The 70,856-nt window shown below is 47.6% G+C and overlaps 1 protein-coding gene across 1 annotated transcript; it reads left to right on the forward strand.

Annotated features, from left to right (window-relative positions):
- Positions 1-17,167: 17,167 nt before the first annotated feature.
- On the forward strand, positions 17,168-41,424 carry TGFBI (transforming growth factor beta induced). The gene is made up of 17 exons (XM_026063205.1): positions 17,168-17,293; positions 20,753-20,851; positions 27,735-27,799; positions 28,933-29,090; positions 30,129-30,293; positions 31,205-31,351; positions 32,040-32,181; positions 32,918-33,130; positions 33,283-33,420; positions 33,662-33,807; positions 34,192-34,328; positions 35,044-35,174; positions 37,124-37,248; positions 38,220-38,322; positions 38,763-38,842; positions 39,725-39,749; positions 40,367-41,424. The coding sequence occupies exons 1-17, from the start codon at positions 17,184-17,186 to the stop codon at positions 40,420-40,422; spliced, it is 2,040 nt and encodes a 679-aa protein (XP_025918990.1). The 5' UTR covers positions 17,168-17,183; the 3' UTR covers positions 40,423-41,424.
- Positions 41,425-70,856: the final 29,432 nt, after the last annotated feature.

Genomic DNA, 70,856 nt, shown 5'->3' on the forward strand with positions numbered 1-70,856 from the left:
CCCTGTCTTTCCAAGGGTTAAATAGTTGTGCTGGGAAGTAGCTTGTTGGAAAGAGGTGTCTTCAGAGGTAACCCCCTGCCTCCCCGGCCTCTGTGCCCGGGACCTCCCAAGAGCCCGGTTACGACTCGAATCGTTTTTTCAAATGCACAAGCGAAGATGGCACTGGACCAGAAAAATCTAAAAAACACAGGAGTTAACAGATATCTGTGTTTCTGAAGTTGTTTTGTGGTATATTGTTTCTGACAGTGTTTAAAGGTGCATTTGTTTCTGTATCTTATGTAATAATACTGATGGGCTGAGGATTTTGCTGCATGAATCTTTATAATTTCTTGTGAAACCCTATATATTTATATACATTTTATTAAGACAACCTTTTGATCGTTATCATTTCTGTTGAGGAGAAATGCTGATTTAAAAGCGATAAAGTTCTGGACCAGTCAGCGTATTGTCCAAAGGAAAGCGAGCAACCTACCAACTATAACTTAAAGCACTTATTCGGAGCAGCAGGTGGGTTGCTCTTCCCTCGGGCTGCCTCTTGGGCAGGCAGATGCGTTGGTCCCTGCGCCAAGGCTGCAGGGCTCGGAGAGCTGCCGTTGGCACGCCGCGTGCATCCTGGGAACCCGCCGCCTCCCCGGGGCTGGATGTGTCCCCGGGTGTGGGATGCGGATGGTTTCCAGGGACCGGCTGGCCCGAAGAGGGGCTGTGGGATCCGTTGCATCCCCGTTTCGGGGAGGGCACTGGGCGCTGGCGGAGGGGGCACTTCTGCGAACCACCAAGTGGCTGAGAAAACTCCTGCTCGGGATGTGCAGACAATTACAAATGACCAATTACTGGAAAATATTTTTCTAATGAAGCTGTCTGTATACAGTCTGACTCATCTAAAAGCAGAGCAGGAAGACAAGTCACCTCTCATGCGAAAAAGCTCGGCTAGCCCCATGTATAAATATCCTTTTCAAGTAGCCCATTACCGTATCCGTAAAGCATGTTCTGCTAAGCCTGCGCTGGGTCATTTTCCATGAAAGCACCACCAAGGCACGATAATCCCGGCTACTATATAACATCTGCTCCGCGTTTTCACTTGATTTATGGTAACGTGTTGCAAGCTATATATATATGTGTGTGTGTGCATTCATATATATATATATATTTGAATAATACATTAACAGGGATCAAATCAGAAAAGAAATCCTGTCTCTAAAGCCAAGAAATTTATTTTCTACATTTAACAAACCATTTATTGTCCAAATTCCTCCATGGTATGACTATATAAGAAATAAGAAAAGAACAATGACAAACTCCATTGAGCCTCTTCAAGACCAACTCCTCTTTGTTTTTTTAATTTAAAAAGACTGTGGACAGATTTATATACAATCCTTCTTCACTCCTACATTTACTCCAAGATGAAGGTACTTAGCAGGAGTAATGATTAGCTTTGGATGATATGGATAATGTCTCTTAATGTAATACCCATGAAGGTCTCTAATTATTTAAGCGCTTAGAGACTTCACAGCACTCGCTCAAATTCCTCACACAAGTCTCCTCATTTGCTTTTTTTATTTTTTCTTCTAAAAAAATGTGATTGACCTTGAAAGAAAGGAAAATGTTTTTCTGGATAAAGAAAAGTCTGAGCTATGACTTAGCAGGAAACTTTCATGACGAGTGTCTTACGGACCAGGTTTCATCTGCCTTAGGCTTCCCCCCGCAACACACACACACACTTTCCCCCCCCTCCATTTTACCTTTTTTTTTTCTTTAAATGTGCCTATTTTTCTCCTTCTTTGCTGCTTTTTACAGTCTAAGCAGAACATGAGGCAACGGCATCAGGGACTAACGTTAGTGTGCCAGATTCTTCCCAGTGGGCAAGCAAAACTGGAAAGCAAAATTTTACTTTAGGCAATTTGCCAAATATTTCAGCTGTAAAGAATGAAAAATCCTCAGCGAAGATGCACAATGGCCTAAGGCATGTTTTGGGTCAGGCATTCAGCTACTGTAAACGGTTATGGGATGGTGAACGTCAATAAGGCCTTTCCATCGGTACTGCCAATGCGTTAGTGGTGTTTTTACGCCGTGATTTGTAATATGGTGTGTTCACGGTGAGCCTGATCATGCTAGAGAGCATGGAAATAGCATTCTGATACAATATGTTGATTAAAGATGTTGCTCAGGAGCATAACCACGGTGTAAAGACAACGCTGTGAACAGCCCGTGGGCGATTATAGGCCATTAGATAAGCAAATCCCACTCGGGAGGTCCTGATCTGAGCCTCTGGGGGCTCAACTTTTGTGCCCGTGGCGTGAAATCTCCCTGGCAAAGGGGGCTGCTCGCAGCCGTGTGCGCGGCAAGCTGTCGGGCCGGGCTCGCGCGGCGCCCCGCTCGCGGGAACGGTGCTGCTCGCGGGGACGGCGGGGTGACGGGGACGGCGGGGTGACGGGGCTGCACGTGGCAGCGTCCTGCCGCTGGCTGACCGCGGGCGACTCTTTCCTCTCCCCTGTTTTCTTCTGCGTTACGTCCGAATGCCGGAGCGCGTGCCGCCAGGCGCCGGCGTCTGGAGATCCCGAACTGTGTAAACACAGAACGCGATTAAATTTCGTAGCGGGATTAAGCGCTGGGGCTGTTCTCCCCTCTCCGTCTTGCCCGCGCTGGCAGGCGGCTCCCGCGCCCGCTGTGGTGTCACGCTCCCGGCGCGAGCCCTAGCGCGGCACAAGGGCGCCTTTCCCGCGCGTTTCCCTCTCCCCGGCTCTGCTGGGGCAGGAGAATTAAAAGCAGCCCTCGCAGCGCGGCCTTCCAGAGCCGCCGGGAGCCGCCGTCGGCGCTCGCCCTCAGCCGAGTCACGGCCGGCAACCGTGACGGGCTCGGCAATGTGTTTCTCATTTTCCGCGCTAAGGCATTCACGGGACAATAGCGCAGTGTGCTTCGTGTAAAAGGCAAAAACTGAAGGGCAGCTGTGAAGCCAGAAGACTTGGAGATAAATAGGCCCTGGTAGGTACGGACGCTGTTTCCTATTCTCACTTTAAATGCAGTCTTTTTAACGGCTTTGGGCTTCTCCTCCTGGTAAGCTCAATATTGCCAGATTTTTTTTTTTTTTTTGTCTACCTTTTCCTGCTTTAGGCTATTTAGAACCTGACATTGTTAAAAACAAACAAACAAACAAAAAAACCCCTCTGTTATTTAATTAGTCATTCTTAAAAAAGTACTGACTGGCAATTATATAATGGAGTTGTTCAGTAATCCGTTAATCAGTATCCATGGGCACATCAGGCTCTTGCTGCTAGGAACAAGCAACCCAAAATATTTGCTTGGAAGAGGTTATTAGCCCTTTTTCTGACGTAATTTCCCAGCGTGTGCTCAGGCTTGGGACCAAGCTTGGGCCGTGCTTCCGACCCTGTAGCGCATCCCTCCGAGAGCCAGACAAGCCGTTTGCCGGGAACAGGGCTCTTATCCAAGTGGGCTGGCTCTCCCCGGCTCTCGAAGCCGCATGAAAATCACAAAAACCACAAAGACCTGCCCGCAAGGCGCCTTTTCCTGGGGCGAGAGCGGCCTCGGTTTGCAAAGCGTCCCCGAGCTGCCACGCGCCGGGGCGGGCTGCCGCGCTGGAGCCATCCCAGGCACCGCATGACTTTAGGGACGCAGAAGTACTCTGATATAAACACTTCATGTAAATCCTCGCATACTTGTAATAGTTCTTGTTGCACTGACTATACCAGTTAACAGTAGGATAAAGTTACCGGAAAATGAATAACCCCTGTTATAAGTGTCAAAGCAAAACATTTCCAGAGAGCTCTGCTCTGCTCCCTGGCTTCATCTATCATGGTTTTGCACTGCGGTTTTCTGTCCTTCCATCCAATCCCACTGCTCAAACTGGAGCTTATGCCTGGGAGATGTTGGGTTGTCTGGACCAGATATATCAGTTGCTTGAAAAGAATTGTACGATTTTGTCTTTTCTGGGGAGGAATAAGAGTGCGTTCTTGTTTTCCACCATACTTGTCTGCACCTTGGTGGAAAACTGGGTCGCGGTCCAGCTCTGAGATTTTTGCTCTTGATCACGGCTAACATCTCCTTCCTGGGGCCCAGGTCTGCCTCACCTGGCCCAGCCGAGCTGCGTTAATCACGGATCCTGGCCAGGAGCTGACAGGCTCCGGGGAAACGAGCCGAATTCGGGGCTGGTCTCGTCATGATCTCATTGCCTAAAACACCCTGGCTTGCGCCGAGGCGGCTGCTGCCTGGGAAGAGCTGTGGGAGGAAGAGGAGGAGGAGGAGGAGGAGGGCATATGGGAGGGAGAGGCCTGGAGAGAGTCTGTGGCAGGTCTCTGTGGGTGCAGATTCAGCAGAGCAGGGTGCTGGCAATGCAAAGAGCCCAAGGTAAAGGAGAAGAATTGCAAATTATATTAGTTTGCAGGCTTTTGGGTGGTTTTTTTTTTTTTTTTTGCCTGTTTGTGTTGGGGGAAATACGAAGCATCCTACTTCTGCGCGCTCAGTAAACACTGCAGAGTTGGCGTGTGCTGGGAGGTAGAGCCACATCGGGTTTGGAGGGAGCTAGCCAGCCTTTCCTGGGCTCAAGAATCTGATCTATAGCAGAGAAAAAGGGAAAAAATCAGTGCTGGGAACCGTGTCAGCACTTGTGCACCCGCCGTCAGACAGAGCGGTACCTCGTGGTGGCTTTATTTGGTGCCATTTGGAAAGCTAGTCCTGGAGCAGCGCTCACCGTGGGCCTGGTCAGGTCCCTCTGGGGTGGGGGACTGAGTCCGCAAAGCCGAATTCAGCAGGCGCGAGACTCCGGGGGACAAGAGCGCAGGCCATGCGACGTGTGTGCGGAGGCGCGAGAAGCTCCGTGCCCCCTCATCCCCAGCCCAGCACCGGTCCAGCAAGCCTCTGGATGCTCTAGCGTGGATTAATCCTCCAAATAGCGGATTAGACCTCCAAGCAGCCCTATTCCCCTGTAGTTCAGGTGAGGGTCTCCTCTCTGCTCCAGGTCTCTGCATTCAGGGCTTGGTGGGGAGTGGAGCATTTTTTGTTATCGCCGTTGCACCGAGAGGTGTTAAGTTGAGCCAGTTTAAGCAGGGAGTGGAGCTCTGTGCAGCTGACTTTGAAATTTCTTGTTCTGGCAGCAAAAACGATTAAGGTTTTTGCCATTTCCCTGCCTGCTGATGGGAGAGGGCTTGTCTCAAGAGGCTGAACCAAGCTGGCGTGGTCTGGAGGGATTTACATCGGAGAAGTCTGGGAGCTCTGGAGGATGAGCGCCTTCCAGGTGCGGTTGTACAGGACCTTCCCTGACCGGTATCTCACTCCGGAGACTTGTGAGGAACAGGCTTCTGTTATGGGTGATGTGCAGGAGACTTTTGTGCCCTGCCTGCTGTTTCAGAACTGATTCCCTCTCTTTTCAGCAAGCACTGGTTAAAATACAGGCTCAGCTTCATGAGGATGGGAGTGTCCCAGGGTATATCTCCAGGATCTGTTGTGTGGCGGCAGGTGAGCTCTATCTGTTTGGAGTTTTTCCATTTAATATTCACCTGAGCAGAAAGCTCTTCTTGAGCAAAAGCCGTTTCCCAAGCAAGCCTGGGCGTTTCTCTGTGGCTCTGGATAAATCCCCCGTATATGCATCCTTCTCTCGTTCTGGCCCAGCTCAAAGGCGAAGCTCACTGACAGTTTTCGCATGACACATATTACGTTATAATGTTCACAGGCTTCGTTCTGCAGCGTAAAGAGGTGATCAAGGTCGAAACTACCGCTCTGTCTATCGAATAATCATCCAGTGCTTGCTCTGAGACAAAAGTGCGATTTCCAGAGGCATTTGCTCACCTTTCCTCTGTGCTTTGGGGTGCCTGGTTCAGGCATCTGGTGCCAAGGACCTGAGGGTCCCGCTGAGCAAAGCCAACAGGGTTCTGTCCAGCCTGCGGACTGAGTCCTGGGCAGGTGAATGCTAAAACCAGAAACTAGGAATACGGCTCCAGGAATTGAACCTAAAATTTAAAGCTTTCATCCTGTCAACCTGGGAGAGATTTGCACAGATGACTTGTATTAACGTTCATGGAAATTGTGTGTAGAAACCACAAGCTTAAATCAAGGAGATTATGTCAAAAGAGCAGACTTTACATTCATAAATCCAAATGACAGACTCTGCATGGTTTTTTGCTCGCTGCAAAGAACCCACCGCTATTTTCAGCTTCTTAAAGCTGATGCGCTGCCCACACTTCATGGGGATAAGGTTTTGAAATGGTTTTCCTAATTCAAAGGATAAGGGAAGAAATCTCCCCAGTGAGGGTCATGTTAATAAGCAGCTACATTAAAAGAGCAGGTTTTGGAGACTTCAGCACAAGTTTTGGCTTGGCATTTCCCTGCGGCATCTGTGCCAAGGCGGGACAAGCTGTTGAATGTCATTTCCTTGAGGTGGTGCGGTTGGGAGCAAGGCAAAGGATGTTGCATCAGTCCATCCTGCTGGCCCATCCCAGGAGCAAGACTGGCACTTTCCATGGAAGAAACAGCCTTTCCTGGCTGCTTGCACTTTTTAAATTCTATCCATTAACTAAGATGAAAGGAGGGGGAAATACAGATGTCGGGAATCTTCATAATGGACAGTATTGATCTTTCTGAGGTTATTTTTAGCCTAGAAAAATTCCTCATGAGCTTGTGCAGAGCTGCTGGTGTGAGACATATCCTACAGAGCAATCACAGAGTGACCAAAATTCATTCAAAGAATTGGCTAAAATTTAGCTGAACCTGGTCAAGGAAATCATGACGTGCTTGTGAGCAAACAGAAAGGAAGCGAATTCGCTTCCAGGCTTGGAGTCTAAGTCCCACTGCATCCTCAGCTTGAGAAACCTCCTCGACACACAGGTCCTGTCCATCTCCATTTGCTAGGCTCACTCTTGTGTGGGGTCCGTGCTCCAGCTCACACCTGGTTTCTTGGTTTCTTACAAAAAAAAGGATCATCTAATGCCACCGAACTGGTGGGAAGCCTCAGGGATGGGAGCTGTTGGACCCCGAGGGCTGCGACCACATCCTGGGCTGGTTTCTTCTCTTCAAGCCCCCAAATGCCTCCGCAGTGGAATGAGTTTTGCCTGTTCTCTCGTGTCAGTGCTGTGAGAGCTGAGAGTGGGTCCTCGCCGGCTGGTGGCCGGGGAGCCACTCGCTCACTGCAGGGCTATGGTGGAGCTACGTGGGAGTCTGGCCGAGGGCGAAGGAAGAAGAAACCCTTCCTGCAAAGCTGCTTTCAAAGCTTTCTGGGAAAAAAAAAGCATTTCTGCCAGGAAACAGTAGTCATTGCTAATGAACGGGGAGCAACTTGTCATTAAGCTCTTGTCAGTGACTGACGTGTTTGTGGCGGGAGACATCTGGAAGGAATTTAGCAGAAAGGTCTGGTTCCTGCAACACCGCTGATCTCCCTGGCTGACGGACTCAACGGGAACGAGGTAGAAGGAGAAAACTGAAGGTCCAAGGGCTGATTCTTGCCACTTGTGAAATAAATAAAGGACCTGCTCAGGAGAGACAGTAAACAACCCGGCTCTGATGCATGAGCTACTTTCTCTTGCTGCCCCTTCTCTGTTATTTATTGATGGCAACTATAGTGCGCTTAAAGCGAAATACGTTTGCCCTGTCTCTTACCCAGATTTTGTGCGTGCGTTTGCGATTCAGCCGTCAACGCCGAGTTTGGTGGCCCCATGTGCTCATTTGACGGCATGGCCCAGGCGAGAGGGCTCGATCGGAGCAGCCGTCTTGCGGTGGAGCATGGGACATCCAGGAGACAGTGCGTCTTTGCAGGGAAATCTGGAGGTTTTAACTGCTGCTTTCATTTCGTGTGACATAAAACCAAGACTTCTGGAAAAAATTGTGCAGAGAGAGAGATTTCCAAAAGCCAAAACCCAGTGCTTGGTGGTTTGGGCTCACCTGGGTTGTGGGAGACCTGAATTTGTGTCTTGGGAAGAGCTTGGCCGCAGGACGACGGGCTCTTCTGGGTTAGTCACCCTCAGTCTCGCTTACAGAAATTACTCCATCTTATATAAATTGCTGTGCCAAAAGTTGGTTCAAAACGAGAGGCGTAACCTGGCCTTCCAACATCCCTCATTACTTGGCTATCAAGTTATTTTGGGAGCAGCCAAGATTTCATCCTGTCCAAGGCTTGAGAAACTTTCAGCTGAAAACTTAGGTGCTCTGCTGAGGCCTGTTGCACTCGTGCACTTGTGTCTGTCCTGCTGGAAGACAACCTAGTTCCTCGATGGACTGGTGCTGCACCTTGTATATTGATGAGCGACATATTTTATATTGTTTCACCTAATGTCACACAAGGTGTGGAATAATATCGTGTGCGTGACATGCCACCCTTCACGTAAAGGCGAACCTGAAGGAATATAGCTGGTTTGTATGTTTAACTTGCAGTTCTATAATACGATATTGGATGTCTCATGTTTTGGAGATGATCTTTTTTTAGCACCATCTGGGCTAAAATAATATGGGTCTGTCAGAAGCCAGTCTGTTAGCTCAACTTCAGGATGCTTCAGATACAATTCCTAATTTGGACAATTCCAGATTTGAACAGTCACTGGCGGAAAATGGCTGGGGAATTCCCTGGTTCTTATGCTTAAGGCATAAATCACCCAAGCCACTGGGAGACTAATAAGCAAACCAAAGGCACCTCAACCACCTACGAAAGTATTCCCAGCCATTCTAACTGAATGGGAAGATCTTCTGATGACCTTTAAAACAAAATCAGCCCCACCACCTCCTTGCACCTACCTGCTCTCTATAGAAAAATGCTTTTTAGCATTAAACAACAACCATGACCTCATCCTGGGAGTTTTGCGTTGCTGCGGGGATTAGGACCAGATGATGCCTGATAAATATTTGCTCCCATTCGCGGAGGCGCTGTCTCTGTGGCGGCAGCTGTGAGCGCGGGGAGCTTGGTTCTCCTGCCTTTCCCAGTGCTCCGGAGGACTTTCCCAGACTCACTGGGCTCTTCGCGGAAATTAGCCCATCCCGCCGGTGTAATAAAGGAAGGAGGCAGATGCCTCCGCTTGCCAGCTTTAGAGTCAGTGATCGGCAAGCATGGAAGGTGCCAAGCCATTGTGGAAAGCAGACTCAGAAGAATTAAAAACTAATAATGGAGAAATTAGTCTGTCTCAGTCGTGCTGCAAATGACGTGCTAATCCGACTGGAATCCAACCAGATTAGAGCATCACTTACTTAGCAGCTGGCAACCCTGCTTTTTAAAAGTAGTAGTGGAAACAATTTTGGTTTTAAGAAACTCTTTATCTGTAGTGAGATTTTGCTTTACTTGCATTCCAGATTTCCAGGCACTTTGGATTAATTTTAACACAAAGTCCTATTGTATCACACTAACAAAATGACTTCTCTGAGCCTTCCCATAAATGCCAAAAGCTCAGTTTCTGTTTACCTCATCTGAGTGAGAAGCACCACTGAAATCAAGAGGTCAATCCTAATAAAAGGAGCTGGATTTGGCCCCAGATATCTTGTTTTACAATGTGCTGTATCTCCTGTAAAAATCCCTGTCTCCAGTTTCTCTCTGCTTTGGATACGCCAAAGTCCTGCTGCATGTTTCAACATTGTCTATGAAATCTATTCCCACACCTGCAATGCTTACACAAGCGATGAGCCTCCATGCGCGTTAACTTCAGAAACGCGTGCATGCTTTGCTGGGTAAAACAGCACGTGCCTGTTTCAAGAGCTTGGCCAAAACAGGGTGTCTTAATGTAAGGTGACGTTGCATGGCATCTAGCGGGAGCCACGTCTGCCTCGCAGTATCCCCTACCCAGAGAAGCGAACAGGCAACTTCCCCAAAGCAGCGGGGCGCTCGGCACCGTATTCTGGATACGTGACGTGCTGTAGGAGCGCTAAGTGCTCCTCTTGATAAATTAGTCTCCGGTGAATCCACAGCCACTCTACTTTTGCTCAGAGTTGGGCAGGATTACAGCTGGGAGACCATCACAGCCAATCTGTCTGATGGGGGAAACCACCTGGGCTTGCTTTCCCGCTGCGCCTGTAGAAAATGCAGCTCCCTACATTTTACAGAAGACGAGCTACGTGGGCCTGGCCAGTGGTAAAAGTGGCTTACCCAGGAACATATGTCTGCATGTTGAACTCGCATAATGAAGGCAATTATTTTCCATTATACCCTCCTAATACATATTGCAACATTCAGTCTCGGCAGCAGCGGGGAGACGGATCCAAACTGTTCCATCTCTCCCTGGCCCTTCATCAAGGAGGCTTTACAAGCTCTGTAGACTATATTACTAAATCACTCCCTCTTAGAAACGATTACTCTCCTTGTCATGTTATCTTCTCAGCTGGAATCTACAAAACCACCGCAACTAAATTAAGCCATATGTCCCCCACAACGCTGTGCAATAACGATGAACTCATAATACCTAATTTATAAATACGTGTACATATTTTTTTAGTGTATGCATATGTATAAACAGCAATATTCCTGAATCATGGGTTCCGGTGAAGCTTGGCTTGGCGTGAAGCCCCAGAAAGCAGACAGTGGTGAAGGGTATGTCTCCGTCCAGCTTTTCTACTCTTGAGGTTACAGCAAGCCTTCGGGTGTCTGTGTGGTGTCAGGAAGCAGAAGGAAAAGGTAAAATCCACAAATGCTGAAACCGAATAGGTCAATAATCACCTTCAGTGCACAGATTTTCGACGCTGAAGGAAGACCCTAGAAGATCCTTTGCCACGTCTGGGGTGATGATAGGCAGGATGGCGTGCCCAGTGGGACTATTCTGCTCTAGTACCTCGTGCAGCCTGGCTCCCCAGGGACCGGCGTGGAGGGGACCAGCTCCAGGGGGCTGGGGCAGGAGGGACAGATGGGGGGAGAAGAGCTGACACGTGGGAGAGGGAGCAGCAGCCTTTTTTTTTGATCGAAGCATCCTTTTTTGAACAAATCAGCCGTAATGTCTAACCCTGTGGAAACGGGTCCAGGAGTGTGTAAGTCTATCTAACACACGTTGACAGCTCAGGTCATCTAGCCCATCTCCCAGTCGCAGGGCTGGCTCGGCTCAAGCTATCCCTTCCCAGCAGATGTTTGTCTGAGACGTTGCCGAAAGCGCAGGAATGCAGTTTCCCAGCCTGCGGATCGGCTTGGGCCGTGCCAGAAAGGGAGCTTGCTCGGCTTCTCCCTCCTGGCCCTCGCCGACGTCAGGTTTAGTGATCGTGCAACCGCGTGGTGGGTCTGCCCAGCACACGGAGCTGACAGAAAGCCAACCTGTCAAAAGTAGGGTTATTTTTCCATCAGAGCCGCCTGCAGCTGTACGATTGCTAGGTCGGAGGCCCGGGGAGAGGGCATTGCCTCTCGGGACGGCAGCCTGGGCGAGACACGACTGCGTGTGCTGAGATGCCCCTTTAGTGTGATTGAACGTTATTCTCTCTTCATTAAGAAGCAAGCCTTTTTTTTTGGGACCTAATTTTCCTGAAGTTTATTACTGCTTGCTTTGCCTTTTGCCTTGCACTTTCTTACCCACCCCCTTAACTTTAATGCTAGAGGAGCCTGTTGTCTGAAGAAAGGAATAACCAGAAAAATGACCTGGGGTTTGTATAACTTTACAGAACTGGGATATCAAAATGATGTGTAAACACTAGGTGAAATAGCTACCAGTCGCATATTTTTTGATTTAAGGCTCCTTCTCTTTCTTCTCTTAGACGCCGCGTTTTTCCTGCCGAGGAGGGTGTGAATCAAACACGACATTGCAACCTCTACCGCTGTCTGGAGAAATGCCCTACCGCGCTCCCAAACAGCTTCTCGACTTCCCACCACTTTGTAATCCTCAATATTTTTAACGTGCTCCTAACTGTGAGAGCCCATGTGGCCTGTATAACCCCTCGGGTGTGTTTCAGAAATTCGGATAGCCCGTAGGAGAAGGAATGGCAGGGACCGCTCTTGCATTGGCAAAAGCAGGGACCTTGGTGCTCTAATTCGTCTTCTCCTCCATGTCAGTAATACCACGTGAAATCTACTGGGAGATGATTTGTGAAGAGGCCCTGGGAGCACTAGGTAATTACAGACCACCTTGCCACGCGGGGTGTAGTATCTCGTTCTGCTGGGGAGACGGAGGAGAAAATGCCTCCCTAAACCTTGCCAAAGAAATTATTGTGCCGAGCCGTGGAGGGAAGTTTTGAGGCCGGTCTGTCTGCATGTCTCAAAGTCAGAATTTTGTCCCGGTTTCAGTGAGCCTGAATTTCATCCAAAGTTTGTAGGGAAGCAGAAGCAGCCTTCTGGCTACTCCATCTCCTGTTACCAGTTATTCTATTGACATAACGTAGCTTGTGTATCTTTTTGGCAGGGAAGGGTTTCTTCTGCCTGTTGTATTTAACTGAAGTTAACGAGTATCTTTTTTTTTTATTTTTTTTTAAGGAAGTTCCAATATATCATAATAAACTAAGTGAATTCAGATTTCAAAGCTTAGCATCCCAAAATAACAGCCTGCTGTAATTTGGCTCAGGAGGCGCAAGCGTTTGCTCTCTTCCTGCATTACAGAGTGGCCCACAGCCAACCCCAGCAGATTCCCGCACCGACACCGGGCGTCTATCAGGCCTCTCAATCAGCTGGAGCAGGCCAGGAAAAACTCGCTTTTATCCGTTCGAAGGTCTGAAGACTCTGCTCTGCGAGTGGTTTGCTCTCCGGTGATGGCACGGTTCGTGCAGCTATGCGGGGAAATGAATACTCCCCGGAAAGATACATCAGCCTACAGATTTCTTAGGGTTTTTCTGCTTCTTTGCTGGCGTGCAGAAGACAAGAAGATAAATTGCAGGATAAGGATCAAAACAGGAACATTTGAGAGCCAGAAATGCCTTGTGGGAGCTGTTTGCTGCCTCTTTCTTCTTTTTCATCCATGGCTGATAGCACTAAGTGGCCCTGAATTATTCCCCCAAAGCTGAACCGCTGCTTCTTGCGACTTCCTGCTCTGTAGTTGTACTGCACCGTAGAGCCGCAATAAGGGGGGAAATAGGAGCCAGACACGGGGATATCGGATCGTCCCCCCGGCGCTGCGCCCGCGTTTCCGCGGGTTCGTTTTGTGCGCACGCCTCTCGGCGAATGAGAGGGAAACAGGGCGCCACGGAGAGCCACGCTTGCAAAGATTTATCTCCCAGCATCTCGAGTGGGAAGCTAATTAGAAGGCTATGCGATGAGGTAAGAGAACTGTTTTGTTTATGCCAGAGCAGATAAAACACATATTTCTTCCCTCGCAACGGCCTGTTCCAAGGAAGCGGAACGCCGTGCGTGATTGCCGTCGTGGTGAGCGGACGCCTTGCGGCCACCCTGGTTAGACTGGACAGCCAAAGCGCGCTGCGTTCTTGCTTCTCGCTCTCCTCCGCTCTTCCTCCCTCTCCAGACACGACCCTGGGCTTTTATTTTATTCTGAATTTCAGCTGCGTGTCTGTACGTCGTGTCCGCAAGGCCGTGGACTTTTCCGGGGTTTTCAGGGCAGCTCGGGCAGCCTGCCGCTGCTCACGCCGCTGAGCTGGACGTCGCTGCCCGTAACGGTAACGCTTTGCCTGTACGAGGTGCCGCATGGATGGAGCTTGGAGAAGAGCTGGGACGTGGACGGCGTCGGCCCCCCGCTGCAGCTCGCCGCGTGCGCCGGAGCCGGCGGAGGGAACGGGGATTAGCGCTCCTCCTTCTCCGGCGAACGGAGCTGCCTGCGGAGGGAGATGGAGGGGATTACACGGTCCTCGTCGGTGGCTTCTTTCAACAAGGTTGACGCGTGAAAGCAAGCGCGCGGCGTGAAAGGGGCGTCTGCCGCATCCTTCACCCCCGGGGCACGGGCAGAAGACACCAGCGAGGAGCACGGGGGCTTGTGTGGCGAGGAAGGAGCTCAGGAAAGACCCGCAAAGTCCCGGAGGGACCATCTTTTTGCCCAACATCAGCACTGATAGCGAAGAGTGAACAGAGAGCAGAGTGAAAGCAGGGATGAGATGGGACATACATCACTAACACATACCGACAGGCTCCGCATATATAACTGAGCGGGCGATGGGGCAAGGCAGTATTTCTCCGAAACACTCCGTTTTCTGGGTGGGTTTTTTGTTGCAGCCCCGGCCGCGCGGGGGGAACCCGCCCGGGGCTCTGCAGGTGTTGGGAGAGTTGAACGCGGGCTGGTGGCCCTTCCGCCCTCCCGACCCACGACTGGCCGTGGAAATCCTGCTGCCTGTAACACAAGCACAGCAAATGAGCACTGTTTTCCGGGGCTTTGGCTCAGAGGGAGTTTGTAAAAGTGGGAGCTGGGGCCAGTCCCAGAAAAAAAAATGGGCCTGAAATCAGCATTAACTGGAAACTGAGATTAAATGGAGCTTCAGTCCACTCCAGGGATGTGGGTTTTATCAAATGCAACTATAGCTTTTTATGGGAATTGCACTATTACGAGGGCAATAGAAATATGATACGGCAGACCTCTACAAAAGAACTTGTAATTTTATGCTGTTGATCATGTCCCCTAAAACTATTTCTAGAGAGATAGAAAGGTGGTCGGTTTTTAGGAGCTCTCCTGTTTTTTCTGTGCAGCTCGCAGAACAAAGTGAAAAATATTTATGGCCTTAACGATCCAGTAATTCCCGTCTTCAGATTTGTTTATACAGCAAAATGTTTTCAAATAATAAATGTTTATTATTGCTGAAGACTTCTTCTGTTTGGCTCAGGGGTATGTCTTGCGATTCCTCTCTTCTGGTGGAGCAGCTGTTATTTCTGCTTGTTGTTTAGTCCGAAATGTGTATAGAAGCATCTATTTGTGCAAGTGCTGTTTTCTACATGATTGATTTTAGAATATTTGTATGAGGGCGCACAGAGTCCACTGGACACGGGTTTCGTTTCAAACTAAACATCCGTCTGCAAGCAGAGGTTAAAACAAGTGCAAGATAAAAGGATGGTAAGTCACAAATAAGTTCAGCAGAGTCCGACAGCCTAATGCATTTGGATATTTCCTTCCTAGAGTTGAACCACACTCAGGAAGATTCATGGAAATGAATTGAAGGCTTAATCAGTGTGGGGAGTCCCACCAGAGAGGAATAATGAAAACGATGAATTAAAAAAGCACGAGGAGGCAGCAGGACCAGGCAGCAAGGGATGGAGGAGAAGGCAACCAGCAGCGGTAGATAAAAATGGTGCTTTTCCCCCATTTGGCGTATGCAGGATGCCTTCGAGGGGGAGCCCTCGGCTGCCCCGACATGGGGCTCAGCTCTGCTCACCTGCCCCCACTCCTGCGTGTTTAGCCAGTGCTGCCCTGTGTAACTCCGCTTAATCCAACAGCCTTTTTGGGGCAGGAATGGGCGAGTGTCCCGGGTGCTGGCTCCGGGTGTGGGAAGGCGGTGGGGCCGCGCGTGCCCCCGCTGCGCCTGCCCTGACCCCTCTCGGCTGGCTGTCCCTCCGCCGTCCCCTGCTCGCTTGGACTCTGGGGAAACATTTCATTGGAAAAAACACTCATTTGGTTCATTTCAAGCATTTTGGGTTCAACAAACTTCTGCTGACTCCAGCGCGGGGTTTTGTGGCTCGAGACCATCAGCACAGATTTTGGACTGTTGCAACGGGGACCTAAGGACACCGGCGAGCCCAGCCTGGGGCAAAGGCTGCAGGAGGCTCGTCCTGGGACACGGGGCCCTGTGCTTCCAGGGCGAGAAGATCCTCTTTGGAAAGGTGCATCTGCCAGCAGGAAGGTGCTTGCGGGCCTGCCCAGGGCTTCGCACCTCGCTGAATGTCCAACTCACCGATGTCCAAAACCTCACCTTCTGCTCAGGGATACCTGAAACCTCTATTTCTTGTCTTTGGGGCTGGAATCATGAGCCCTTGCAGGTTTGTGACTCACCTACCTAGATGGAGGGAGCGGCGAGGCACTTCCCGGACACCGAGGAAGGATTTGGTGCCTTTTATCCAAGATGCGTTAGTGCTGTTTACGTTAATGAGGTTTATTTACTGTGGGAAAATATCACTGTAAATATAAAGGATTTATTATTGCTAAAGACTTCTTCTGTTTGGCTTGGTGGTTTCTCGCAGGATACATTTTGGTTCCTCTCTTCTGCGGAGCAGCTGCCCTTTCTGGCCACCGCCCAGGCTGCAAATCTGCGTGAACGTTTCGAAGAAGCCTGTTCCTAAGAGAAGTGGCCATGAAGTGACCACTTCTGCTTCCCAGGAAGCATTAGGGAGAGCCGAGCGCTTCAAGTTTGGTGTCAGTCCCAATCAGAGCGGGTTCCCTGAAAACACGGTTGGGATGCTGCAATTAGTCAAGATGCCTAAAACGGGAGCCAGGCGCGTCGGGACTCCTTCGTAGGCGACGCTGCGCAGGAAACCTTGGGTGTTCGTGCTTCACCCGCGCTTCGGCCCTCTGGGACTCCTGCACGGGGTGACTCCCGGGGAGCCCGGGGTGCTCGGCCATCCGTCCTGGCACAAGGAGCATGGAGCAGTGCGCTCTGCCCTTCGCTGGAAGCGGTTTCCCCCCGCGAGCTGCTGCAAAGCCGGTGCTAGCAAGGCTGCTGCCCGGCCGGCGCTGGCTCGCAGGGACTCATCTCACCGGCAGCTCTCCCTGCCCCACGGCACAACGGGGTGGCTTGCGTTTTGCCGTCAAATTCACCCTGGGGTCGGCCCGCGCTGCACAGGACACAGGCCACCCGGCCCAGGGGACACGCTGAGGGAGGCCGGCGGCCTTGCTGCCCCTTCTTTGGTGCAAAAAAGAGAAACCCAAAGAAACCCAAATCCGCTCACCGGCTGCGTCCCCAGACAGCACTGGCAGCCAACGGGGATGGGAGGGACGCGATGCCAACAGGGAAGGGGGGGACGTGATGCCAACGGGCGCTAGGATGGCGCCAGGTGAGGAGGGACAACGGAGGCAGCATCACAACAGAAAAGTTGAGGGGAAAAAGTAGGAAAGAAGGAAAGGAGAGAGAAAAAGGAGCGGGGAGGAGATGCTGAGCGCGCCCTGGCAGCTTGCTGCCGCCGCCGCCGCGGGGCCCCGGGCGCGGGGGAGGAGGGAGGGAGGGAGGGAGGCCGGGGGGATGGAGGGGGGATGGAGGGAGGGAGGGCTGGGGGAGGGCTGCCCTCGCCGGCCCCTCTCCCCTCCCCGCCCCGCCGCCGCCGCCGCTCCCCGCCCCCGCGCCGCCGCCGCATTTAACGGGGCGCGCGGGCGCCGCCGGCCCGTCCCGTCCCGTCCCGTCCGGTCCCGTCCCGCCCCGGTGCCGGTGCCGCCGCCCCGGCCATGTCGCTGCCGCCGCTGCTCCTGGCGCTGGCGCTGGGCCTGGCCGCCGCCGCCAAGTCGCCCTACCAGCAGGTCCTGCAGCACAGCCGGCTCCGCGGCCGGCAGCACGGGTAAGGCGGGTCCCGCTCCCCCCGCCGCCAACCCCCCCCCCCCAAAAAAAAACAACCCAAATCAAAAAATGGGGGAGGTGGGAGCTTTTTCCCTGCTTTTGCGCTGCCGCGGAACGGCGGAAGCGGCCCGCGGGGGTTGCGCGCTGCTTCTCCATCTCCGCCGGGACGGGAGGCTCCTGGCGGGGGGCGAGAGGCCGGGGGGATCCGGGGGGCCCGGGGGGGTCCTGCCCGCCGCTGCCTCCCCGCGCCCTCCGCCTGCGCCCGGTCCCTTTTCGTCCCGAGGCGACTAACTTTCATCCCGAGGCAACTAACTAACTAACTTCCTTCTTCCAAGGTGCTTAATAGTCCAGAGGTCACTTGAGACCACTGAATGACTTTTTTTTATCAGTCCATCCTCATTAAAAAAAAGAAAAAGGCCTCAAACTTTAAACTGTTAAGCTCTTTGTGGGAGGAACTCTGTTTTCAAGGATTTATAGGGGAAAAAAAATAGTTTTAATGGTGGGTGGGTATCTCTGTGGAGTAAGCACCAACTTACTCTTTGACTGGAGCCCCCAGGACGTCTTGGAAATGTTCCTGCTAAAAGTAATGGCTTGTCTAATCTTAAGCCTTCTGAGATAAGGAATATCCCCCAAATGCGTCTAGACATCTCCTGCTGGGCTGGCAATACATTATGGATGCTGGTAGTTTGACTGGTAGAAAACTAACCAGATGTTAGTAGCTGTTTCCACCGTTTTTAAAAATTTATTGGGAATTAGGTGGGGTGAAAGGATGGACAGACGTTTCAGCTGGTTTTTGTCTTTCGCGATGGTGACATTGATTGAACTGTAGCTTCCACTTAAATGGACTGCTGAAGGCAGGATCGTGAAATGCTTTAAAAAAAAAAAAAAAGACTGAAATACTGCAGTTTGATAGAGCACCTGGCAGGGATCCAGGGCAGTATTTGTAATGGGGTACACTGATTGCCTGTCTAATCGGGTACAGAATCTAATAGACAAAATCTGAGCTGATGCCTGTTTGGAAATTGTCGGTGATGAAAGAATTATGGTGATTTCCGTACAAATACAGTGTTCTTCTTCGTCTTTGCATAATCTGAAACTAAACAAAGACCCAATTCTGCCCATAGCCTAAGGCAGAAGTTTGCTCAGACCTGGCAAGTTAGTGCGGTTCTGGGGTAAACCAGCGTGCTCGACTCTGAAGAGAGAAGCCGGTTATTCCCGGTGCAGTCGATGGAGGCACGTGGTAAGACACGATTACAGCCCATGCTGGTGACTAAGGTTTTTGAGAGACGTGAGGAATTGCTATGCCAGGGTGACGTGAAGTTATGCTGATATAAATGCAGCGTAGTTTACAGCAGGATTTGGCTCACTGGTCCTTTTCTGATGGCAGAAGCACTACATAACAAACTAATTTTTAAACATCGGTGAGTTATGACCCTTGATTAACGGTGTGTCCAACAGATGCAGCAACGAAGAAACAGCCAAAACGCTGTTGGAGGCGAGGTGTGTTGCTGGCTTTCTGCAGGGAGCGCAGAAAGGGCGTGCGGCCCGAATCCGCACCGTTCGCCCGTGAACGTCGCCCTGCCCCAGCGATGCCCCTGCGGAGCTGAGCGCGAGTTCAGTGGCAGAACTTGGCTCTGCAGCACAACTTTGACGTCTTAATTTTTTTTTTTTAAGTGAATTCTGTGTCAGGTCAGGGAGAGGGAGTGCAGCTGAGAAATATAAGAAGAGGGTTAAGACAACGTGAGAGCGTTGACTAGTGCGTTTTAAGCCAGACCGGGCAGAGCCCCAGCACACACGTGGCGGGGAGCAGCTCCTGCCGCCTTGCTGCAGGAATCGCTGATAGTGCAGACCTTCGGGGCGGCTTTCTGCGCCGGGAAAAGCTGGGAAGGATTGGACCGCTAAGTGAGCATGCAAGCGGCAGCCCCGCGGAGCTGGGCTCCTGCGGCAATGATCAACCTAGCCTTCGGTAGCCAGGGCTGTTGAGACGAGTAGTAGAGGGGTTGTCCTCTGCCAGCCGCTGAAATCGAGGCGAGATGTGGACTTTGGATGTAATTGGAGCCACATGTAGGTGCCGCAGGGCCGGCATAGCCCAGGTGGGCTGAGTCACGGAGCGATGATTTGGCCTGGAAATCCCTGAGCGTGGGTCAGCTTGCACCAGCTGCAAGTTTGGCTTGGGGTTTTCTGAGCGTTTTAATGTCGAATCTTTCTCCTTGCCCTCTGCATTTTATATAGAAAGTGAAGCAGAAATGCACTGCCATTCCTGGGTAACCCTTGTTCCCCGCGGTTGGTCTCCGGGGGAGGTTTGGGGGTGCCGGGGCCGCGCCGGCCTGGGTCCTGCCTCGGCACGGCCAGCTCCACAAAGGCTTATTGAAGGCGAGCCAAGCTCCCGCGGAGGCTGGCAGCGCGCTCGGCGTTAACTCATGCTAATGACAGGGAGGCCGGCCCGTTTCGGAGGGCTGAATTCGGGACGCTGGCAGGGAGCGAACAAGTCCGCAGGAGGACGAGGTGGTCAGGCGGTGGAGGCCGCTTTGGTTAGGCGAGCAGACAGGTTCTCTGTCCAAACGAGTGTGAAACGGGCTGCCAGCTCTCCCTGAACAGCTCAGCGAGACCTTTGCAACAGCATCTCCATGCCTCCTCCGGACCTAGGCCGCACAAGTGCAAGCTGCCTTGGAAAGTGCAGAGTGCTTCTGATGGAGTGATGATTTATGTGTTTTACTTACTTGTTTCTCCCCCACCTCCCCGGCAAGTGATGCTGTACAAACTTTTGGTTCCTGGGCTGTAACTGGAGCACGGTTTTGGTGTTGGGAATACAGCCGCAGTTGGGCTGAGCATCCACAGCCTGTTTGGGTGTTCGCTCCACCTCTGGCTCAAAACCCACGGGCAGTCGGTGGCCTTGCAACCCCGATCCATAAATCTTATCTCATGCAATGACTTTGCCTGGCCCATATCCATGGGCCAAGGGTGCAGCAAGCCAGGGTGCGTGGGGAAAAGCCGTGCTGGCCAGACTAGGAGTGAGTAAACCCCTGTTTGACCACATCTCTGCTCTCAATGACCCCACTTAGAAAGCTAGGAGGCTGCAGTCAGATTTCAGTGGGATTAGTCACACATGTAACTCAAGCGTGTGATTTTCTGGTTGAGCAGAGAGAGCTCTTGGGACCTTGTGGACTGACACAGTATAGCCACTGTCAATATATGCTATCATAAAGTGTGCATTGAATTCACAGTGTACTGAGTCGCTTGTTCGTTTTACCCATCAGTAGCTCAGCATTCAGGTTATAATAGTCGTTGTATGTTCTGGTGTCCTAGAAGGTTAACTTGCAGCTATAGAAGTTTCCTTCTTCATAAACACGCTTTTCAGGCTTTTCAGGCATTTCTGGATGGGGCCTGTCTTAGTCTCCTGTGCAGGGATGGAGAGAGGGGAGACTCACAAGCTCCTGTTCTGTTTTGTCGCCCGCTCTAGCCCCAACGTGTGCGCTGTGCAGAAGCTCATTGGGACGAACCGGAAATATTTCACCAACTGCAAGCAGTGGTACCAGCGGAAAATCTGCGGCAAATCCACGTGAGTACTTGCAAGAGCGATGCCGGGGTCCTCCCCAAAGAGCCCCGCTGCTGGGCGTCGTGGGATGCGTCCGTGGGCGAGTGATGTCCATTGGCATCGGGCATGGAAAGGGGCTTCCCACGCCGCCTCAATCCTGAGGTGTTCGTTTCCTTTCCTGGTGAAGGCACGGGCAGGCGACTGGCTGCTTGTCCATATTCATGTTAAGGTTTGTTTTGGCCTTTTATTCCCAAAGCAATGTTCGTGCCTTGGTTTTTCTCAAATGCCAAATGTGATCTTGAAACACTTAGATGGTAAGAATGGAAAGTACTATATAAATTCAAAACCCGATCATTTATTCTAATTGCATTTCTATATATACTTATATAACTCTCAGTGCTGTAATGAAGTGTGTACCAGATGTTTTCTAGTACTTAGCTGTGCCTCTCTCAATCCTAGACCCAATGCTGCATAGCTTCCCTAGAAGAGCAGATAGGAGAAAATCATCCAGTGTGTGTTCCTGGTGTGGTCCTATGCAAGTTGTAATTTGATCTAATGCAACATACCATTATGTTCTGCAGATTAAATAAACTCTGCTTCTGTGCTAAACAGCAGACTTAGAGATCTTTCACTGTGGTAGGCTATATTGGTTTTATTTTAGTTGCTTGGATTGGTTCAGTTGAGTTTCCTGGCTATCAGATTGAGTTTTGAGTGTCCAGTACTGGTATTGTGAGGAGGGATGCAAAACAGGAATTGTCACTGTGCACAGTTTTTGGCCTTTCATTATGTTACCCATGGATTCATCTAAAATAGGAAAACTTTTAGGAGGGTGTATTGCAGCATATACTGAGCATGTGTAGTGGTTTCTCTTATGTCCAATTGTCTTTACAAAAAGAAAAGAAGTGTCAATATTGTAAAAAAGCTAATCCACCCCCTCCCCCACATGCACACCTAATTCTACAAAACCACCGAATCTGGGAAGACTTAATTTAGATGCTTAGAGCTGAGACTCTCATCTTGGCTAAATGATGGCCTTTTTGAAATGTCCTTGATGTAAAATGGATCAGATTATGGCACGGCAATATGGTATCATCGTTGCTTGCTCTGTAGAAGATCCTTGTGGTAATGGAGTAGTATAGTGGGTCTCCAAACAAAACCTCACTCAGCTTTGGATATGGGACAGCTTTGCTGTTAAAATCACTTAAAGATGAAGAGGTCCAGCCGCAAATTTCTTTAGCTCTGAAATAAATCAAAAACTAAGCCTCAGGTAATCCAAGTGTGCAGCTGTATTTGGCAGAGACAAACTCTGCTGCATGTCTCTGGAAAGAGGTAGAACAACTGGCACCTAGCAACATTTCATGACTTCATTTGAGGAGATGCAGTGATTTCCTCTGACCTCATTTTCTCTGGTTTCACCCAAACGTCTAATCCAATGATGCACTGCTGAGAGAAAAGCATACAGTGTTAACCTGCGTGAACCTATGAGATAATGGCCTCATTATACCAGGAGTTCGCTAAATATTCTTCACTTCGCATCATCTTGACAATGAGTTTTATTGTCTTGCTCTCTTCCTAGTTATTTTTGAGCCAGGCCTTACTTTGACCCGTAGCAGTGCCTGTGCAGAACAAAAGACATGTGCCTGGACTCAGATTTTCCTGAGGTCTTTGGGACAGCTCTGATTACAAACATTTGCCGGTGACGGCTCCCACTGGATGTGGTCCTCCTGGCGTATGGAAGCAATCAGGAGTCATGCAGGCTGTAAAGGGCACGGTGCGTTATGCTGCAGCAATCAGACTCTTAAAAAAGCAAGTGTCAAGGAGCCTCTCAGCTCCCGGGAGAGGGTGCGAGCAGAGTTAATGCTGCAGAATGTGAATCCTCAAACTGGCCCTCTGCATGTGGCTGAGCTGGTCAATGAGATGTTTTGAGAACAGGAGATACTTTTAAATCCCAGAAATGGGCAGGATTTGGCTTGTTAATCAGCATAACTGGATGGTTCCAGCCTTCACTGAGGATTTATGACCAGAAGCCCTCTCCTGAGGCTGTGTGCTTAGGCCCTTCCTCTGACAGATGGATCCTCTCCTTCAATGCAGTGGGCATGGTGGAGCTTTATCCCATCAGAGGCTGGTGGATTTGTGGATAAGCATGTTCCTAGAAAGCTCTGTCCACCTGTGAGAATGGCAGTCCTGGGATGAGAGATGCTTGGCCCATCTCTCGTCTACTTACTCTTCATTTGACCTGTCCGTTATCCTTCATATTTGCTTAAAGGGTCAGTGCTGCTGCAAGTTGGAAGTGCATCGCAGGTGCAAATACCAGGCTCTAGGAAGAGAGTTTTAATTGCTTTGACTTCTTTTCTTTTCCTGCTTTGAACACTGTTTTGCATAGGTAGGAGGGAGGGAGGTCAGCAAGAGACCAGGTAGAGAAGCAAGGTTGAGCTCCTCCAAAGTTGGCTCAGATAACTGAAATGTTGCACTGAGTGAGGACGGTGGAAAAGTTGCTGCAAGCCTGTAGCAGTAAGTAATGACTTCACCCCTTCGAGGATGATCACATCCTGCATCCAGAGACATGGAGCAGCAAGGAAAGCCAGCCCGGAAAGCACAGATGTGTCTGGTCTTTAGCCTTGACTCAACGTGCGTCAGCTCATGGTGGCTGTTGGGGTTCATGACTGACAGCCCTCAGGACGACTCTGGTGGGTGCAGCAGGCGCCTCGGGGAGTTGCGCTGTGGCTCTCTCCAGACGGAAGAAGGTCAAGATAGTAAGTGTGAGGCTTGGTGGTGGGGATTGGCAGGATTGCTCCTCGAAATGTGTCTTTTGGCCCAGCGCGGTGGAGTGGTCTAGTGTCGCTGTATGTGCAGCATGGAAACTTCAACTCATGCGTCAGAGGGGGACTCCCGCCTCCTTATCTGCTTTTTTTCTTTGGTGTTCTTCTCTTTGCTGAAGATTTGGCTTGCACAGTTAGGAAGAAATTGGATGGAGGATTTATGTGCATTTTAGCATTGCATTACTTGCTGATGAAGTGAGATAAGATAGTTGGCAAGAAGTCTGACACTGCTTTGATTTTAATGAGCACTGAAACAAGATTGTTTTGATAATTAGGTAATTTTCCACTGTTGGTTATTCCGTAGGCCAAAGAAATAATTTAATAGCATATATTCTCATAGTTGCCTTCTGTGTTTTTTTTAAATATTTTTCGAATTCCCTAATGCACTAGACTCATTCTTCCAGAATTAGGGTTGCAATTAAATGCCCCTCCCCCCCACACACATTAGTTTGTCTTGAGAACAAAAAGACAACTTATATCAATTCTGCTTTTTTTTTCTTATTTTTTTCTTTGCTTTTTTTTTTTTTTTGAGGAATAACTAGTAGCAGTAAGTTGCTCCTTAATACTTTCTTCTTCTTTTTTTTTTTTCCTTTTAAATTAACATTCCTTTTTTGTCCGAAGTACTTTCGCCAATCCAGGGAAAGAATGAGTCTCTGGCACTCTTTTTACAAAAACAAAACATATGGGTTTTATTACAGGAAATTATTACAGATGGATCTTTATTCACTAATATATGCTTAAGCTTATTTTTATTACCTTGAAAAATGCACTTAAAATTTAATTTCAGATTCTCAAAATGCAACGGCGGTGGAACAATGACTAATAAAACCGAGGAAGCTTGCTTCTGCAGTCAAACACACGTAGGCATTTAGAGACTACAGTGTTCTGAGACCTAAGTCTGAATAACTGTAAAGATTTGACTCCAGATTACTCAACGAGGCGGTCAGGAAGCTGCGGTCGCAGGCGTCGCAGAGTGGATGACAAACGCACTTTGTGCAAGGGCATTGCTTATTTAACCCGCAGAGTTGGCATCGGCCGCGCGGAGATGTAATGGTGCGTAACCGCTGACCGGACACCAGAAATACCTACTGCGCTTGGCAAGTCCAAGGGCCGCCGGGCTCTGGCGGGCGGTTGAGCCGCTGGTGCGGAACCGCAGCAGGGCCGAGGTGGGAGCCGGCTGCCTGGTCGCGCTGGCTGCGAGGTGGAAACGCTTTCCCTTCCTTGCCGGGCCCATGCTCATGGTGTGCACAGGCAGCGGGAGACTTTTGTGATGGGCTGGGCAGGCTCTTGGCTTGGTTCCAGGTCCATCAAAAAGAGCTCGTGCTGCCCCGATTCGTGGCTGAGGTCATTGCTGGAGGTCCTCGGTGTGGCACCAAGCGTGGAGCCAACAGGAACCAGGATGAAGCAAGTCACTCAGCCCTGGCGGGCTGCAGGGGCCGGCTCTGAACCGAGCGGAGCAGGACATCACAACGCAACAGCCTCCCTTCCCATAGGGACACCTGGGGCACCTTAGCACTGAAATGCAGCGGCCGGCGAATGAGGGAGGGAATGAGCGGCCATGGGAGGTCCAAGGGGCTGATGTCAAAGATGGTTTTTTTTTTGGTCCCCGGTTCTCACTTCTTGCAGTAAAACGCTTGGCCAGGCACCTTTGTGTTCCCCTGGCCCTTTGCAGAAGCGCAGTGGTGCTTGGACAACTTGAAAAAGGAAAAAAATCACAGCCGAGGTCCTCTGGGGCAGCGTGGGAGGAAGGGCAGAGGGGCTGGAGGAGGGAAGGGCAAGGGAGGCTGGTGGGTGGGCGCGTGAGCCTGGGTGCTTGGCGGTGGGTGTGAGCCACCAGCTCCTCGGTGGCCTGGCCCCGTCACGCCAGCCTTGCCGTGAGCATCCCCTCAGCGGGATGCCGGAGCCGGTGGTGGCGGGGTCTCCTGTGCCTTCTCTGCGGGCTCTGTCCCGTGCGGGGGCATCGCCGAGCCGCCGGCACCGTGCTCTGCACGCCGCACACGTGAGCCTCCCGCTCGCCTAGTCACAGGTCATTAGTCTCCGATCGATCTATAAATAAGCCTTTTAAAGCCTACGTCAGCAGTCGGGAATTATTTATGCTGAACTTTGGAATGATTTCTCTTTAATCGGCTCTTCGTCTTTGATTACAGTTGTGAACCAAGGGAACTGTCTAGACTGGATTTAGTTTCTAGGGTGAAAAAAAGAGAAATTGGAGCTGGGGCGGGGGGGGGGGAGTGTGTGTTTCTAACGAACACGAGACGGGGGAGCTGGGAAAAGTGGAACAGCAGGGTGTTAAGATCTCCGGTAGTCAAAGGAAGGGATTGCTTTAGGCAAACTCTTTCCCACATGGCATATATAATGTCTAGACAATCAGTCTGGGTTTGCTTTGCAGTTCTCTTAGGAAACCGTGACACTGAATTTATTTGCTTCTGTCACAGAAACACAGGTATTTGTTTCACTTACCGGCTCTTAATTACCCCGAAGAATTCCCTCCTAAACCCCAGGCCTCTCCACTCTTTGTTAACAGCGTTAAAACGATGACAAAGATCCGAAGCTTGGGGCTTTTCCGTTCTCTTTAACGGAGCGTGCTGAAGCTCAGCTCTTGCGCTACAGCATCGGACTTGTCCCGAATCCAGCTGGGAGCCCAGGGAAATGCTTGCCTTCACGAGGAATACCTGTCCCTGTGCGGGCTGGCCCAGCAGTCAGTGGCCTCGGTCCTCTCGTACCAAGAGTAAGAGCAATAGGGGAAAGAACCCCCTGTGAAAAGTGAAAGGAAAACTTCTGTTTTTTTTTTTTTCCCTCTTAATATTGAAACATGTTCCCTTAAACGGACAGCTTGAGAATCAGATGAGCCTTTTTAGTTTCCATAGAGTTGCAGACGATGGCCACAGCCTTCAGCCAGCTCTTGCTTGTTTAGGCTCCGCAAATCTGCAGAGCGGCCCTGAGTTGTGCAGGTCTCCAACCCCCTCGGTTTTGTCCTGGAGGGATAGTGCTTAAAAACAGCAGGCAGTTTGCTGCTGGCCAGAAGGAGATGCTTGTGCACCGCACCGAGGGTGCCTGCACGGTACCCGGGGCTAAGAGGGGCTTGCTCGATCGCTCCAGCCCCTTTGGCCAATGTATCCAAGGCCAGAGATGCTCCTTCCCCATCAGCTGGTGAGCACCAGGGCCTTCAAGACCTGCGTTGTGGGCTTGGCTGTATGCAGGCAGATAGTTTCTCATGGTGGACAAGAATGGGGTGAAATGAAGAGGAAATGCTCTGCTGGCTTGGTGAAGCAGACGTACTGGAGTTGCAGTGCGTTGTCCAAGCAGTGGTCAGACGTGACAGCAGCCACCGTCCAGGGCAGCCCAAAACAGTGAGGTTGATGCGTGTGGGAAGAGGATGAATGCAGTGATTCATACCCCCCCACATACAACATACGCCAGGATATGCAAGGCATCGGCGTTCCTGTGTTGCTTTCCTCTGTCGAGGATCACTTGGGGATGATAAGTCCTTAAAATTGATGTGCGTTGTCCGACTGTTCAGCCGTAACATGGAACTGCTCAGTATTAAATGCGAGTCGTCTTCGTTGTGTTATTGTCATTGCTGAGTTGTGTCTGTCCTCCATAGCATGTTGCAGAGCAAAATGGCTAGGAAATACATAGCTGGCACCAAAACCTCACAGATTTCGCCTATGAGATATTTGTAAATATATATGGCCACTCTCACCTCTAGGTCTCTCTGCCTTACTTCTCTATATGCAGTGTAGATCCTGATATGAGCTTGCATCTCATTGCTACCTTAAGTTTAAGGGATCACAGCTTTGGTTTCCATCCACTGTTTGAATAGAGGCTGAATAAAGTCGCTGGGAAAAATGTGGGTTTTGAAAATAACTTCTGTCTGCTTTTGTCCTGTGGAGAAATTGGCAACATGCAGTCCTGAAGGAGATAAAAACTGTGGTTTGTCTTTTGTTCAAGTCTATATTTCTAGTGAAGAGTCTGCTTTAGAAACATCACCAAATATGGATGAACATAGACAAGAGTATAGCTAGTACGGGGGGAAAAAAAAATTGAAACGCCATTGGTTAATCTGCCATATCCATTTCTTATTCCAGAGTAATCAGTTATGAGTGCTGTCCTGGATATGAAAAAGTTCCTGGAGAAAAAGGCTGCCCAGCTGGTAAAAATATGTTTGACATTTATTTAGACTTTTTAAAATTATACAGCTGCCTAGTAAAGAGGAATGTTAGAAAATTATTCAAAGTGGATTTGATATTTTGCAATTTGTGCATGATGTTGCCATGAAGAAGTCAAAAAACTCAGTAGAGCACCAGCCGAGTGCCAGATCAGCTCCAAAGCATGCAAAATGTTCCAGACAATTTAAAACCCTGGATATAATTAAACTAAATCAAGCATGGGAGGGCCACAGGGAATTACTTATTCCAACAAGTAATATAGCTCTATTGGAAATGCAATACACAGTAATGGTACAGTAACAGACAGTTCTGCCAGTCTCTGCTCATTTCTATTTTGGCAAGCATGAGTTTAGCAAAATTGCATTTAATAGAAAATACAGTTTGGTCCCCGGTGGGGATGGGGAAGGGAATTGCCTGGGTCTATTGAAGACAGACATGTTCTGCTTCTGTTTTCTTTACACCTCTTCCCCCAGTGAGCTCATGGCTGCCTGATTGATGACGGGGGCCATCGGTGACGGTCCCGCTATCCACAGTTCAGCAGCGTTGGGGCTGCTGCAACTCACAGCTATGCCCCGGGGTGGGCAGAGCTTGGCCACGGTGGGGTTGGGATGTCCTGCGGAGCCTCGCATCTCTTGCAGGAGGGTCCCGGAGAAGAGGCACCAAGTACAAATTGGGGTGAAATCCCACCCTCACCACCCATTCTTGTGTTGAACTGGTGCTGCGGTCCGACTGCCTGGCCCTAGGTATGAGCAGCCAGGGAAGAGCTGTCAGCCTTGATGGATCGGGCGAAAGCAGTGGTTATCTTTGCCTGCCACTTTAGTCTCTCAGGCCAGATACAATGCTAGGTTCTGATTTCTCCTCCAGTTTGCATGTGTGAAAATCCACAGCAACTCCATTTAAGCCCGCAGAGATGCGGTGGATTCTGAGTAACACTGTTATAACTGAGATTGGAGCTGACAGCCTACGATTATTCATTATCTAATTAATGAACAGATATGAATTCACTGACATGCTTCATTTCCAGAAGCGTTTTTGCTAGCAGCTCTCTTTTGATTAAGCAAAGTACAGTGAAGGATGAATGATGTTGTGCTGGAAACATAATCTTTCCTTCTTTTAGCATTGCCGCTTTCAAACATCTATGAAACCCTTGGCGTCGTTGGATCTGCTACCACGCAGCTCTACTCTGACCGGTCTAACCTAAGACCAGAAATTGAAGGACCTGGAAGTTTTACAATTTTTGCCCCAAGTAATGAGGCCTGGGCGTCCTTGTCTGCTGTAAGATTCAGTTCCTCTTCTTTCTCCTCTTCCTGGATATTCAGCCCTGGAGACTGAAGGCAAATACAGATACAGTCCTGATGTAGGAAGGATATTCCAAAACAGGAATCACCGTACTGATCCATCAGCTCCAGAGCTTTGTTTCTGGAAGAGCCCAACACTAGAGAAAGGTGTAGATGCTCTCTAAGGGGTGGATATAGCAGTCCCCTCATTCAGTTTTTCCTGTCTCTTGCTGTTGGAGATCATCATGAGATCTGTAACAAGAGACTTAACATCCCTTCCACCACTTTTATTGTTGATCTCTACTTTACCACTGTAGTTATTCTTACTATTTGCACAAGTATCCAGTCCCAATTGTAAATTCACCGCCTTCCTGCATCAGTGAATTCCTCTGCTTAATTGCATATAGATTTATTTTATATTGGTTTTAATTTTTCCACTTCGCATCCTATGAAATTTCTCCTCCCAAAATTTTCACTGCTGTCTTGCTGGTGCCATGATCCACATGGAGCATCCCTAGGATGGGAGAGAATCCTGACTGCACAGCCTATATTGAGTTACAGCCCATATTTACGTCACTTGTCCCTAAACATGTAAGAACAGCTGTTGGGTCAGGGAGAGGGATGTTTTTTGTCTGTCCCCACTACCAAGCCTCTGCCACCAAAGCTGCACCAGCAGACCCCCTTGTGAGGACGATGCCCTTGGGGAAGGTCTCCCAGTGCAATTGCCTCTTGACTCTGCACAGTGCCTTTTGTCACCTTACTGCTGCTGTTGACACAGTGACCCCACGCTGCACCTTGCTGCCATTGTCCATCTGTCCGCCCAGGACAGGGATGTCAGAGCTGGTAGCTGCTGTTGTAAGGCAAAAGATAAAGTCTTATGGAAGCTGGAGACCTACACACAAACATGCACGTATGCACAAAGTAAGGTCTCACTGGAAGCACCTTGGACACAGCCAGGCCTCCTGGTGCGGGGGTGCTTTCATGGACAATAGGCTTAGTTGTACTCAGCCCTGAGTTTCATTTTGCTTATTTTCAGGAAACGCTGGATTCCTTAGTCAGTAATGTTAACATTGAGCTGCTCAACGCCCTCCGCTACCATATGGTGAACAAACGGGTCCTAACAGATGAGCTGAAACATGGGACAACACTTAATTCAATGTACCAGAACCTTCCTATCCAGATTCATCACTATCCCAATGGGGTAAGACAACTCTTTGAGATGCTATAGTTACACAGGTGGAGCTGAGAATGGACCTATATCGACTATATCAGCTGAGTTTTCTTTTTTGAGGATAAAAGTGAAGGTTTAAAAACTCTAGGGAAGAAACTTTGACAACATGGCCAGCACTGCCTGTTGAGGGCACTCTGTTATCCCTGGACAAACTATTGCCTTCATCCAAATCACATTCAGGGACCCTTTTCTCCTCACCTGGAGCCCTGCATGATGTGTTGAGGGATGTGTTCATGTTTAGTCAACCCCCATAGATTACAACTGGGTTCTCAGTAAGACTATACACAGATACCTGTTGGTGCTCAATTACACAGTACTAACCAGAATCTTTTAGATCTGTGGCCCCCTAGAAGGTGCCTGTGAAGGACATGGACTGCTGTATAGTGGATTTAAGCTTTATCACAGTAGGCTTGCTCTTCTGTTACCTTGCGCCTCCGACATGGTCGTTGGACCTCCAGGACTCAGTAATGCTTAGGTTGAAAATGCTTAGGTTATTGATTAAGGCAACATGTTTGAGTGGAGCTTCGATAGAATATTTATAAGCAGATAGTTTCACAGATGATATTGCAGGAATGTTGCACATTCTGGTATACAACATTACACTTGCATAACTGTTTGATGTGACATATTTTCTTAGTCTTGCTGGTGCGTAGTAGACAAAACCACTGATTACTTTCAAAGCTCTTTAAATATAAAATGTTTCAAATGTGTTTTTGGATAGAACATTCCCATTCTTCATTTGTTTTTCTAGGAAACCACATTTCTGCTCCTGCTGATTCAGTATTACAGCACTCACTGCGTTTAAAATAGAAAAACAGCAGAGGCTGCTTTACCTTCCTGTTTCAACACACATAACACCCTGTGGCTCTTTTCCTCTGCAGATTGTGACTGTGAACTGTGCCAGGCTTTTGAAAGCTGACCACCATGCCACCAACGGAGTGGTTCATGTCATTGACAAAGTCATCGCCACCACTACAAACAGCATTCAGCATATCATTGAAACCGAAGATAGCTTGGAAACTCTCCGGGTGAGTCCATCCCATGTGTGTTCCAGGGGACCTTAAAGATGTTCCCTCCCGAGGAACTGTAATGAAGAGCTTGCCACCACCTAAATGCTGTGACTCTAAAGCTGCTGATAAAATCCTTGTACCAATATAGCTTATTTTGCTTTAGGAAGAGAAAAGCTTGATATCAGTGCAAGTGCCACCCTGCTGCTGCTGTCAGTAGAAAGATGTAGCCTGAGTCTGGCTCCTCACTTTTTTATGGGAATCTTTGCCTTAGGTGATATTAACTGTTCAGATTTGATGGGTACCAATTTATTTGACTTGCTATTTGCCAAGTTAAGGAATAACTTGAAAAAACACAAGGGTTTGGCAGTTAGCCAGCTTTAGGTTCTGTTCTGGATTATTCACTGGAACCACTGCGAACCTTTCCAGGCTTTTCAGCGTATTAGAACTAACTCTGAAAGACTACCAAAAAGGCTCTGTCCATCTTGTGCTCAAAATATTGGAGCACAAGAGAGAACCAAGGGGCAGGATAAAATTTGTAAAAGTACCAAAGTACTGAAAGAGGCTATTTAGTTTTTTTTTTTTTTTTTTTAAAGTGTTCCAAAATAATAAATACCCTAATAAATCTGGCCCTAAGTGACTGGGCAAAGTTGCCGACCACTGTATTCTTGCTGAATGTGTTCTACCCTCCCTCCTCATTCCTCTAAAGGCTGCTGTGGCTGCCTCCAACCTGAACAGCTTGCTGGAAAACGAAGGCCAGTACACGCTCTTGGCTCCAACCAATGAAGCCTTTGAGAAGATCCCACGAGAGACGCTGAACCGGATCCTGGGGGACCCAGAGGCCCTCAGGGGTAAGGGCTTGTTTACTGAGCATGTTGGGAGACTGAAGGGTATTTTGCGGTTCTCTAAATGCCTTTTCAAATAGATGTGAACTGATCCCTGATGCACTCCGGTAACAGCTAGAATAAACTCATTTGAGAGCCTTCAGCTGTTAAACTGGACAGCGCAGACTTCTTTAGAGCTGGACATGATAGATGTGGCAAAGTGTGTGTTATCCAGATGTGGAGGAGGGCGCTGAAACAGTCCCTTTTCCAAGTTATCCAGTGTGTTCCCTGGGGGACTTTGGCTGGGGTTTCTATGGGAGCGATGGAGTTTGCCTCCTAGTCGGTCTCTTTTCAAGACTGCGATCTGAATGGGAAAGGCTGCAGAAGATTCACGAGACAGTCGATCCTTTAGCACTCCTATAGATGATGGTGGCTTCTATTATTCTTGCAAGGTGAAAGAGAAATAGTATCTAATCAGTGCACCTTCCCCTGACAAATGAGTCAAACATCTTAACTACATGAAACATTTCCTAATTTGACAAAGGTGTATAAAAATTGTTCTTTTCAGGCACTTGACTTCACAGCCTGCATCCCAAGTGGCCTATTTGAAATTACTGTACATCTTTTTGGAGTGGAGCCCTACACGGTGCCATACGGGACACCCTTGCCTTTGAACAGACCCCCTAAAAGCTACAATAATCCACCCAACGATATTTACATGGCTGATTTTTCCAGCTCTCTAAGGCACTTACTTCTCTTACAGACCTTTTGAACCATCACATACTGAAATCAGCCATGTGTGCTGAGGCCATCATTGCTGGCCTGACCATGGAGACTCTGGAAGGAACCACCTTGGATGTAGGCTGCAGTGGGGAGGAGCTGACCCTCAACGGGAAACCCATCATTGCTAACAAGGATGTCCTGGCTACCAACGGTGTCGTACATTTTGTTAATGAGCTGCTGATCCCAGACTCAGGTACCGGTGCCTCTCTGCATCTTTCTTCCTTATGCCTTTCTTTTGTCTATTTTTCTTTTTGCCAAGGAAGTACTGGATTTACTGTAGATGTTTTGTAGTATTGGGTGAATTGCCTTTAACGTAAGGTTATTATGTTCTGCTTTTCTTTTCAGCTAAGACTCTCTCTGAGTTGGCCCAAGAATCTGAAGTTTCCAAATCTATGGACCTTTTCAGAAAAGCTGGTCTCAGTTCTCATCTGACTGGCAGTGAGCATGTGACACTTCTTGCCCCAATAAATGATGCATTCAAAGGTAAACCTAGGAGTAATTCCCTTTCTTCCATCAGTGTGGATCACAGATCTGCTTCAAAGAGTCTCTCTTCAGCAGAGCTGCAGCGTACAAGCATGCAAGCCCTCCCTCAAATGCTTCAGCTATAGGCAGTAGCATGTAACTTTAAAGCCCGATGTAGATAATATTCTGTATTTGGGCCTTTTTAATGTCTCAGGGATTATTTTAAGTGAATCACTGGTTCCTTCCGTATTTTTTGCTGCAGATGGAAATCCCCCCGTTGACAGCTCCATGAAAAATTTACTTCTGAACCACATTGTTAGAGACCAGCTTTCCTCTAAATATCTTTACCATGGACAGAAACTGCAGACTCTGGGTGACAAGGAACTGAGAGTTTTTGTTTACCGCAACGTGAGTTCCTGTAGTATGCAGTGCTATAAAAGGGTGGTTGCTCTGTATGGGCTGCTTTTGTATCCTGGATCTCTAGTGCATCAGTGAGTCCACGTCCGGGTGAGGGTCTAGCCTCAGCTTCTCAAAAGCAGTTGGAGTTTCTCATTTGGTCAGAATTTCACCAGTATCTCTAAATGACCAGTTCGTTGCAAGCAGGACAGAGGGATTACATTGGATTTTCTTGTCCCTTACTCTCTGCGGTAAACACTCTGCTGCTGAACGATGCTTGACATCTGTAACATTATGACTAACATGAAAAAGTGTAACTGAGCATCATGGAAAGTATAAAATCTCTATTTCAAAGCATATGCTAATGATGTCTTTGGTCTGCCATTCTGTTTGCAGAACCTTTGCATTGAAAATGCCTGCATTGCTGCCCATGACAAGAGAGGAAGGTTTGGGACCCTGTTTAGCATGGACAAAATGTTGACCCCGCCATCTGGTTCAGTGATGGATGTTCTCAAGGCAGATCATCGCTTCAGGTGACCTTTCTGCTCTTCCTAATGGCCAGTTCGGAGCAGAAGAGCTGTCAAAACAGTTTCTGTTTATTGTGGATCATAGTCATGGCTATACATAATTTCTTAACATGAAAAGAGCGTCCAAATCCATAGTCTTATTCCTAAAGGGAGTGAGACTTCAAATAACCCATTAATAAACTGTGAGCCCTCAGGTAGCAACTGAGCCAAGAGTGTGTGCATTGCTTTAAATTATGCAGATAACAAGTATTTTTTATTTGTTTCTAGTGGCATTTGCTGTCCCAAGTGTTAAATCAGCTTAGTGACAGCTAGGTTGGGACCTAACTGAGAAAATGTTGTTTTTTTTGTTTTTTTTTGTTTTTTTGGTTACCTTAACAAGACGTTGTGAGTAAATTAATATAGTTAAAAACCTGGCTGTAAAGCCATCTTTGCCAGTTAGAGGCGCTATGGTCAGGCCTCTCTGTTGCCTCACTAGCCTCGTTGTCCCCATGGATTCAGCAACTCTGGACTGCTTTGCTGTTGCTCAGATGTTCTTGTTGGATCTCACAGGGCTCAGTTCACATCTGATTGACTTTTTAGCTAATTGGTTTGATGGATCCCAGTAGAATTTTGCAATTGTAACTTCGTAGCTCTCTCTTGAACATGACATGCAATTGCTCAAAGACCAACATAGTTTAAACAGATGAAGCCATTGGAGTTTTTATACGTGTGTGTCTTGCAGTACATTGGTGGCTGCAATCCAGTCTGCAGGTCTAACGGAGACCTTGAACAGGCCAGGTACCTTCACAGTGTTTGCTCCAACAAATGAAGCTTTCCGAGCCATGCCACAAGGAGAACTGAACAAACTAATGGGTGAGCATTTTTAGAGCATGTAGATGAACAGCTGCTGTTTTTGGCATGATACTTAACGACGGACTCAGATTAATGTCTTCTATGTCTCATTCTTTGACCCCATCTGTTGGAAACACGGACTTCCTACATGGTTTTGATATGTCCTGTCCAGCTGAAAGCTTGGGGTGTACACAGAAGAGTGACCCTGAACTTTCCTACAAGGCATGAGCATGGGTTTATGCTTTCTACAAGGCAAAGGCATGGGCTTATATTTCCCTTGGGCTTGGAAGACATGTTTATAGTGTGTGTTACATACTCCCTTTGACTTTTATTTGGCTCTGCCAGGTGGTGTAAGCAAGATAACCTGAAAGTGTTTCTAGAGACTGAGGTTTCTGCCTCGCACATCATGGATGAAAAAAGTGAGAATGTGGCTGGCCTTATTCCACCTGGCTTCTCAACCACATAGGACCAGGGTGTCTAAAGTAAGCTTTGCAAATAGAAAGCCTGGTCCACGTTCAGCTTCAAGTTATGCTGTATGAAATTTAAGTATTAAAAGGATGGAGCTGTTGCTCCGTGTGTGTGTACATAGACAAAGCAGGAAATCCAATCGGATCCTCAGATGACAAAATATTCTGGTCTAGCATAGACAAAGACCAAGACCAATATCCTGAAAAGCACAGACTGAATGAGGGGAGAAATAAACACGGAAATGTTTAATAACACTCTTCTGTATATGCAGCAGGATCTTTTATTTTCTTCATGTTGAAAAATGGCTGTGGTTTGGAAACAATGTCAGGTATCTGAGTGTAACATCTTCTCGTCATTAAAGCACAGCCAAACATTGACATCATAATTTGGGAAGCCTCTGCCCATGGTAGCTAGTTATCCTTTTAAGTGCATGGACGAGGAATTGGTAATATCAGACTGCACATACAGTCTAGTGCTGAATGTATAAATATTTCAGAACTGTTTTGCAGCTATTGTAAACGGCTGCAGGAATGAAGTATCCCAGATGCGGGCACTTCAAACGTTCTTGTTTTTTCACGCAAATATTTAGCTTATGCTTTTGACGAAGAAGTGAATCGTGCTGGTGAAGACGCACAGTGTGAATTGTGGCCACCCTAGAAAAACTGTAATGGAAAAAAGCTCACAGTTTATTCAGATATGGGCAGTGAGATGAAAAGTCCCTCCTGCTGAAGGAGCTGCTCTGGTTTTGTAGATGGAGGCCGTTTTTTTACGCTAGCTGTTCCCTCATCATCTGTCTGTGGGTTTTGCCTGTGACACTGCAGCCTCTAAAGGAGAAGATGGAGGAAGATGGACTGGGAAGGGGAAGTGGTTCATCTTCCTAAGACCTGCTTCAAAGCACAGCTAGATGAGTTGAGAGAGAGAGACTCATTGCTGGCCTGATCCATATCCCACTACTACTATCTGTGAGCCATCAGGGACATTTCTCCTGCCCTTTTCCCCTTCCCACCCAGACATCCTGCAGTTTCACCCATTAAGAGTATTGCAAAGTGACACTGATGCTGGCAGAAGTATTGACATTTGCAAATAGCAGAGTATCCTGTAGGCTTCCTTATTTAACATAGTTTTTTTTTTTTTTTCCTAAACTACTTTGGGAAGTGAAAGCAGCAATAGAAGCAGGTTTATATAGTGCACAGTGAGAGAAAGAGGAGACTGAAAAACCAAGAGATGGGGATTTCCTGTGTAGAGCAGGGCTAGTACTAGAGAGAATGTCCTTCTGGACTTGCAGGGTTCTGGACCTCCCAGCCTCACTGTATGCTGGCAAGATCAGCCTCAGTGTCTTAGCCAGCTCCAGCCAAGGTGCTTCTACCTGGTCTTTTAAATTGACATTGTTTCCTTGCACTTTCAGGAAATTATTGTTTTCCAGATAATGTCATTCCAGAGCGTGAGCTATGGGAAATAATCTCCGATGCTGTTTTGCAGATGTCACTGTTTTCTTCCCGCAGGTAATGCCAAGGAACTTGCCAACATCCTCAAGTTCCATGTTGCCGATGAGATCCTGGTTAGCGGTGCCGTCGGGGCTGTCGTGCGACTGAAGTCCATGCAGGGAGATAAGCTGGAAGTCAGCGTGGTAAGTCACCTCGGGTGGGCTTTCACAATGAACACGGGTGCTGGACTTTGTTCTGTGTTTAGGTGTCCACGTTGGGGTCCACCACAGCATGGTCACCTGGATGGTATGGGAACCTCTTCTAAATGTGCGTGTTGTCCCACAAAACTGTTTTCTGAGACTGTAGCGGAGGGAATGTTGCCATGTGTTCAATTGAACAAGCTGGCAGTCTTGAAATGTGGTTTACTTCAGCTTTCTCTCCAGAAGATCAATTGTAAATGATTTCCAGGAGCTGTAATAAATTTCTTCCTGAGTCGTGGGGGAAAAAGCATAAATAAATTAAATGAATAGCCTGTTCAGCTAAAACACCTTTTTTCAGTGTAATGGAAATGATCTCTGCATGTCCTCCCTTAACAAGGCAGGATTTATTTAGATGTATAATTTTATTTCAAAAACTTTGTACTAAATTAAGAGACTGTAGGATCCTCTACTGAGGGAAAAAGATATATTTTCAGAAAATTAATAACTCATGACCCGCTCTGTGCATGTAAAGAAGAAATGCAGGATGGCAAAAATGGAAAGGCTGGTGTTTCCAACTGCTTTGAGTTGGCCAACTTGCGTGCTGGAATTGGCCTGTATCGGGTCTTGATCTGCCCACTTCTGCTGAAGCAATTCCTCCCTGAGCGCATGAGTGAGGAAGCAGCCCCTGGGTGCGCCGGGGGCAGCAGGGGGATGTGCTGTGCTGTCTTGGCCCAAAACTCCTGCCCGTGCGTGGAAGAGGTCAAGAGCTCCAGAGCCTGCTGGCCGCTCTAGGACAAACTGCTGGAATTATAATTTGATTTTATATTCTTCTTAATTGGCAAGAGCAACAAAAATGCCTACAGCCATTGAGTAAATGAATGAGTGCAAAGTGAGGGTTTTTCTAATAAAACTGGAAACCACAGGTGACAGAAGCTTCTCGTTTTCCACATTTTTCCTTTTTCCCCTCTTAACAGAAAAACCATGTAATACATATCAACAAGGAGCCTGTTGCTGAAAGCGATATCATGGCCACGAACGGTGTGATTTATGCTGTGAACTCGGTCTTACAGCCTCAGGGTAGGTCCATGTTTAGAAATGCCTAGAGCTGCGTGGTTTCCGCATTAGTGCGGAGCTGCCAACAAAAATTCCTGTTGTACAAAGGAAGCGTATTAAAAAACAAATCCAGCAGAAGGCGAGGGAGCAGGTTGGGGGCGCAGGCTGCCGGACGGCCAACCTGGCGCTCGCAGAGCAAAACCTGCTCTTGCCAGAGCTGCTGCTCCGTGCTGCGCTGGCAGGGGCAAGCCTGGCTTGGTTCAGTGCTCTCTCCTAGCTCCTGCCACCCGTCCCATCGGCGGCTGCTTCGCTCGGGGAGGGAGAGGCGACGCATGGCGATTACTGCCGCTTATTGAGGAGGGTTAGCCTGTTACTGGATTGTCAACATATCCTCCAAAATAGGTGAAGGAAGCAGCCTGTGCACTTGGGAAAATATTTCAATGCTATTTATGTTCCGCCCTTAGCTTCAAGGCCTCAAGAAAGAGGTGATGAGCCGGCAGATCCCGCATTAGAAATCTTCAAGCAGGCATCGGCGTTATCCAAGGTAAAAGACAGAAAAAGTCTCATCAAGTAGTACTTCTGAAATTACATTTTGGTATTATTACTGATTTGAAGGTAACTTGCCACATTCAGCTTTTCTTTTCCAAAGAGACTGGGTATATCTGTTTCATGGACTGACCAATCCTCCCTTCTTATATGACTTAATTATGTAAGAAGTAAGACATTTTGCAACACGAGGCTTACAGTTTGCAACATACTGTGAATGTAGCCTTGGCACAATACTATCTGTGACAACCTGCAATAACATGCATGGTCTTGAAGAGCCATTCATCCATTCCTCTCTTAAGCCCTTCTGGGAGTGTTAGAATAAGAATTAGCAAGTTACAAATTTGACTTGCTAAATGTCAGAAATAGAAGACACTTGCCCGTGATTTATAAAAGCTGTAAAGCGTAACTGCTGTTCAGACAAGCACCGCGGAGGAGAGCAATTTTGCACTGCTCCCTGTGAGCTTCTCTGGGACGTGGGGTGAGGGTAGTCCTGCATCCTGCGGTCCTCCCTGAATGCGTCCTTCCTCCTGCCCTGCGTGCTACTTCCTAGACATAAAGATTTCAGACTTCCCAGATGGTCTCGCCGTTGGGGTTGGTGGGAGGGAGCTCCCAGTAATGCAGACCAAAGCCAGAAGTTTAAAAGATGCACGCGTGGCTTCACACAGTATGGTAATTTGTCTGGGGAAGCAACTGCTCTGATAGCCGAGCTGTTTTAAAATCTGGAGGATGTCCATGCATGCGTAATTTCTGCTAAAAACAAGTGAAGCACGGTCTAGATCTGTTTGATAATTTTTGGAGAATAGGGATACGTATATTGACTTGCAAACTGTGCAGTTGTCAGAGATTTATTTTGCTCACTGATTTTCTTTCCGTGCAGGTTTCTCAAAGGAATCCTCGGCTAGGTAAGGCGAATTTCTGCTTCTCTAGCTGGTTCTAATTCCTATCGTATGTCATTCAAAGAGAGGCTTATTCTGTCATTTAACGCATCGGTGTGGCTGGGTGAGCAGGAGCGAGGTTAGCGCCTCCGGGGGTGGTCGGCCACGCGGGGCAGCGGGGCGCAGGGCTGTCCTTTCGGGCTCTGGGTGTGCACGACCAGCCTTGACTTGATCTGGCCCCAGGAAACCCCTTGGCGTGCACATAGGTAGCTTCAACTTTCCTGCCTGCCCTTCCTGCCTTGGACATGCCCGGCTCCCCTGGGTCAACGGTGGCATTAGGAAGCCAGAAAAAGTCCCCGCTGGCTTGAAATGAGATATGCATATTCACTGAAAAGGCAGATTGAAAATAGAGCCATTGATCAGCCGTGGATCTCATTCTTGAGGGACTTTATAGACCAATTTGGCCTGAACTAGAGACCATCAGAAGCGAGGGTGCTCTTGGCCAACTCCAGCATGTTGCGGCCCTGTTAGCAGCGAACGAGCAACTTGTCTTGCTCCAGGCAAGGTTCATCATAACGGGGAGGAGAGGGGGAAGCGAAATGCCGCGTGCTTGTCCCATGCAGCTGGGCTCTTCTCTCTTCCAGCACCCGTCTACTCCAGGCTACTAGCGAGGATGAAGGAGAACTTGGGCGGGTTCTGAGCGCCCGCGTGAGTGTCCCCCAGTCACCGCCTCCGTCGACCTCCACTGACAGCTTAAGAGAAGGACAGAATTGTTTTTAAAAACCAAATATCACCCTTAAATTTATTTTTGTCTCCAGTGAAAAGGATAGGAAAAATTAAAAGCCATATATATATATATATATATATATGTATATATTTTAAGACCATTTTTATTTGGTTTTGACCTTCAAGTTTTCACACTAAAGATATTTTGTTTTGTTTTTTTACAAAGTAGTCATTAATTTGCAGTTTTTGACATACCCAATTTTGGGCTTGTTACCCATGATGTACAAGGGCGGGTGCTTAATTCAACCCTGATTCAGAAGCACATAAAAAGATACTTAGAGCTTTTCATGATGCTATCTCAATTAAGGAGACTTTGAATTAAAGGTCCTTTTCCAGGCTCCGAACAGTACTGACTGGCTCTGCAAATTCCAGGTTCCCGAAATGGGAAGCTGGGTATAATCTCAGTGAAACCTCCCTCCAAACCAGTGCCAGCACTGGGAAATTTTTGCCAGAATGATTTGGCAGGAATTCTGTATTTTCAGCTTTCAGGGTAAATACATCACCCAGGGGCCAATTGCATAGCTAGGCAAATGGTAATTGCCTTGGAGGAGGTAAATTTGTTCAATTCATTAACCATTACCCAAGCAATTCTTTTTTTTTTTCTGGTTTCTTTGTTTTTGTTTTCTTTACCAGCATGTGTTTCTTTCCCCTGTGTTTTAAGTCTCCCATGAAATTCTGAATTGAGAGGCTTTTTTTAAAAGCCTCTTGTTGACATTGAGGAAACTGCATGATTATAAGCTATGATTTGAACTGTTCTTTTTTTTTTATTGGGTTTTGTTTATGCCTATGGGTTTTAACTGTGCTGCGTTTTGTTCACAACGAGATTGAAATGAAAGTTCTCCCTGGCAGAAGCCTTCCAGTAAATGATTCATTTGTAATAAGGGTTGTTTTTTTAATAAAACTTGAAAATAAAATCAAAAATATAAATATGACAAGTGATGGTAATGCTTGCTTTTCTTTAATCGCTGATGGCACAGTTTGAACACCTGATAACGAAGAGCTCGTATTTGGCCAAATCAGTCCTTACGGGCCCAATAGTTACTGGAGTGGGGCGGAGAAGCATTTCTCCTTTCCAAACCTGGGCTTTCATAGTTTTATGGGTTGCAAAGGGAATGGGACAGGAAGCATGGCCAGTGCTGTCATCGCGGAGAGCTAATGGGACTGTAATGCAGTGAAGACCTGAAGTTGCATGAGAGGGGAGAGATGCACAGTGCTTCCTTTCACGCCGGTCACCGGGGCATTTGGGTCCCCTTGGATTCATTTCCCCATTTGGTGGCTTCCTGCCACCTTCAGGTTCTCCCCAGCATTCAGGGTGGGAAAGAAGAAGGGTTGCAGAGTTGACTAGAAAGCTTGACCTAGATTCTCTTCACCTCGAAAGGCAGATATGCCACTCCGGTGTTTCCATGTCTGAAGACTTGGTTCTGCGCAATTCCCGAGCTGGCTGCAGTCCCAGGCCTTTGGACTTTTGGTGGCCAAAGCTAGAAGAGTAGAAAGGACTGCCCTCACCCATGCGGGAGGTGGGCTATTCCCCTTTGGTAGCATGAGCAGAACATGAATTGAATGAGCAAAACACAGTGAAATGGCTGTTTTCATTAGAGGCTTGGCAGACACTTGAAAGTCAGGTGAGCAAAGAGGTGGATGAATGAACATCAAAGAAGCAGAAAAGTGAATCACCTGAAGAATGGCTTTGCTTTGTTACCATCCTCCCACAAACTTCAGTGGGTTACCTTGCCAGAAGCTAGCCGGGTTTTGTAGGAATACATGCTGGAAGAAGCCAGCTGTCTTCAGTGGAGCCACATCAGCAAAGCCTGCTTTGGTACCAAAGCAATTTGCCCCCACAGAAACAGCAGACACCATGGGCCGGCCCGGGGAAGGTAGCAGGATGGTCCAAGACACTGCAGGACCAGGTGCCAAAGCATGAAGCTGTTGGGTGGAACTCAGAAACACATTTGGGGGTTAAATGCTCCTCCACCAGCGCCCTCCTGCACTCACACCAGCTGTTTTGTAGCCGCATAGTGCCAAAGCGTCCGGGGACATGGAGCCCTGAGCTCCCTCCTTCTCCCGAGGCTGGATCTGAGGGGCTACTCCCAGCTCATCACTTAATAGGACTGTGGGACCTCCCAGTAGCCTGCCAGACCCTGAGATGGGGTTACTAGTACCTGCAGGTCAGAGTTGCCGGAATGTCCCCGGCTTGCCCGGTTGACCGTCGTGCCCTGGCAGCATGCAGCCAGCACCTGGCAAGCACTACAGGCTCCTTATTCACCATGTCCACATGCAGCCAAGAAGCTTTCTGAAGGTATTGAGGTCGGGGATTTAATAAGCAAAGAGTGAACTTAAAAACAAGAAGCCTCAGAGCATTTTATGAAAGAAGTTGCTATCTCCACTTCAAAGATGGCGCAGCAGATACGTGACTGCCCTTCTGCGGGAGTGCTGCTGCCTCAGCTGAACACCTGAAGCTGAGCTCTTGTGCTCCAGGATGCCACGATCATTTCTGCACTGACCTACAGGCTTTATATTCACTCTCTGGCCATTTATTACCTTGGGTGAAAGCAATGATTACCAGGCAAAAAAAAAAAAAAAGGGGGAAAAGAAAGAGAAAAGGTATCAAGTGCAGAATACAAAAAAATCTAGGTTGTTTTGGTTGCCCTGGCTGAGAAAGATGAGGAAAGCTTTTCTTCCATTAAAAGCCCAAACTGAAATCCCATATGCCATATGTGAGTCATCTGCATCACTCAAGTGTGTGAAAAATAATCAGGCTCTTCTTTTATTTCCCCTCCCCAACCTTCCATCTCATCTTTTTTTCTTGTGGTGTGATGTAATTCTCATTATTATTTAAGGCCAGAGCTGATGGGGAATCCTTTTAGCTATCTATGCACAGCAGCCCAAGGGAGAAGAATCATGCTAGGAGACTGGCTCCTTAGAGATGCTCAGCTTCTTGTAATTAGAATAATTAACTATTTACTCCACCTGAGAGAGATAGAGAAAGCACTGTGGAGCCTGCTTAGTAGCATGTACAATTGTAGGGGCAGAGACTTGTTTTTTCCCCTGATGCTGCAAGAGTAACTGATATAAATCCTCTACTGCTTGAGATGCTAGAAGGTAGAGCTGCCCTTCGCTTGGTGAGTGCCCCTTGCAGTTACTCTCTTGCTGTTTGGCCTATTAAGTGTTTCTTTGTAAAAATGGAACTACTTGAGTAGTTGGGAGTGAGGGAAGCTTTGCTTAAAAGTGTAATTGTGAATTTGTAATTACAAAAATTCCCATATGACCAGAGTTAGCAGTTTTAGTCCCCTCCTGGGAATACAGCCCTGGCTTCCCGCAGCCTGGTGCATGGGGAGATGTTGGGGCTGGTGGTGAGGAAGTAATATGAGAGCTTTGCTTTGTGTTTCCTGGGCAGCCCGGCTTTGCTAAGCTTGCTTTGAGGAGGGACACCAGCCTTATGAATCCCAACAGGATTTACATTACATGGCAGTGCAGATTCCTACTTTCCCCAGGGGCTCTCAAGATCTCACTCCTGGCTTCAGATTTCTACAGCAGCTGGTAGGTGCCTAAGTCTTTCTGTGGCCCTTGGGCTCCAGGGATGATCCTCCCCATTGGGATTATGGCTTCAAGCTAATTGTCTTTTTTGCAGTCTCCCACTTCTTATCCTTTCTGGTCCTCTCTTTCTGTAGTTCTCCTTCCCTTATTCATCCCACCACCCAGGCTGTTCTCTGAGCTGCTGCTGCTGCCAAAGACAGCTCTCTGCAGTGCCAGAGATGCAGGAATGGTTTCCCCACTGTGTTGCCTCTATAATTTTCCTGGGATCCCACATCCTGAGAAGAGCTATGGAGATGTCAGTGGCTGAGAAGCCATCCCAGGGAGCTTTCCCATGAGCGCCACGTCTGGGAGCCCCACCAGCACTTTGGTGTTCTACAGACCATGTTTCAAACGTTGGTGGAAACTCTGGAGATGACCTAATTCCCCCCACTTCCCCTGGTTGAAGCTACCTTGTTTCTTCTTCCACTGTGGTCAGTGAGCGTTTACTCAGATGGCTGAGATTAAAGACAACGGTTGAGCTGCTGTATTTGATCAGAAGATTATGGGTTTCTTGGTTTGATCCTGCGTTTCTTGGAGCTGTTTTTCTCAATCCAGCACTAGCAGGGAGTCACGCATTCCCTTGCCCTATTCTCTGTGCTCTAAGTGGGATGGGGAAGATAACCGCGGAGCGAGGAGGGATTGCTACAGACTTTGAGGGTGTGAAGGGAGGAAGCGAGAGAAACGAGCAGTTGAAAGATGAGGAAATAAGGAGTGCTGAGATTATGAGAATACAAAACTTATGTGTCATCTTCTGAAGAGAAATCTTGTGTGTGTGTGTGTGTTTTGTTTTTGTTTTTAGTTTTGTTTTAAAGTAACTAAATGTGGAAGTTAAAGGAAGAAGGAAGTCCCTGGTGCTGAGGGAAAACATAACTCTCCTAGGGAAGTACTGGTTGAGGAGCTCCATAGAGACCAGGTCAAGCGATGGAGGCCAATGCAGTAAATTTGAAAAATGTTCCTATCTGAGAGCTGCAGCTGGAAGGGAGAAGCTGGGTCTCTCCAGGATACCCATCCCCAAAATAGCAAGCCGAGCTGGCGGTCCACTTGTTAGCTGTTGGGGGTCTCTAGACAACAATTTACTCCAGCAGAACAAAAGCCTGACTAGGGGTGTTCCTGCATTGCACGTACCAGGGTGGAGAGGAGACCAGCTAGCAGTTTTGGGCTCAATCCATGCACTTTTGGGTGAGGGGGCCACAATCTGCTGCCACAGAGGCACCAAACGCTAGTCTAGGGGTTAACGTGGCTGGCTTAGCAGCCGCAGGGGGGAAGAGGCCGCTGGCCACGTGCAGCTGGCAAAGCCGGGGTATTTGCTGGGAAAGCTGCAACCGTGGAGAGCGGGAGTCTGGTCCACTCGGGGCTGGCTTCAGAAGGAGATACCGGTGTTTGGTCCGAGCCTGAAGCAGGCCTGGCTGGGGGTAATTAAGGGCCTGACTGTAGCGTACAAGTATTTTTGCCATGAGCGTGGCTGGTTCAAATCCAGTCCAGCCTTCCTGTGTTTAAAAATTGCTATTAGCTAATGGCTAATATGAGGCTTCCAGGCCACTTTCCAGATAAATCTCTTCCCTGGGGCTATTGCCTCAGCCAGCAATCCTTGCTTTCACGGGCAGCAGCTCCTTGAGCAAGACCGAGGGAAACTCATTTGATTCCCAAGCCCTGGAGAGAGGCTGTCGAGGAAAGGCTGCACGGGGTGGTGCGATCCCCACTAGCGGCGTCCTTGCCCTCATCCCGGGCCACGCGTGCACCGTTTCTGGCACAAGAGCAATAGTGCTGCAGGTTAAAATCGTCCTTTCCTGGGATTACCCTTTGCAGTGTAAAGTTTGCGTTGTGGAGGCACCCAGGCAAGGTGGTTCTTGTGGCCAGTGCTGCTGGGGTGTTCATGTAAATATGTTGCACCAGTAATGTTGTTTTTTGCCCGCTTTCGGAACGTTTCTAGCAGAAAACCAGTTTGTGCAGGGTGCGTTCCCTTGTAAGCTCAAACCAGGCTATCTTCGGCATAAAGTTGCTGCCAGGCTGAGACATCTCGGGGAGAAAAAGAGCCAAACAGAGTAAATATGAGCCTTTTTGAGGAAAAAAATCTCACTTTTTTTTCCTTAGGAGCAAGAGTGCTTTTATACTGAATATTTGCAGGAATGTGCAGCCTCCCTTGTTTACACTTTTTATAACAATAATTCCTTCATTTGCAGTGGCTCCAGTTCAAGAAAATAATTAAATGTATGCTGAAGCCCATTTAGGAAAAGTACAGCTTTTAAGTGTGTGCTTCAGTGTAAGTCCTGAAATCTTGTCAGCTCCCAGCGATAATTTAAGCGAAAGGCCCGTGCTGAAAGGTGCTTTCTGTGCTGCTTGAGCACAAACGCTTTTCTGAATTGGGACATTGAAAATAAAGCAGCTTTTCTGAAGGGCTGGAAACTGTACACCAAAGCAAACATTTGAATGTGAAATGCTTCGTTTTGGGAAGTTTAATGTGGTGGTCTCGCTCATTTGCATTTTAAGGCAAGAACCAGGGACTACTTTTTGCCTAGAAAACTCTTACTTCCAGACTTTTCCAGTGGCCTTCTGTGAATAGATTTAAAGCAAGAGAACAAGGCTGTGCTCTGTCCCAGGAGAGACTGCATGCAAAGTGATGTAGTGGAAAACATGTGCTCTTCCAGAATCACGGAAATCTTGGAGCATTGTTTGCTTGGCTTACAAAAAACCTTGATTTGCCCCATGTGCTGATGTTTGGGTGGTCAGTCCAGGGAGGCTGCGCAGTGGGTGAATGCAGCAAAGCTTGGTGGCTACGTGCATCTCGTTGCACAACCGCGTCTTGAACGCATAAGGGCAAAAGCATCCACTCGGGTCAAAGGCCAGGCAAAGGGAGACAGCTGTGTGGATGATGCTGAGGCACCCCAGCCAGATGTGCTGTAGAAAGACGACCCCTGGGCCTTAAAAAGCCAAAAGCTAAAGGCAGAGGTGAAGCCACCCACATGACATTGCTGGAAGAAATTAGCCTCCTTGCTCTTCCACTGTACACCAGTGCTAATTGCTACATGTGAGCTATTGGGAAGTTATTGCACCTGTTAGGCTCGGTCTCAGGAGGAGTAAAAAGAAAAGTGAAGGGTAGTGATAGCTCTGGTGAAAGATAGACTCGAAGGGGCAATCAGCATCTGAGGTGTCCAGCTGTGGCTCAGGCAACACTTGTGTTTTTCTCTTCTTTTCTTTTCCCTTTTTTTTTTTTTAAAGTCTTTTTCAGTGACAAATCTGAGAGATTTTGCAGAAATCAGTAAATTCCCGAAATATAAATATCTGCCAGGGGGGCTATTTTCCTCCCACAATTAATGATGCCTTAATGTTTTGTAATATTTTATGAGTAAGTACCTTGTGGAGGCTCAGAGCTTTTCCTAGGAGGGGTTATTTGGTGCATGTACAGTAAGGCATCAAGTGTCTAGTGAGTCATGCAGCAGGCTGCATAGCATGAAAGCATCCTCCTGCTAAGGTATAATAATTTTCCGAAGGATTAGTTACATCCTCCTGGAAAGGAAGGTGACAGGAAGGGTTTGTTTGTTGGATGCTGTCATTCAAGATACAGTGGAAAAAAGCTTTATGGAATTGTCATGAGTTGGCCCAGGCACATCTTTTTCCTGGTACACTTATCCTTGACTTTTCTGCAGCTTTTCAGAAATATTGGCTTCCTGTCAGTCTCTTAACTTTCAGCCTGTCTTTTCTTTCTCTGTTCAATCAATCTTTCCAATGGGACTTCATCTGACTTCTGAAGTCATGCCTTCAATTTTTTTCATGCGCAACTCGCACATCAAGCCCTATTTTTGTCTATGACAAACGCAGCACTTATGGGTTTATGCCTTCCTTCTAGGGGAAGAATCTGAACTCTTGCTTGCAAAATAATTGTGCAGAACCTGGAGGCCCTCTGAGGACGCTGCCTCCATGAAACCAGAAATTTGGTGAGACAGATGACCTCACAGACTTCAGGATTTCCGTCAGTGCTTCTGTGTAGCTCTCTTAGCTTTCAGCCTTGTTTTCAAAGTCTTTACAATGGGGATAATAAAAATGACCTTTCCCAATGACCATTAAGTGCAAATCCCGTACAAGACTCAAGTATTGCACTATCATTACATATGCAGCACCTGCAGAGGTACTGAACCCTATAAAGATGGGTTTGTATAAAGGTGAAGCATCGTGATGATAGTGCTGGCAGCAGTGACCTTATAATTAAGGCAGAATTTACAACCCATTAAACCCCTAGTTTAAGGACACATTTGTCTGCTAGGAGCTGTAGCCCTCCTAATCCCAGTACCCAGCAGGATGTGCATGCTCCTAGGCAGCGCCATCAGTGGAGTTTGTTGCATTGGGCACACAACATGCTCAGGCAGGGATGTGGCTTCCCACTTAGGGCTGGCTTGTGCTTGGTCAACTTGGCGCACAGGTAGACTTGCCGTCTGGCTGGACGGGGCTCCCTAGCAACTCTTAATCTAAGACTGGGCAGGTAACAGACGCTCACCCTCTTCCTCTGTCACGTAGGCCCAACAGTGCTCAGATGGAAATATTTACAGACTCATCCCTGACAACGGTACATCCCTCGCTGCACTCAAACTAAAGGGACCTGGTTTTGCAATCTTTGCTCACGTGAATGATAGCGACACACCCCATTAATCACCCGCACTGATGTGAACTGGCATCAGCAAGTGATTAAACTAGCAAAAGTGGCTGGTTCCCTTCCTTAGCTCGTAACTAAAGACCAGGAAAAAGTGGAATAAACAAACCAAAGCCACAGAGTAGTCACGCAAGGCAAAGGGAACCAAGGAACATCAGCAGAAAGCGCTCTGGGACGACACCATCTGTGAGCACTTGAAGTTCAGGAAATGCTGCTCTTCAAGAAGTTCATGATGCTATTGCATATGGCCGGAAACAGGCTGGGGGTGAGGCCGTGCAATTATGCCTTTTATTTGCTCAGCAGATTTTGCATCTCTTTACATAAAACCAGCAAATGAAGAATTTGGAAAAGTTACCTTTCCCATAAAGAACTTTGGTTACAGAATTGTTTACGGGCTTTCTTCTTCCAGGCCTGTCTTACCTTATGTGCGTGCTGCTGTTTCCCTGAAATCCAGGGAAAGAGCAGTAAAATGACCAACCTTCTCTGAAATACCTGGGAAGCTATAGAGGGCTTTGAGTTGAGTTATAAAAGACAAGACATCATGACCTGCATTAGTTTTGAGTCTTAGTCTTGGTCTTGCAAGGGGTCACTTCAGAATATCCAGCCGAGGGACAGCTCAGTCCCTCTGTGTGACCCTGCCCTGGATTGGGGTGTGTTACGCTGAAGTCCTCGCACCCGTGGGGCCTGGCAGGCTGCTGCATAAGAAGTGCCGAGGAATGTACCTTTTTTCTAGAAATAACTAGAGTATGTCTACAGAGCTTTGAAAGGCTAGCAGAAAAGGCAGGGCTAGCTGGACTTTTTTGTCCATTCTGCACGGAGATGTGATGGGGGAGATGGCACAGGATACAAGCCTTTGCTCAGTTCTCCATGGAGAAGCGGCTACAGGACTGTCTTGGAGGTGAACTCGCCTTAGGCAAGGTGTAAAAATGACTGTGCTCGCTGACTCTGCAGCTCACCACCTGCATCCCCCGCTGGTCCATACTTCCGCTGCTGCTTTGTCCCCCTTGGCTGATATGAATGTCTGACACATTTATGTCATCTCTAAGCCTTGGCTGTGCCGGTTAAGCTCTGAGCCCAAGCTGCTGATAAGCCTTGCAGTCCCAGACAGGGTCCTAAGCTGATGAACCTATGCAATAGATATTTGTTGGGGTAATTTGTCAGGGTTATCTGCACTTCATGCAGTCAAAGCTGGTTTTGCCATGCTCTTAATGACGGACGCTCCCCTGTGTGGCTTAGGGTTGGAGCAGGCTTTTGGCTGGGAGGCTCCCCACCTCCTCCCGCTGGTGGGAGCCAGCCCTGGGATGCCCTGGAGCAAGGGAGACCATGGCATGGTGGTGGCTGCAGGGGAGCTACCACCTGCCTTCGGTTCTCCAGAGGTAAACGCTTTGAGGAGCCTTGGGCAGACGTGCCTGGGCTATTGAAGGGTTGTGTTCCTCTGGGCTCTTCCTTCTGCCCCTTGCTCCAACTCATTTAGCTTTAGGCCAGGCTAACAAGAGTCTGGGTGGGAATGGGGCTGCGGGAGCCTTGCTGAGCGGGAGGCTCCACAGGACGGGCGAGACCTAGCCTGGGCCGGGCAGGCTGGTGACGTCTCGCCTTCACCCTCCCACCGGCTCCCTCTGTGTCTGCAGCAAACACCGAAACTCGGTGTCAGCCGCGGGCAGGAGAGATGCTCCGTGTTGCCCCGGGCAGTGCTTGGGTGGGTGGCTGAGGCCCGCTGTCGGGATGGGTTTGGATACCACAAGCAAGTGATTTCCCTTTCCTGTTTAAAAACAGGCCCCTTAAAGTTAGGCTAAAGCACGTCCTCGAACGCGCATGACTCGCTGAGCAGCGAGCCCGCTCCTGGAACGGCCTCGCGGGATGCAAGGGACTGCAGCACTGCATTGCTCGCCTTCTAATTGTAACCAGATTCCCTCTGAAACGTCTGCTGAAATATTTATAAATATCGTAGCCAGCAGCTGCTAATGCCAAACAGGAAATTTTAAGCTGAACAAACTTTTCCACGTTTCTAAGTGGGAAAAGTAAACTGTAGCTGGGATCAGTTTTTTTTTTTTAAAAAAAAAAGTCTAAATAGCAACGGACTTCCACTGCTCCATATCCTAATAAAAGTTGAGGGTTCTTGAACTCTTGGTCCCTTTCGGATAGGCCATTTTCCAGAACCAGGATGCCTGCATAGTGACTTGGAAGGTGGCTTTGAAAAAACTGGGCTGTACCTCAACGCAAGCAGCGCTGCTGGGCGAAGGGACCACCCCAGGTGACGCTGTGGTCTTTAACTTAGGGCTGACTCACACCAGAAAAGGCCATCAGGAAGCTTTCCGTAAGGGTACATATTGTACCTGTTCTCATGGTAGCTGTCTGTCTCGGGGGGACTGGCATTTTAAGCTGTTAGTTAATGCAATTTCAAGGAAAAAATACAAAACTTGAATGGAAAACAATGGGTTAGAGATGTCTGGGGTGAGCAGCGGCCACTCCACGCCCTCGTTATGTCTGGCCTTTCACACGCTCTTCCCCCCCACCTCCCCCACCCCAAGGTTTTTTCAAGGTTTTCCTTCCTTCTGCTCATTTGTTATTTAGTATTGAAACAATATTTTGAAATAATAAGACCTGGAAAAATATAACACTAAATCTTTGTGGAATGATCTGTTTGTTTTAAACAACTTCTGCCATTTATGAAGTCATCGAATTCCATCCTTAGGCAACAGGCTTTATTAAGCTTTGAGAACTGAGATTCATTTAATGTGACAATCAATGGTGCTATTGAAGTAGAGATGAAATGAAGCAAATGTCCTCAATGTGCCTAAGTCTGAAATCACATTCTCCAGATCAAGCATCTTCAAACTGAAGTGGAGAAGCACAGATCTATAACCTTGAGGCTTTTGAGAAATGAGAATTAGTGAAGGAACTCAATATCTACCATACCCACTACAGCCTTCACATGCAGATATTTTTAAGAGTTCCCCTTTTGATATGCTCAGCAAACTCGGTTTATTATGGTACCTTCATAGGAGCATTCCAAAACTGTGTCCTGTTATTGAGATTCTTTTTGTGTTTTAAATTCTGACTGTTGTTAGAAAATCCTTATTCGCTTTTATTATGTGAGTTAATTTGTTTTAAACAAGTCAATGAAGCGTGATGAGCTTGGTCGTAGCAGGACATGCTGAATTGCACTTCATTGTTCTAGGTGGTTCTCGGCGAGTAGCATGCATGTTAAGAGGCAAAAAATTATATAAGGAAATGAACTTTTAAGGGTCCCTGTAAATTCCAATAACCCAATGGTATTGAGACCTCAAAAAGGCTTTATTACAATATAAATGTAGAGTTCAGTAGCAAATTTTTTCACAGCTTTTGTACTTGAATGGATTCTATCTGGAATAACTATGAGTGGAAAGTAAAGCACCCAGGTGAGCCTTGATTGACTATTTGATTTTATTATTAGAGAATGTGATGAATGAAGGTCTTATCCCAGGTGTGGGACTAATGGGAGTGTGGCTGGCAGGACGGTCGATGCCATCTGTGGCACCTACAGGACCCTGCCAGCTTCTTGGAGGAATGGGGTGTACCATATCGCCAGCTCACTATCCAGAAACTTATTGCATGAGAAAATTGCAGTAGTTTTATCTTCAAAATCCCAGCAGAATTTTCCAGGAGCTGGAGAGATACCAGAGCAGCTGAAAACAAAGGGGGGGACCTTTGGATAGTATCCACATAAATGTTCTCAATCACGTTTTTTAAACAGGATATCTTGCTTAGCTGTTTGTTGCCAGGTAATCTGCCACTTCCTTTTAACGCTGAATCTCCCTCAGTCTGCGTGGTTGCTAAGGCCTGGTCTGCCCTGCTTGAATGACTTTTTCCTTGAGAATTGGCCAGAATTGTGTGTTTGCCCCGTTGTGGATAAGCGGATATCCATCCCGGACCTGAAATCACCTGCATCAGGGGTTTGACTTCTGTGGCTGATGCACAGGTCCTGTGCCCAAGGGACCCAATGATAGACTCCCTGGTAGCTCCTTATTGCCACAATGCCCTTCTGCCACCTCCTCTACAGTACTACTGGGTTTCCGTATCCTTTCCCTGCTTCTGATGCTAGGCACCAGGCTTCCCTGTCAGGCTTCAGTTGGCCAAAATAGGAATGGCTGAGTATGAGTCATGAGTTCTTCGTGTTCTGGTGCCTGAAACAAGTTACTGAGTCTAATTTAAACCAGACAGTGGGAAAGAAACGTGCTTCTGAGCCTCTGCAGATGTGTAGGCAGTCAGGAGGGGCACATCTTAGCAGGAAATAATGTCTTTCATTTTATTCCTAGTTAATGCTTCAGAGTCCCAAGCGTCACAAGGTGAGACTTGAGAAGGCAGTTCAGGCACTTCACTGCCACTGAATACGTTTTGTGTTCTCTGATATGCTCTTAAATAAAGAGCTCTAACAGTGGGAGGCTCGGGTACTCAAATGGCTGCTCTTCTACATATACCTTCCCATCAAAGATATGTCTTTCCAAAATCTTGTGTAATGGCCTTACCCAAGGTCTGGTCAAGGCTTCGATACAGATCTTGCAAGCACATGTAGATAAGGAAGTGGTCTAAGGTCTGTGTTTCCCCACATTTGTGCATCTGCGCTATTGGAACAGGCTCAGTTCTTCATTATCTGCTGTGCTATGGCTCTTGTTTGGATTCAGATGACTCCAGGGTCTCCTCTCACCACAAGGATTCAGCAACGTCTTAAACATGCAAATGCAAGACAAAGTAATTGAGTTGAAGTTGGACTCTAGTGACATGACAAGGAGCAGGTTTATTTACAAGTCTAGTAACTCCTGTTATTTTGAAAGGCCAGCAATGACTTAAAATTTTGCATAACTGATGAGAAAATTCTGGCTGCCTACTATCAAGATCTAACTAAGAAGGTGGTAAAAAAAATTTTGCTTTTCTCAGAATCTGTCTGCTGTACGGTTCTAGGCTGCAGATTACTTTTAAATCTCTGCCCACCAGCTTGGATGGATATTGCTTGACCCCTACCCATTTTTATTTTTATTTTTTAATGAAAATTCATACTGAGGTGCTATTCTGGTATTTTTCTCTCAGTTTCCATGTGACTAATGGGGAATGACTGGGACACAGTGATGCGGTGAACCATTTTTGCAGGGTTTGGTGGGGGAGGACCACATGGGAATATATGACCACATCCCAAAAGGCAAAAATGACTTGCACCAGACCAGCCAGAACAAAAACAGTGAATCATGAATGCACTGGGCTTTACTGTCCGCTGTCAAATACAAGATCACAGACAGTTTAGAGAGAGATCACCAAGACTGCTTGAATAGCAAGACATGAAAATGGAGCAAGCCACAGATCTAATTTTACAGCTGTCCACTGTAGCTTGGGTTGTTTAAGGTAAAGGCAAACTGGAATGCCCATAAAAAGCTAGAAATAGGTAGCTGGCCAAAGTAGTATGCGCCAGGTCCACAGTGAGGTGGCATCACTCCACCAGTGCCTTGGCCTCTGGAGCTAGAGCAGCTGAGGAGCTGGCCTGCAATTTTTATTAGATTAGGAGCAAATTAGATCTGGTTTAGGAATTTTTAAATGAAACCATTCTTTGCTGGGAAATGTCAATTCATTGAATTCAAAACCTTGTGAAAAATATAACTGGAAAGACTTCTCATGTCCTGGGTGTGCCCTTTGGTGAGAGAGAGAGAGAGAAATCATCCCAGCCTAGCACACACTAGGGCTTGAGAAACTGAAGTTGGTGACCCAGACCCCCATACCTCAGGTGGAGCTTGGTGCTTTTTCCCAGGTAAGCCTCCCAGCTTCCTCACACTGACCCGGGTAGCTTGAAGAACTGAACATCGGAGAGCATCAGAATGGGCTGGCTCTGCACGAAGTCCCAGGAGGCTCTCGGAGACCGGAGGAGACGCTGTAGTGAGGAAGGAACTTCCCTGGCTGGCCATGCAATACTTGATGGGCCATTATGAAGCATACCTTAACAAAAACAGTGATCTCCGCATGCTGAACTAACTGGAGACTTACAACAGGTGGAAGTGAACGGATTCACATCTGTTCCTGGCTCTACAATGCAGGGAATTAACTTGTCCGTTTTAAATATTTGACAACTCTTATAGTTCCACAGACTCTTCCCAGCTGCAATAGTGGAAGAGTGGATTAAGCTCAATAAATCCCCATATGTGTTAAAATCTACAGTGCCTGTTTACACCCTGCTTCTAATAATTCATTTCAAAGGCAATGACTCTTACCTCAAAATGACTTTTTCTCCCTGGCCTTTCAGGACTGTGTTGGTTGCTTGCCAGGGATGACAGCTGATTAGAGAAGGATGGAAAAGAGGAAGAAAAGCCAGCTCCGGTATTTAGGCTGTTCTGCAAAAGATGGCTTTTCCACTCCACACTGTGGGCTTAGCTGAGTGCTTCTGTGCTGCTGAAAGTGGGCCATCATCTTGAAATGTAGTTTAACTCTACTGATTAATTGAAGTTCCCATTAGACAAACTCGCAGGACGGGACCAGTCAGAAGCGGTGAGGCTGTGCAGCAGCTGGCAGCTCTGTCTGCACCTAGCCACATCTGTATAGCTATATACAATTCAGGCTCTGGCACAGGATGGTAGTCTTTGGGAATGAGATCAGAGATCAGTAGAGTGGCTGTCAGCCCAAGCCAGCAGCCTGAGCTATACATGTACCTCCTAGTAATTCTGGGCATGAAGTTAGCTTGTATGGATCGTGGCATCTGAACAGCATTTTCATCTTGCTGGGCTGACTTAGCCCGGACAGTAATCCCCTTTGGTCATCTGTATGTGCCACATATAGGTCCAAAAGTAAAAATTATGCCTATATTAGTGCTGCTGCTACAAAAGAGATCCACCCACCAGGGATCTATTCATAGATGCACTGTTCTGCGCACTTGTGCTATGTACAACCAGCCCACTCCCTCATGGAAAGATGTCTTTACCTTCTGTTTCCCTAGTTATTTTTAACTAGGGCAAGGATTCAAACACGGATATGCAAATGTACCACAATGAGCAGTGCACCTGCTCGCAGCCCTTTGAACATCGGCAAGTGCCCGGTACAATTGCGAGACCTGCTTCTGATTTCGTGTCTGCCTCGGTTCAGCCTACCCCATCCCTACTTCACTGAGCTCTGCCACCGAACGGGCGACCCTTGTGCTGGGTAGGATGCTGAAACTCAACCACGAGTGCTTTGGCTAGTGTCATCAGGCATGAAAATCTGCCTCTCCATCTAAGTAAACTGTCTAAGTGAATATATAATATGCACTTTATACCTTTGTTACTGCACACACAGAGTAAAGAATCTCATACGTGTATAGCAGCAGTAGCTCCATCCAGATTAGAAGTGTATGTCCACTTTAGTGTGCCATTTTAAACTGTGGTGCAAACTGTCTTTGTGAATGATTGTTTGTGTTTTTGCAAATACGTGCCCATGGGACGTAGGATTGGACTCCAGTGTCTGTAACTGCTGTTGTCCCAATGCTGACAAAGCCTCTGGAATCCGTTCTGTGCTTTATTCGTTGGATTTTAATGCAGATTTTTTTCTTCATCATTCTACATTTTGCACATACAGATGCCTTGCATTTTACGAGCCTTATTTAGAAAATGTACCATCAGTGCAAGGTAGTAGTGTAATTCTGTTTACTATAAGCTCTATGCACATTTTTCTGGTTCTAGTCATCTGTTTCTGGAGACTAGATAGCCATGTCTCTGGCAGTCAAATATATCACGACTGCAGAACTTTGTGCTGTTGTGTCACGTAACTCAATTACTGTTAGAGCAGAATTGCTGCGGCTTGAAAAAGTCTGTCTTTACTCATAATAGGGTGTCTATAATTGGAACCACCTGCACTTACTAAAGCCAGGAGCCTTTTGGCTTGAACACAGTTTTGCTGAGAACATTAATACAATTGCTTGCCTGAGCTAATCTGTAAAGGATGTTTTCCTGTTGTCTCTGCATTAATTGTTTCCAGCTTAGGCATGGAAATGTTATTGGCCCGTGGAGGCCATGGGGAGAAGGGAAAGGAGAAACAGCAGAAGCAAATAGGAGGTGTTGGTGAATGTAACAGGTACTTGGGTATTTTCCTCCTACTCCTGTGTTCATGAAATCTTGGGAACAAAGGTGAAAATTAAATCACAACTTTTTTTTATTTAAGGAACATATATTAAAATGGGAAACAGGACACTTAACAACTATGCAAAGGAAAACAACAGTGAGGGTAATCTTGATGCCATGAAAGAAATTCAAGAAATTCAAGGGAATTGCTGGCAAATTACACTGGCGCTTGAACTGGTGTGGTGGTTTTGCGCTACTCAGACTGAACAGGCTGCCTTGCGTAAAGTGTTTGAAAGTCAGCGGCGCTTCTCAGATAGAGATGTGTCTCTCTGTGGTCTGGTCTCGTATGTGAGTGGGGAATGTGTGAACCAAAACTCGCTGCAAAGAGGCAGAGCAGCCTAGCAATGTCCGCTTATACTGCCACTTAGAAAGCCATGAGAAAAGGGGATGCTAAGGAGGTGGAGGATGAATGAACTAATAAATAATAATTCTTGTCCCCCTCTTTCCTCTGTAATATTGCAAAGCAGCACAGAAGAGCTGAACCCAGAGCTGGAGGTGTTTACAGGGGCCAGTTATCTAGTGCCTGCCTCCTGGGTATTAGTGTCTGCTTCACACGGGGTAGTATGTAACTCTGCATAGCAGAGCTGTCCTGGGAGCCTGTGCCCTTTGGTCTCCTGGGAAAGGCAAAGAGGTGCTTTTAGTCTCTCATTTCAACCATAAAGATGGTGATTCGGTCCTTCATCCGCCAAAAGGCTCCTGTGAACTTCTCTACTGCCACAAAACTTTTTTAGAAGGGTTCATCCTGGTCCGCAAGAAACTCTTGCTGCTTGGGGGCATCCAACAGTTTGGGCAGGTCCTTGGCCTCCTTTTTTGTGGTGGGAGCTAAACAATTAGTTATGCTAAATGTGTTCGTGGGATTCCTCTGTTCCCAAAAATCCTACAGACTGACTTGCATATATAAGAGCGTATACAGACCGTGGCTGCCAATAGCTTTCGGGCCAAATACTCAGACCTTAGAAGCCACATGGAGCATCTTGCCAGCTTTCTTCTTTCTGTTGCTGCTGCATCTGCGTTGTTCTGCTTTGGCTTCCTCACTTAGGATTTACAAATGTCAGCCCTTCTGCCTTGCCTCTGTTTGTTTTTGTCTCGTTATTCTCGATCTTGCCTGAGACTAGGCTATAAGGGTATTAAATATTGTGTTCAGCTAGCTGAGAAATTAGAAAACAATTTCCAGAAGAGCAACCTCTCTGCTGGGTTGTCAGAGCAGCTTTGTCTTGAAAGTAGCATCTGCCAATGTATCTGTTCCCTTGTTCTACTTTTCTGTAAGATACATTCCTGTCTTCCTGTGTTCACCTCAAAAATGTTTACTCTTTTTTTTTTTTCTTTTGGAATAAATGATTGTCCCTCTTTTCATATTTTCCTTCTCTTTTCTATTCCAAACCCTCTCTCTCTCTTTCACTCTGCCAAACTATCTATCTTGTTGCATATCAGTTCTGGAAAATGTCCAGTGTGCTTCTCTGCACTCTTCTTTAATCTCTCCAAGCGGAACTCCTTCTTCTGGAAGTGACTCTATTCTAGTAGAACACCAGAAGTTCTCTGGAGACATCCAGAACCGTTCAACCATTTGGGTTATGAGCAGAGCCAGCAAACAAAGATTTCAGACTGAAGGTGGCTTCCCGGACAGCAGGTGGTAGGCTTCCTAAGCAGGACGCTGTTGAATATCTCCAGCTGAGATCCAGCTCCGACGCTGTCAGCTATCTGAGCCTTGCATGCCCAGCTCAGCCATGTACTGTAGGGGGAGAGTTGAGTGTAGTTAGGCTATCGGAGTTCGAACGTCTCTCCTCTGACTACAGAGAGACTGCAAGTCCTTAGCTTTGCTAAGTCAATTATCGAAGACAACGAATATCCACCCTCACCTTTTTCTCTGACTTCTTCATGAGAAACATCTGTGGACAAAAGTATTTTTTAGGAGAAAAGACTTGTAGAGAAGGTTTGGTTGTTTTCAGCACTCGTGTCATTAGAGTAAGACAGCTGCATACGTGGAGCCTGAGATGCTCTGAGCATTTTGAACTCTCTGTTCTTGAGGGGGGTGTTGGAAACAGTGTCTGAGTCTCCTACATCTCTCTGAAGATTTCAATCATGCATGTCAACATTTGGATCTGGAGGCAGCTGCAGTGAAGAAATGTTCCCAGATCAAAATGACTCATTAGCAGAGGCTGAGTTGAGGCTTTTTTTTTTTTTTTTTAATTAACTCAAGCTCCATTTGTCCAGCCTCCAGTAGTCAGTTTGTTCCAGAGCGGCTGGGTGAGCTTGAAGAACTCTACTCTTTCACCAACACGTGAACATCCCTGCATCCCAGCAGTAGCTTCCACATGCTAGAATTAATCACTTGACCACCAAATTTTATTGGAAAATAAATCTTTTTAAGACTGAAAGCTATTCCCTTCTCAAATTCATGTCCAAACAATTGTCTTTATGATGGGCTTCTGACATACTGCTGGTTTCTCCCTAGTAACCATCTCCTGCAAAATGGTAGGCAATTAATTGAAAAAGCATACCCATTTGAAGCACTTACAAGAGACGATGAAGGTGCTTCACACAAAACTGCAAATCATAACTCTGGATAGAGAAAATAGAATTGTTTGCAGGAAATGCCTATTTCTTTTCACTGTAGAACAATTCTCCTGGGTGGTTATGAAGGTAAGGAATAGAAAGGCAGAGAGCATGGCCTGAACGATTGTGATGTTTTCTGGCTTATACCTGAGAGGTAAGCTGAGGGCTGGTATCAGTAGACTTTGGTGGTTCTTTCCAGGCATCGAAGCTGCTCCTGCAGAAGCAGGAGCAGCGAAGCTAGGTGTTGCAGGGCTTGCTCGTCTGCAGTATTTTGCATGGGTCCAAGCAGTTCTGTGTGGTTTTCCTGGGATGGTCTCTCCTGTTTCCTGTTCCTTTTTTCTGTTCCATTTTGAAAATGAAAACTACTTGCTGTGCCAGCAGCACAATGCCACAACAAATGGTGTTTTTGCTTGACAAAATATAAACAAGTCTATTTATTTACATAAAGCTTCTTCAGGCATATCAAGCATTTTAGTTGTGGAAAGAGCACAGTCATTTTAATATGGTCAGACTGTACTCAGACAGCCTAGGGATTTTGGAAATCATTTCCTTAAATTTATTGCTGTTTCAAGCTTTCGTTTTGTCTATAACATTCTGTGTCCCAGCTTTTCCTTTGCAGCCTACTCACCATCTGCAGAGTTATTTGAAATGTGGCTGCTGCGTCTTGATCCATTTCCTCAATAATGAAAGTTTTGTATTAAGTAGCAAAAGTGCCTTCATGCTGCCCTGCAAAATCAGAACTGATTTTTACTGGGCCTCGGTCCAAGACTTGTCATTCTCAGGCCACCTTTCCCTTTCTGAGAAGGTGTTGGTGCCATCTGATTGGGATCACTTTTCAGGGAAGTAGAGAGCAGCCTGCGCTCAGTTTTGGTTGTGGCTGAGCAGATGGGATGTCCACAGGGCTGGCTTGAACAGCAGGGAATGGCCAAAGACGTCCTTTCCTGTATGTTTTAAGGAGGATCCTGAATTTGCACAGATGATCCTGAACCTTTGCTTATCCCTGCTCTCCCTCGTCTCCCTCTCCTTTCCCCCCGCTCCACTGGACAGAGCACTGGGCCTCGCACGCAGGGATCTGTCAGCATCTTCTTTCTTTCTGCTCTTGGTTCACTCTGCTCCCCGTGGATCTCCACGTTGGAGCAGCTCTCTGCAACCTCCTGGAAAGAGTCCTGGATTCCCTTCCTCTCTAAAAAGCTGACCTTCGTTCTTGCTGAATGTTGGAAGCGGGAGGGATCAGACTCTACTGCATTTGGATGCTAAGCAGAAATGGATGGTGAAGCAGTGAGGTCATTGGAGCGATTTCGGGGAAAGCTTTTGAATGTGGTGTTAGTACACAGAAGGTTTGGCTGATCATTCGTATTCACAGCTTGATATTTTTCCAGTTACTTCTGAATTTAAGAAAGTTGAGAGAGAACTACCTTATGTTGCGATGAAGAGCAATTATTCATGGTCAAGGACAAACTCAATATAGTACCATCACTAGGATTCCTGACTATTGCTGTGCCATGTGCCATTTAAGGCCACACATTTTTTTTTTATAAGTTGTAGTCAAAAGGTTAGACTCTAAGCCTGACCCTAAGGTCTTGAAGAATACGTTTTTCTCTGATTTTACTTGGACAATATTCTGTTTCTATTGCTAACAAAAGAGAACCCAGGCTTTTAGTGTTTTCCACTGGCTCTGGCTCTCCATATGGTTTTGTTATTCCAGCTTCAGTGGTGCAATCTGGAATGCCAATGCAGACCAAGAGCCAGGCATTGGGCATGCACACACCAGTTGGCTCCTAATTTGACATTTCTAGCAATCACTGGTAGTAATGTTAAGATGCGTTGAAGCCAGAGTATACTGGAACTTTAGTCTCTCCGGGACTGAAACTCCCCATAGTCAGCAGTTACGATCTGGTCATGAATTCCTTCAAAAATCATCTGCTGATCCTAAGTTTTAATTACTTCTTCATCAGCTATTAAACTTCACAATCAATTTGTCCACTATCATATAATTAAGATGATTTTTGTTTATATAACTGTCAGAGTATGGTAGGTATCCTGTTGCTCTAGTTGAAAAGTGGAAGAAAATGGGCGGTGACTGATAAATGGAAAAAATTCTTAAAATCCTCCTTCTGCCACAGAGCAATACACAGTTCAGCAGCACCGTATACATAAACAGTGGGGAACAAATTCAACACCAGTGTGAACAGAGGTGGCCCTGTTGGCTACGATGGTGTTTCACATGTTTGGCCTGTTTTCCTTCAGTAATAGAAAAATTTGGATGGGTGCGTCTTGCTGCTAACTTCCCCTTTCTCCTCTGGGGTAAGAGCGAGGATGTCTCCATCTCTGCAAGTGTTGCATGTCTTTACCTTCTTTTTCTGGCTGTTCTGGCAGAAAAACACCCCAAAGGTATGAAGCCCCCCCAGGGGTGGCCTGCCTTTCATAAGGGCCTCACTGGGGAGCTCAGCTATGGAGGAAGTCATGATGGGGCTCGATTCTGGCTAACCACTGATTTAGGAAGGAGTTAACAAAATATGTGAAGATGGGGAAAAATGTTCAGTAGTAGCTATGTAGGATGAGATTGAAAGAAAGGCAGACTCTTACTGCAAGAAACCCATTTGCTTTTTATTAATGGGCTTTTAGCTTTAAGGAGTCAGCTTGAATTTGCCTATCTGCACTAATGATTGCAATCTGAAAGTGCCTCTACTGTTGCAGGAGAAAAGATGTATTTCTGTATTCCCCCGCTGGTGGCTGCATTTGCTGTGTGCTGGGTTTCTCCTATATCCTCTTCCCTCCTCCCCCCACCCCCCGTAGTTCCTCCAGATCACAATGTGTTTCAAGGTCAAAGAAGGGCTCCTAGGATCTGCTATTCCTGGGCTGTAACTTCCCACACAGACCAGAGAAACTGTTGGTCGGCTGGACCTGGTCTTGTCACCCCCAAACATCTAAGCAAGAGTTTATGGCAGGGAGAAGGCAAGGAGAGAGGAAACGTTGAGAGAAAGGAGACTTGCCTAAAAATGAGCTTAAACGAGTAGGGTGCTGATAGGATAGGATTTAAAGACAAATGCCTGATACCCCAAAGCCCTTGGAAGAATTCCCAAGGGCTGCACAAGGTGACTAGAGAATTAAGAAGAATTTTAGACCTTGGCCTACAGGATAGATTTCTATTTGGTCGGTCTGTTTGCTTCTTCATCAGTTTGGCAGACTCCTTGCAGACCTGTCTTCCACAGCAACAGCCTGCTCCAGCTAAAATAGATGCCAAAACCTTCTGTATGAGCTGAATGAGGCTCAAAACAAGCTTATTTCTGCATATCTGTGTTGGTCCAAATCCTACTGAAACAAAAGCTTTCTCTTAACTTCAGTATTTTGTCTCTAGATTTCTGCAGTTTAGTCCTGTCCTGAATGAGGAATTATTGCTGCTAAAACACCAAGGGGACTAAGATCCTCCAGCACACTCTCTGAGTAAAATGATTCCACCTTTTATATGACATTTGAATTGCCCAACCTTTTCCTCTGATGTGACAGTAATGAAATCTGCTTAGTTTCTGCAAGAATTATTGCTTTAGCTTTGGTGCCATTGTAAATTCTGGCATGCTTTTACAGGGTAGATGTCTGGAGTTTAGTTTATAGAACAAAATTAACAATAAGCATGAAAGACTGATAAGAAAAGCTCCCCTTGCTTTTGGGCCAAGAAGTGGAAAAAAAAAAGTAGGTAAAATTGTAAATGAAAGGAAATTTCCCTAGCTATCTGGATTCTAATCTTACCATTATAAATGAATTTATGCAATTAGTAAAATTAAATTTTGAAAAACTGAAAATTTCATTTGGGGAAAGAAAAACTGCTCTTGCTCAACTACGTTTTTACAGGTAACATTGATACAAAGAAATCGGAAGTAGAGCAAAGACACTGGGACGTGTCTGGAAGATGATTCTGAAAGGTGATAGTGAGCAAGTCTACACGCAGTTGCCATAGCATGAAGCTTTATCTCTGACTTTAATACTGAGCCTCTGGCTGTAACCTATGAAAAGATAGGTGGGTGTTAAACACCTTCTAGGATTACACTTGGCCAGCCAGGCCAAGCAATGTGGGAGTGTAATGAAATCAATGAACTCTGGACAGGACCTAATGGACAGCGTACTTGTTTGAGCTGTGGCAGGCAGCCAGCTGGACCCAACTCCCCTGCCTCCAAGTGGAAAAACACCCACACAGCAGAGGAAGTTGTTTTGGGGGGATCTGAATGCATGCTTTGCTTTTTTTTGTTTTTTGTTTGTTTTTTTTTTTTTCTCCCCCCAAAGGTGATCCTGCTGTATTGCCTAGAAACTCTCTCTCTCCTTTAGGAAGTAGTGAAGACCCAGTAGCACCCTCTTCGGCATGGGATCCATGAGTCGTCACCGGGTGTCAAGTCTTTGGGGGCCCTGGGGAGGGGAGAGATGTGGCCGATAGCCTTAGCTTTGGTGTCACACTTTTCACGTACAGGTGGGCAATCCACAGGTAGGCAAACGAGATGACGTTATTTTCAGTGCATTGCATGACAATAATAAATGTAAATGCCAGCCCAAAAGACCCCCTCAAAGTAGGGACTGCTTGTGAAAAGCCAGAGAGCCTGGTTTCTTGCTTTGTTTATATGTAGGGCCGGTTCAGGGACACGGACTGGCTGCTTGTCCTCAGGTCTGCCCTGTATATTTTAACTAGATAATTGTTGGCTCTGGAAACATTTCCTTCTAGTAATTACAGCTTTTCTTTGTTCCTCTCAGTCTCAAACATGTGGTGTGATGGGAGGTTTCATTGCTGCTTAAAGTCTTCTCTATCATTACCGCATTTCTATCTGCCAGTGTCTTCAGCAGTCCCCTCTTAAAACACACCAGATGCTCCTAAATCCCCCTAAATTGACTTGAGAGGTAGTTTGGTGAAGCAGACGAGGAGTGGGTTTGGATCTGGAGGACTCTCTTCCCATGTCTGCTTGTTTTCTCTGGGTGTTCTTGGAGAGCTCTTTTGGCCTCAATTTGCTTAAATCCTTTTAACACATAAGCAATTCCTTATTTCTTTGAAATATTTCGAAGATTTTGGACTATAGAGTTTACTGGTTAATTGCTTTCTGATGTCTGGATCTACAAAGATGCTGTGATAGCTCATTCTCTCTGTAGCTGCTCATTGATGCGATCGTGTAATGGCTATCTCTGAATGCTGTGCTATCATTTTCCGAGCCCCTTTTCAGTATGATTTCCACACTTCTCAATTTCCTGGGGTCTTTTGTTGCTTGTTAGACCAAGTTACCAATAACAGATTGTGGCAAGAGCTAGTCTGGAGTCTGACAGAGGAGTCCTGCCACTAGGACAAGAACCGACAGCACAACGGCTGTTCTTGTTTACAGCTACTACGTAAAGTACTTATGAAGAATATGTATGGGAACCTTGTTCCTTCAGGGTACGCTATTGGGATAGTAGGTCTGAGCAGGCATTTCTTTTAAATCAGTCTAAGAAAATGCCTATATAAGCTGACACTAATGAGGATATGGTCAAGGATATGAAGCCCTACTTCTTTTTCATGGTTACGTGCTATTTTCACAATGGAGGGAAAAGATTTTACTGTGGAAGGCGACGTCCGCGAGCAAGGCAAATGCTGACACTGAGGAAAAAAATGAATAAGCATTCAAGTGCAAAGTCAGGAGGTGATGCTTTGTACTTTTGTAGTCTGTGGTAACCACAGCGAGCGTGATGCCAGGTTTCTGGTCGTTGCAGTGTAGAGGTGATAGAAGGACAGAGTTCCTCACATAAACAGCATTGACAAGACAAAAGACCCGCTGTGGAAAGAAACTAAATTTGGCTGTAAATACAGATGACTCAAACAGAAATTTCATCCGTTCATAGGTTGTCTCCTGAACAGCAATGGTTCAATTGCCCCTGAAGCCAGTGGAAAGACTTACGGTGATTTCAGTGGGAGTTAGGCTTGGCTATAGGGAATATTTTTCCCTTTGTAGCCCTTTGTTTTTTTGAAGAATTGTTTCATCCAAGACTTTGGAACATTAATCATCAGCAGCATGATGAGGTAGATGCATAATTCTCAGAGCATCCTAGCTGCAACTAATGAGGAAACTCTACTCTATGCTGAAATCGCATCTCAGGCAATGGGAAAACGGGCTCTGAGGCAGATGTTGGTGTGGTGCTGTCTGGGGACGGCTGCAGTGAGATGTTGCTCAATCACCTTGTCAAAACAGCATCTGCACAAATGCTCTGGGGTTTGGGGGGACCTGGAGGCTCTGGTCCGCCTGGATGGCAGGAGGGGAAGAAAAGGTCCAGAACTAGGAGAAGCAAAAGTTCAAAAAAGGACAGGGGGTGCCTTGAGGTTACTAAGCAAGGCAGGGGGGAGAAGCTGTCTTTTGCACAAAAGAGGGAAACTAAAACTAAATAGCAGATGACTCGAGTTTCCTAATGGGAGTTCAGCGAGTTGGCAAGGGGCTGTCATGCTTCCAGGGGGATATGTCATCTCTGCTGTGTGAGCAACAACAAAGGGAAAACTTTGGGATTTTCCTTGCTTTCTGGACAGCAAAAAAGTGAGGCTAAGGCAGCTCGCTGCTTGTGTTTCCCTAATGACTTGCCCTGCAACTGCACTACTGAAACTCAGCCACAACTCGCTTAGAAATTGGGGAAGGCCTGCTGTTTTGGAGCAGGGGGCGAGTGGAGACCGGCACTCGCAGCCCTTGGTAAACACGCAAACACCAACTCCGGAGGCGAGCGCCAGTTACAGCCCATCACGATGGCAAAGGGGACGGCTCCCTTCCAAGTTCAGCAGCTAGAGGAAATGATCGTATCAAGAAAGGAAACCCCCTTAACATCCATATGCGAATTAATCTGCACATAATTCAGAGCGTTTGTGGTTCTTAACTTGCAGCCTTTGTTTCTCCTTCATGGAAAGGTGACTCATTTTGGGCTTTGCCTGCTTATGCAAAGCAGTAAGAGCCTTTTGCAAAAGTTGAAGGATGATTTTGGGGTCCCCATTTTATCACATAATTACTAAGGATTTCTGTTGTCAGGACTCACTTTATTAACAACCAAGTTGTGCGTGTGGATGACTACCATTTTGGGTGAAGGAACTGGGGGATAAATTGAGCTAGAGGCAGCACATGATCATTCAAAATTGCTCCAGAGCAAACTGTGTGTGTGTGTGTATACACACACACACACACATATATATATATAAATATATATATATATATATAAAATAAAATCAATAGCTGATTCATGGTGCATTCAGAGCATGTTTGAAGCATGGTGCACTCAGATGTGGGTAAAGAAGAACAACTGATGGCAACCTTTAAAAAATGGATGAGAATAACTTTCTCACATATAGGACTGCTACTTAAAACAAAGGCTTTATAGAGAAGCAGGCATCATAACAGCAGCAGAAATGTGCTGGGACATGAGTACAGGATACAGCCACAGAAAGGCTCAGTGTGTTATCAGGGCTGTAATAGTGGGACAAAGCATTCTTGGTGGCTTTGGATGCTTGGTTTTGTTCTCAGGAAGAACTTTCCCACCAAAGTACATGCATTCAGTTTGACGTTCTGGCTGTGTTGTCAGGGCAAGCTGGTGTTTGCACCACGTAGTGCTGGTCCCTGTTCATGTGATGGGAGGATAAGAAGTAAAACAACTTTCAGAAACTGTCATTCAGTCCATCATATTTCTGGTAATTTCATGCTGATGCTTGATTCAGACAACGAACTTCCACTTTTCTGCAAAATCCTTTCTAGCAAACAATTTTCTTGGGCGTGGAGAGGAAGAAGTCAGCATTTTTCAGGCAGCTCTATTTGCCAGCAGGCTGTGCAGAGGCAAAAGAGGCAGAGGAAAGAGGACTAGCAGGGGATGGCAAAAGGTGCCTCTGAAAGCATGGAAAGATAGATTAGACTCAACTGAATGGGGAAGGACATAGTTAAAACAAATGGAAAGAAGAGACGAGAAGTAGAGAGGTAATTTGGAGTCATGTACAGTAAAAGTCCTCCCCCCTCCACAGGCATTAATGTCGATGTGGTTTGGGCATGGCCATGGGAGCAATGGGAGAGCTGGATCCCATGGGCTAGAGGAGAATGAACCTGTTTTAACAACAGAACAACATTTCAACACAACCAAACTCATTCCAAGCCTCAAAAACTCACTGGGCATCCATGAAATTCCTTAAATCAGCAAGATCTCTATGTCCAAAATGTAAGAGGTTTTCTCACGGCTATAACTATGACCTTGCGGTTTAAAAAAATATATTAAAAAAATCAAGAGATGAGTCCATCTGTTTCCAGGACCTACTCAAAAGGAAAGTTATTGCTCTTCACTGTGGCTTATTTCCCAAGGTTTTAGTGCCTTTGATCTAACAGAATAAACCAAAATGTGTTTAAAAAAAAAAATCCTTATGACCACACTTTTATTGTCAAGCTACAAATTAATATTGTGCACAGGACTTGACTGAGCTCTGCCAAGAGAGCTGCCATCTAACCAGACCCGCTGTTTCCCAACCGAAGCGCCTTAGGCAGTGCTGAAGAACAACAGGAATTAGCAGGGCTAATTCTTGAAGGTTTTCCCCGTAGGTGGGTTTTTTGGACTGTGTTGGAGCAAGTGATGCTTGAAGGATTTCAGTGAATTACACAGGGCGGTTGTGTCCCAACCTGGACTTCGCTGGGCTGCCTGGGCAGAAGCTTTGCAGAAGGTGCCTGGCACGTCCTGGCCAAAGGGTGCAGCTCTGCCTGGCACACGGTTCCCTGTGCCCCAGCACCGTGCGCTGTGCCGTGGCCTGACCTGGGACACTATCGGGCTGAGAGGGCTGATGCACACCCAGCTTTTAGCGCTGCGGAGAGGGGAGAGGTCCCTCATGGATGGGACATCACATCAGTGCTCCGCCGCCCGCTTCTGCTTCCCCTACCTCCGCCACCACTCTTGGAGCGTGACCTGAGAAAACTATGGGATTTCCTTCCCCCCCCTCCCAGAAGAGAGAGTTGCTTGGCAAACAGAACAAGGACTTCTGGTGTCCTTTGTTGGTGCCCTGCAGAAGAGTTGCTGGTCTTGGTGGGACCAGAGAAAAGGAGGCTCCCTAGGACAAAAATACTGTCTGAAGCTCCCACCGGGAGTAACACATGGGCGTAAAAGACTAAGGTCTAGTTCACGAGCGTAGTCCCGTTGGCAGCTGGGGATCTGAGCAGAGCGAGGTAACTAGACACCCTCGTGGCACCAGCGTGCGGGTTAGCACCGCTGGAGGAGCGCTTCTGCGAGGCTGGAGCGAAAGCGCCGGCAGCACCGCCACCTTCAGGGCAGCACGGGAGCGTGCACACTGCCCGGGGAGCGTGCACACTGCCATCGCCCGCCCGAACAGCGGGGAGCTTCTCCTGCAGCAGCTCTTCCTAAATGCTCGATGCTGTTTTGCCCTTACATAAAGCGGAGGGAGGCTCCTTGCGAGCCTGTTTCCACGCAAATCGTCACTGCGGGTCTGGCTCCAGCCTGGGCTGAGGGTTGCGGAACCAGCACCGGGAGCAAACCGCTCGATTTTAGCCAGCTCCAACGAAAAGGGGTTTAAGGTGCTGTTTGCTAGTGGTGCTGCCTGCTAGCACAGTGCTTGCTGCGACGGAAGAGCGATTCCAGTGCACTGCAAAGGAAGCCATCTGGAAGCAGAGGTTAAGAGCAGACTGCTGCTCGCGAATGTTTTTGTGTGTTTACTTGCCCCTGAACCTCTACTCCAAATAGCGTCAGCAATAAAATTCCTTCTCAGAATTCCTGCTCTGAGGCTTCCCTTGCTAGCGCAGGCTAGGAGAAAAACAAAAGGAGATATTAACCTGAATACCAGACTTCAGTTTCTTTTCGCAACAGCTGGAGCCAGACTTGCAAAAAGGGCATGAAGTTGCTTATCGTTCACAGCGAGTAGCCTCAGTGGAGCATGGGGGTGAAGGGAGCCAGTCCAGTGACATCCGCACCATTAGCAGCAGGAGATGCCTCCAGCCTTTTAATGGACCCAAGGAGCCCATGCCTGCTCCGGGCACTGCTTGGGCACTTTGCCGGTCGTCCTGGTGTTACGTGACGTGATGGGTGTTGCTCGTGAGGCTGGCTGGGGTTGCTCCAGGTGTGCGCTGGCACACACTGCCTCTCGGGCAGCTCTGTATCCTCTCTGTGTTGTTTTTGCAGCTCTTCTGGGGATTTTGAAGGCAATCTAACCTCTCATCCAATTGTTGTCAGAGCTTATTTAAACGCAGTCATGCTAGATAGAAATTAAAATCTCCCAGCAGAGTTGCTCCGGCTCAGAACTACTTCCTTGGCAGGTTCCTCTTTCCACCGGGATCTGTGCCAGTTGAAGATACTATTAGAAGAGGGAGGAGGAAATCGTTCAGCCTTAAATAACTGCTCCAGTAAAGTCCAGTCGGTCTCTGAAGCCTCGGTTCTACCTGCGGAGGGGTTAACGGCACGGCCTCTGCTGCTGGGTGCAGAGACAGGTCCTCTGCCTGTCCTCGCCGGCATGCACGGGGAGCTTTTGCGATGAAATGGCTTTTACTGGGATATGGGGAACCCCGCTTCTCAAATGCCTTCATGCAAATGTATTGACTTGATTGCACTCTTGCTGGGAAATCCTAATTTCAAATGGAAGTAAATGACATTTCTACCACAAAATGTTAGCATGAGGAAAGAGTGGTACCCCCTCCTCGGATTTAAGCTGCAAATTCAAGGCCCTAGTCTAAATCAGGTAGAAAAGGAATCTGATTGCCAGCCTGATAGTGCAGGTGGCTTCTCTGATCTCGGGGCTGCCCAACGTCCTGGCATAAGGAAGACGCACGCTTGCTTTCGCTAGTTTGCCGAGGTTCGATGTCTGTGCGATGGGGGAAGGGGAGAACTTCTCAATGAAGTCTCCAGGCTCCGGCGGGGGGGTGCCGCTTCTCAGCAGCTCTGGGTAAGAGCAGTAGCCAGACCAAAAGCAGCGTGAGGCAGCTTGCCCTTCTTGCATCTTCTACCTTGCATGCACGTGTAGTAGGCAGCACTGGAAAAAGGAGGATCTGTAGTTTCCTTGACAAAGGAGAAGAGCGCTTTGCTTTGCCGGGAGCCTCTGCTCGCAGCGGCGCTGGCCCTTGCAGCGGTGCGGGCTCTGCAAGCGAAGCCCCGCGAGCTGCAGCGCGGGGCAAGGTCTGGGCTGGGGGCAGGATGGGAGCCGGGGGCCAGCCTGGCCCGGGGTGGGAGAGCATCCGAAAGGCCAGCTGGAGCCTTCGGCCTCGCGGCGACCCGCCAGCCTTCGTCCTCCCAGGACGCTGCATTAGGACAACATTGCACGCGCCATTGCTCCCACCGCCGTTTCCTTAGGCTTCCCTGCCTGAATTTATAACCCTGGAAGGGGGAAAGGGAGAAAATCGCGGGGGGAAACGATTTGCTTTGCGCTCCCAGGGAGCAAGCGCTGGCCGAGGAGGCGAAGCCTCTCGCCGCGGCGGTCGCAGGGCGGCTTTCCTCCCTGCGCCGCCACGGGAGCCTCGAGCGCCGCCG

Source organism: Apteryx rowi, unplaced genomic scaffold (genome assembly GCF_003343035.1).
Source record: "Apteryx rowi isolate R43461 unplaced genomic scaffold, aptRow1 scaffold_2, whole genome shotgun sequence".
Lineage (NCBI taxonomy): Eukaryota > Metazoa > Chordata > Aves > Apterygiformes > Apterygidae > Apteryx > Apteryx rowi.

What these genes read in the sequence shown, in the direction of transcription:
- TGFBI (XM_026063205.1), top strand. Translation starts at nt 17,184, where the DNA reads ATGTCGCTGCCGCCGCTGCTCCTGGCGCTGGCGCTGGGCCTGGCCGCC. An exon ending in AAGGCAGATCATCGCTTCAG is followed by an intron (nt 34,329 to 35,043) that starts GTGACCTTTCTG and finishes TGTGTCTTGCAG; the next exon opens with TACATTGGTGGCTGCAATCC. An exon ending in ATAAGCTGGAAGTCAGCGTG is followed by an intron (nt 37,249 to 38,219) that starts GTAAGTCACCTC and finishes CCCTCTTAACAG; the next exon opens with AAAAACCATGTAATACATAT.